Here is a 72,089-nt window from a genome sequence, read left to right on the forward strand (position 1 = left end):
AGAGTAAAACTATTCGAATAGCCGTGCCCGCGGTTATGGGCGAGTCTAACAATGTCTTTTGTGATTAGTCCCACACTTCTCACCCTAATAGAAGATGCTATAATTGGTAATAATTTGATTAGCTCCTGGTTTGGAATGGTACATTCCTGGTTTGGAGATAGATCTGTACAGCCGGGATGGTTGTTCAGAATGGTTGGGCCTATACAACAGGGTACGTTGTATAGTGTTGGATTAATATTGTTTAATTATTACTTAACTGTTTTATTAAATTCTCAAATGTTTGCTAAATGCTGCTTTTGCAAATGGAACCCTATTATGCCATCCTTTGTTATCCTGTGCACTTGCATATTTGATGCGTGGCTTGCTGAGTATGTCATATACTCACCTTGCAATCATTCATCAGAGGAAGAGTTCTACAATGATGCTGATGGTGTGAAGGATTAGGTGTAGCCTTGGTCAAGCTGCCTGTGGAGTGGAGTCGTCTGCGCCGTTTATCTTATTTTCCGCTGCTTAGATCTTTATTGATTGAGAGGAACTATCTACCTCTGTAATGACATTTTATACGCTTATTAATTAGAGTAATAATTGTACTCTATTATCAATTTGTTATTGTGTGCCTCGGCTGATTCCTGGACGAGGGTTCACACACATGAAAGCGTTTGGAATTTTGGATAGAAATTCCGGGCGTGACAGAAAACAATGCATAAGTTGAAATAAATCAATAGCTTTAAACAGGTTCAGCATGCTCAAAGGGTTGTTTGGGATCTGTGTGACTTGCCTTGCTGGCCTTGGAACTCTTCAAATTCTTCTCCTGCGAAAACAGACTCTCCGGAAACGTCGGAATCTAAACAAAAAGGAGCAAAATCACCAAAATAGCACATAAACAAGCATGAACAGTACATGTGGATATTTTTAACATGTAGATCTCAATTTTAGAAAAATTTAGAGACTTGAACCAACTAAATCCGAGCTAAGATGAATTAGTTATGAATTTTTGAAGATTAAATCAGATTAAAACACTTATATGGATTTTAATTGAATTATGACGCAATAATGAATTATTTTTGAAAAGGAAAAGGGATTTATTGCGTCAGCGGCTAGGGTTTGCGGTGGACCGGGCACACGGCAACGGTTCACGGGAACGAACGGCCAAGATCGATCCATCCAAAACGGACGGCCGAGATCGATCGGGTCTACGGCGGCTCACGAGAGACGACGACGATGACGTCAGCGGTGACGTCACCTCCGGCGGCGGCTCGGCGACTCGGCAGCTCGGGCGCACACGCTCGCCGGCGAACGACGGCGCGGCGGCGCGAACGGAGGGCACCCACGGGTAGCGGACTGCACGACGAACTCACCGGCGACCAAAGCAACGGTGGAAAATCAACGGACGGCGACGGCGTCGAGGAAGAAGCGGCGGCGACCTTCGGCTTGACGACGGCGACGGTGCTCCGGCGGTCAACAGCGACGGCGGAGGGGCGGACGAGAACGGCGGTGACTTGGCGACCACGATGGCGACCTCCCCGAGCGACGGCGACGGCTGGAGCGACGGCGAAGCACGGCTGGACCGACGGCGACGACGGCGGCTCGAGGTTACACGGCGCTAGGGCTCTTCCGATGGCGAGAGGCGAAAGCAAAGGTGGCGACGGGTAGAGGAGACACCGGGGATCCTTTTATAGGGGTTGAAAGACGACGGCGAAGGCCCACGGCGACCGGCGACGCGAAGGAAACCTCGGGCTCGGAGAGAGAGACCGATCCGAATCGACCTCGAATCAAACACTTTCCAAGCGATTTTAGCCGATGATTCCAAAAGAGAAAAGGTAGAGGAGATCCCGAAGATTGTTTCCCCTCAATTGATTTCACCGGAGAAGGAAAGATGCAACCAAATTTGGAAGGAGACGACGGCGCGGCTCGGCTAGGGTTTCGGGCGGCGGCCGCTGGAGGTTGACGACGACCCCGACAGGCGGGACCCACCTGTCAGCGACCAGACGCGCGCGCGAGGCGGCTGCGGACTGGACTGGGCCGACTTGGGCCGGGGAGAGAGAGAGAGAGGGTTTTGGGCCGACTTTCGGCCCAAAGCCAAAAGAGACTTTTTAAAAACATTTTTTAATTTAAATTATTCCTGAAATGCAATTCCATTTATTAAAAATACTTCCTTAGCTCAAATAAATCCTAGAAAAATCTAGGAATTATAGAATTAAGCAAAGTATTTAATAAAATTTTATCTGGCCCCATTTTATATTGGAATTTATTAATTAAAATTAGATCTTCTCTTCTAGGCTTTTAAAATAAATTCTAATAATTCCAATTAAACAACAATTTATATATTTTTGGATTTTTAGGATGTGACAGCGGTCCTCGGCTCACCCTAGGTCGACGGCGACGACGAAAAAGGCTGTCGGAGCGGAGGAAGGCGGCGGCGCGGCTCGGGTCGTCGGGGTCGACGGCGGTCCGGCGGTCCGCGGGCTCAGCGAGGGGTTGGACGGGGTCGACGGCAGTGCGGCGAAGCCGGAGGAGGCGACGCCGGGGCGGGAGACGGTCCGGCGAGCGGAGAAGGCCGGCCGGAGGTCGTAGGCGACGGAGGAGAGAGAGAGCGACGGCGCGAGCTCGATTCCGGCAGGGAGACGGTGCGGCAAGGGCGGAAACGGGCGAGGGAGGCGCGGGGAGGGTTTATATAGGGTTGGAAGGGGGAGAGGGCGGCCGGAGGGGAAGGAAACCGGCGCGGCGCTCTCGGGCTCCATCAATGGCGCCGGCGGGATTAGGGGAGGGTTTCCAAACGAATCCAAGGGAGAGAGGGGGGGAAAATTGGGGGGAAAGGGAGAGGGAATCACGGGGAATAATTCCCCCTTATTGATTGCACGCGGGGAGGACGGGATGCGGCGGATTCGGCGGCGGCGGCGGCGGCGGCGCTTGGCGCGGGCGGAGAGGCGGGAGCGGCGGGAGGAAGGGGATGACGGGTGGGCCCCACCCGTCAGCGAGGGTGGTGGGCGGGCCCGCCCGTCAGCGGCGCGCGCGCAGGAAGAGGCTGGATGGGCCGCGGGGGAGAGGAGAAAGGGGGAGGGAGATGGGCCGGATTCGGCCCAAGAGAGGGAAGAGGGATTTTTAGGGTTTTTCTTTTTTAAAACCTTTTCAACTTTGTTTATTTCTTAATAATTATTATTTGTGCTCTGAAAATTCCACTAAAATTTATTTACGCATTTTAAGCTTTTAGGAAATTTACAAAAATCCTCTAAGCCTTATTTGGCTTTTAACTTTGCACATTTTAATTGTTGGTGGGGTTGGGTTGGTACTCTTGTTTATGGCTAGGATGGGTTGGAAACTATGTCATGTCTTCCGTCCGGATACCGTGGTGGTATGTGGCCGCGCCCTCGGTTATGGGCAAGCCGAGCAATGTACCCAAGTTAGTGTTTTTAATTCTTAACACCTGCTTAACAACTAAAATGTGGAATGGTTGGCCTGGGTTGGCTTGGGACGAGCTGGGACCCAGGGTCGGGTTGCCAGTTCGGTCTGAATCATCGTAGGCCTTGGGTTAAGGCAGGTTCGTGTGAGTTCACGGCCTTGATTAATAATCTTGTATAGCTCTAGGACCGTGTTTACAAAATAGCTTTGAGCAACTAAGTGTCTTTTAGTGCTGTTTACTGCAAACCCTAACCCCCCTATATTATGGCTCCCTTGTACTCCCTTGCATTTATTCTGCACTTGTGGGTGTGTCTTGTTGAGTACGGTGGTTGTACTCAGTCTTGCTCAATTTTTCCCAAACCCAGAAGAGGAGCCCCTGGATGATGAAGGCTTTGGTGTCTAGCTCGTGCCTGCCGTCAAGCGCCTGTGGTCGTCGCCCTAGTCTTCCGCTGTTTCCCGTTTGTCTTTGTGTGTGCTGGGCCTTCGCCGCCCATGTAATAAAGTAACCATTTACGCCTCCGCTTGATAAACTCTGAAATGTATCAACTTTTGGTGTACCTTGCCTCCTGGGACAAGGAATAATACACACATGTAAGGAACGCCCGTTGGGTTATTTCCGGTCGTGACATATTTCTCCGTATTTAGCCCCGGTTGTATGGTTATGACGGGCTGTCGTAAAGAACTCGGCAGTCAGGGGTGGCTCCTCGAAGTACCAGGAGGGCATCGGAAAGAGGGTATTAGCTAGTATGTTGGTTAACTAGAATGTATGTATACTATGTATATTAGAAGTATAGTAATAGATTATCTTTCTATTTTCTTCCTACCTAGCTTAGATAATATATTATAAGAATGAGTAGCTTATGCTTGTGTGTTACTCTACCCTTGGATTATCTTAACCCATGCTTAGAATATGATTATCACAAATAATATATAAATTGTTAGTCAAGTTCTCTCTATATGATCTTCCCACGGGATAAAATAAATACAATACCCTTGGAATACTCTCGGGTGAAATGCTACAATGGTATATCCGTGCGCTTGCGGATGAACTCTGTAACCATAATATACCAGAAGTATTTGTGTGCCATTGGTGGGAATTATATTTCTAGTAATGTCGTTAAGAAATACCAACAGAGGGGAGAATTATACCCGAACGAGTAAGCTCTCCGCAGCCGCGCACCCTACGCCGAACTCATTATGCTCGGTGATGGGACTAGGGCCACCAGATGGCGAAATAATCTGGCAGACCCCTTCAACAAAGGGACCGATCTCCGGTCGGGAGGTGAAGTCGGCAGAGACAAACTGGGGCGCGGTGAGTGTCATATCAGACACTGTCATTTAGATCGCCACTGCCTGGCCCTCTCGCTGGCGACTCGCCGAAGGCAATGTCACAGCCCCACCAGCGCCAGAGGCTTTCGCCGTCGCCAGTTGCAATGCCTGGTCCGAAGCAACAGCGTTGGCCGAAGTGCTGCCCCCGGTTGGCGCGTCGGCATCACTAGCAGGCAGTGGAGACAGGAGCCTCTTTTGTGGAGGTGGGTGTCGTGGCGCCGACGAAGTTGGCATCCCATCCGAAGATGTTTCGCTGTCCGAGAAGCCACCGGCCACCTGCACCACCCCTTTCTTCTTCCTTTGGGCGGCGGCACCGGCCTTCGACGACGAGCCAGTGATGGTTAGCAACGCATTAGCACTAGCGATGTTTTGAGGACGCGTGGGCGAAGCGCTAGAGCCGGCCCCAGCCTTCGCCCGAACAGGGCTTGGGGTATAGCCGTGTGACCCAGCATCGTCGTCCGACCCGTCTTCCCTCTCATCGTCGTTGTCGTCGTCTGCGTTGGTCTCCACGGCGTCCTTGGCCACTCGCCGAGTTCAAACCTGGCTTCTCTTGGCCACGTCGCGCTTCCACTTTTTTGACGTCCCAACGTCGTGATCGACTCTCGCAGGGTTCGCCCGGCTGGCTAGCGTGCCGTCGTAGACGCGATTCGCCTGTCCATTGGACTGTTACTGAAGCAGGCGAGCGTACTCGGCGGTAATTAAACCCCCGATCATTTTCGCCGACTCAGCTTTGGCATCCTCCAGCAAACGAACTAATTAAAAAGGGGAAAGATGACAAAAATTATATAAGCCCAAACAAGCCCCAAGATGTGAGATATCGAAGGAGGGGAGGGAAGCTTATGATTGATGCCAGGAGGAAGCACGAGGCGGGAAAGACCGAGCACTTCTTCACCCTCTGCGGTAGTAATCCCCCAATCTCGCGCGAGGGGAGAAATCTGTAGCATGCAAAATTTTTCGCAGAGGTCGCGGGTGCTCAACCGATGCGCAACCTTGCGAAGAAGGATGAGCCGTGCCTCAAGCACGCCATCAACATCCACGTTCGGCTTGATGATCATGGCGATAGAAAGACGCCGGAAGCGAAGCCACTTCGCCTTGTCATCTTCGGCGGAATCGTCTTTGGAGAAGTAGGGGTTGTCGATGTAGAACCATTTTTGCATCGAATTGCGGTCCCACTTTGCCATCGACACAAGGACAGGCCATGCATCCGAGCGCTTTGGCCGAAGCATGAAGTTTACACTGCCAAAAACAGTCTTCTTTGGCCCCGCCAGAGTGTTGTCGTCCTTGGTCGCCACGCACACCATGAACAGGGTGGCGAAGAGCTCCGCGGTAGGAGTAAATCCACACGTCCGGCACATCCAGACGAACACGACCAAGTTGAGAAATGCCGATGGGCTGAGCTAGGGGAGCTTGATTTCGTACAACTCCAGCACTGATGGCAGAAAGTTGTCACATGGAAGGCGGAGCCCGGCGGTGAAAAAGGCGGCGAACACCACCGTTCGCCCGTCCCCGGTCGAAGGGACAACGTCTTCGCCCGCACAGGACACCTGGCGCTCCGCAAGGACGCTGGAGAGGACAAGCTCGGCCAGGTCGGCCTCCTTGACAAGAAACTTGCCAAGGTAGCACGACCAACCATCGCTGAGGCTGCCAGGGTCTTCGCCAGACGATCCGGCCTTAGTAGGCTTGCGAGGAGCCATCGAATCCGCGATGAAAGAGGTGGCGAAGACAGGAGGCGAAAAGCTAGAGCAGGAATGATAGGGCTGAAGGCACGAGAGTCTGACAGCGGTAAAAACGAGAAGTGGGGAGGAGTGATAGCGACCTGGGATGAGGGTTGTATAGCCCGATCGCACGACGGTTCGACTCCCACCCAACCACAGCCTGACACATGTCAAATGGTAGACGGAACGGTAAATTCCCATCGAGCCGGGCCACACAGTGGCAGGCTAGAACCAAGGAAAACCAAGAGGCCCACGGAGCCCGATACTGTTCACTTTCAATTTCAAACCACCTAACCATTTCGCCATAACTTGGGCGAAATAAGAAAAGATTACTAACACAGGAACTAAGCTCTTTGTAGGTGCAAAAGGATAGGTTTCAGTAGGAACATCGGCCGAAAGGGGGCGCCTCATGCCATACCACACAATTTGCATTTGCACGGTATCGGCCGAAGCTCCCTACTTACCCTTGCCCGTGAGGGGCTTGTTGGAGGTATACCACGAGGGCCTTCGGCCAGACCTGCCGAAACCGTTGTCACACCCTGATTTTCGTCTTAGGATTTATAAATCATTTAATAAATTATTAATAGAATTTATATTAAATGTTCATTAATTTACAAGTGAAGTTAATTGTGGGAAATAAAATTTCCTAAATATAAAGCATGGATGGATTTAATTTTTTATTAAATTCTCCATGGTTAATTATACTCTCTGGAATTTTCTCGGATTTTTTCGGAGCTCAATTCCTAAATGATACAAAGAACAGTTCAGTAATTATTTGATCAATAATGATCTAATTATAATTGTTAAGTGCTTTTCTTGCTTAAAATCCTTAAATTATAAATTGTTGTTTAAAAGGAATTATTAGAAATGATTTTAAAAGCTTAAAAGAGAAGATCTAATTTTAATTTGCTAAATCTCAATATAAAATTGGGTTAGATAAAATTTTATTAAATACTTTGCTTGTTCCTCTATTTTCTAGAATTTTCTGGGAATTGTTTGAGCAAGGGAAGTATTTTTAATAAATGAAACATCATTTCACGAATTATTTTAATTGGAAAAGTTTTTAAATCCTCCCCTAAGTCGTTGGGCCGATTTCGGCCCAACTCTTCTCTTCCCCGCGCGGCCGAATCGGCCCAAGCCGGCCCAGCCGACGCCGACCGCCCCTCCTCCTCGGGTCACCGACATGTGGGGCCCACATGTCGGACCCATCTTCCTCCTCCAGCCGGCCGGCTGCAAGCCGAGCCCAAGCCGTCGCCCGAGCCGCCACCTTGCGCCCTCAAATCCGCATCCAATCCGGCCCTTTTTCTTCCGTTTGTTTGAGGGGTTTTTATCCCCACATCCTCTTCTATCTTTCCCCTCAAGAATCGGAGCAAATCGTTGGGTATTTTGCCCGAATCAAACTCGTTTTCGAGTTTATCCCCAAAAACCGAGTTTAGATTTTCCCGGAGCGATTTCTTGCGGGTGGAGTCCGATCTCTTCAATCCAAGGCTATAAATAGGACCACCTCGTCGCCCTCTTTCGTTTGCCCCCTCTCCCGTGGTCTCCCGTGCATCGTAGCTCGCCGTCGACGTCGCTTAGTCCGCCGCCGCCGCCGGCCGGGTTGCAGCCGCGCCGCCGCGTCGCTTTCGCCGTTGCCGCCGCTTGCCGTCGCCGCCCGTAGGTGCGCCAAGGGGTGGAGAAGCCTGGCCGCCCGTCCCCCTTCGCCGCCGGCCACCGGAGAGCCGTCGCCGCCGTTCAACCGAGCCGCCGCCGCCTCTTGCGTCGTCGCCGGCCGTCGTCGGTTGTCGTGGGACGTTTTGGTGAGTACCATCGGGTTCGTCTCGTCGTCCTCTTCGCGTAGGTGCCCTTGGATAGGCCGGCCGACCTCTCTATCGCCGGCGAGGTCGTCTCCCGTGTCATGCCGGCGATGATGACGTCAGCATGACGTCATGATTCCTTTTTTCCAGTTTTTTCTAATAGATTAAATCTTCTGAAAATCATATCTAAATAACCGTAGCTCCGTTTCAGGTGGTTCAAGTTACTAAATTTTTCTAAAATAAAGATCTACATATTAAAATTGTCCATAAATTGAATTAAATTTATTTAATTCTTTTTAAATGGGCTTTAATTAGATTTAATCTTGTAAAATTTATAATAAATTCACTTGGAGTCAGAATAAGGCCGTTCAAGTCTCATAATTCATCTAAAATCATGATCTACATGTTTGTTTACTTTATATGTATTGTTTATTTGGTTTTTATTAGCCTTTTACTTCGTTTTGCGTGTTAGCTTGTCGTTTCCGTCGTTGCGAAGGTTTGTGAGTGCGTCGGAAGTGATCAAGAAGATTAATTGAAGATCGATTATTGCAAGGCAAGTCACAGATCCTAAACACAATCCTTTGAGCATGTTGATCCTATATTTAAATTCTCTATTTATTTCAACTGTGCATTTATTTTCGAATGTCACCGGGTGGTGTGAACCTATTCCTTTGTTATGGCCAATTTGCATTGAATGCTCTATTCCTTGATACCTTGGGTAATAAATTGATTAGCTTGAACCTTGTATATTAGATTGGTTCAGCTAAATGCTATATGTAAGTTTGCTTAGCTATGCTTAGAAACATTAGCTAACTAAAGGGGTTAATTATAAACTATGTTATATTATTATTATTAATTATGGTTACATTAAATGGTAGCTCACGATGGTTAATCGTGTGATGTTAATTAATTGATAATTAAAATCTGGTTAAGGTGGGTTGTGAGCATATGGTTTTGATGGTTGTGCTCATGACAATTAAGGACCGGTTCGCGAGCTACTGTTGTGAAACATTTATCGTGCCAACCACAAGCCACCGTGGGCAACAGCTTTATCTTTTGTATAGCGTGATTCATTATAGTGCGCCAGACTGAGAAGTGGCGAGAAGTCCACGGGGGTCGCTGGGGAGTCCATGCCTTGTTTATAAGGGGGTGATTATGATCCAGGAACGGTGCACTGTTTTGAGTTGTGTTGTGCAAAGGGTATTGTCACGATTTCCCCATTTGCAATGCCGTGGTGGTATTTCGGGGCATGGCAACATGTGTGGAATCGTGTCTTGTGGGTACAGTGGTACACCTCTGGCCAGAGTAAAACTATTCGAATAGCCGTGCCCGCGGTTATGGGCGGGTTGAGCAATGTTTTTCGTGATTAGTCTCACACCTCTCACAATAATTATGGATGTTAATATCTGGTAATAATTTGCTTAGCTCCTGGTTTGGAGTTAGATCTGTACAGCCGGGTATGGTTGTTCAGGATGGTTGGGCCTGTGCAGCATGGGTGTGCTGTTCAGTGTTGATTAAAATTAATGATTAATTACTCTACTGTTTTACTTATCTTAAATCTTTGCTAAATGCTGCTTTTGCAAATGAGCCTATATTATGCCATCCTTTGGAATCCTTGTGCACTTGCATACTTGCTGTGTGGCTTGTTGAGTATGTCATATGCTCATTCTTGCAATAATCATCAAACCTCAGTTGAAGATAAAGGATCCAGAAGGAGAAGACGTTTGGCTTATACCCCAGTTGAGCTGCCTGTGGGAGTGGAGCTGAAGCCATCGCTAGACCGTTAATTCCGCTGCTGTTTTCTTTTCTTTGTAAGTATGTAACGTTATTATTATGATGGATTTGTATATTAAATTGTCAGTTTGTGTACCTCGACTGATTCCTGGACGAGGATTTTATGCACAAATTAGTTCGGAAATTACTAGTGAATTTCCGGGCGTAACAACCGTCCACCCAATGAAGGATCAAGCCAGAGGCGTCAACTTCGACAAAGGCGAAGGCACACGGCGAAGGCTATGCGGCGAAGCATGTGGGCGAAGATCAAGGGCCTGGCTCCGAGCTTCGCAGTTCGAAAGACCACATGGGCAAAGGGTATATGGCGAAGGGCATTTAGCGAAGCATATGGACATCACCCAAGACGGGCCCTGGGCGGAGAAGGCCCAATGGGCCACTATGCGCCCGGGGGCCCTTTCGCCATGGCTAGGCCAAGCTTGTTGGCCCGTTAAGAGCCCATATATGTAAAGGACACAGTATGCCCTCAATAATGTCCCTATCATAAGGGCAACCATGTAAAATCCCCTATAATCATAAACCCTAGAAGAACAGAGCCTATAATAGGGTTATAAATAGCCCCCTAAGGCCATGTAATGGGGGGATCCCCAAAAAATTTCTAATCAACCAATACAGTCGTCTTTATTTCCAACCTGTTGAGAGAGCCACGTCGTTCGACGTGACGCAGTTATCGTTCGACAACAAAAACTAAGCAAGGAAATAGAAAGTGGTACTCTATGATCTGTTCTGTCTCTCAATTGCCTAAGGTGGTGACAAGCGTGTATTCCACAAATGTTAGTCGTAAGGGTAAGCCTCCGTGCATATTTAATTAACATGAGAGAGAGTACTCAAACTGTGCGCTTGTACATTTTAGATATACACCATTGTAGCAACTCCTGATTAACAACCAAGTTTTTGTTTCCCTTTCGTCCTTTACTCGGGACGAGCAAAGGTTCAAGCTTGGGGGGTTTTGTTGACGGTCGTTACAGACAAATTTCGACCGTCAATATAACTAAAATAATGGAGAATTAGCTATGCTTACAATGCATTTTGTTTCCAAATAGTATATATATTTCCACTTGTACATGGAAATAACATGTTACAGGAATTTATCAAATAAAATAAAGAGAAAGCGGAGAAAACCTCACTCCTAAGCAATCAAATGGATAAGGAGGGCCCACATGTCTGGTGTAACCGCCAGAAACCGCTTTAACTGCCATAACCACCTAAAGGACCCACCTGTCAGTGCCCTGCCCGAAGCTAGAGGCCTGCTGGGCCGGCCTAAGTTCGGCTGAACTGCCGAACCCTAATGGCGACGGCTCAGCTTGGCCCTCCACGTGCACGCTCCAAATCGCATACTAATGACGGTTACAGGGGCAAAATGGACAATTCGCATAGCTACAACCGTCATAAATACCCAATAAAAGGAGGAGCTCATTCACTCTCTCAACACACTCAAGCAAGCTCAAATTCTTCTTCATACTTTAGTATTAGTAGTATAGTGCTAAGCGGAGTAGAGTAGATTAGTATTCGGAGTCCTCGAGGTCTCCGGAAGAGTTTTGGTATGGCTCTAGCAGCTCTTGTATTCTCTTCTGTAATACTTTCCGAATTAATGAAATACTCATTTTTATACATCTTCGGTATTTTGTTCAGTCTGAGTACTGGTCTTACATTATATCTGTGTTATATTAATTATGTGGGTAGCCTACCAGAGAGGTGTAATGGTGCGGGTTTAATGTCTGGTTTACCAGTTGCTCTATGTCGTGTGCGCGGGTATAGAGTAGTATTTAGTAATGTAAGTGTGGTACTTAGATTATTAAATATCATTAATTGGGCATATATGCTGCGGGACAGTAGAGGTGGGCCGCTGATGGTGATAGCTCAGTACTGGTATTCCTCCACGTTAGTATATATTCCTAAGACAAATTCCTGGGGAGGGTACTCCTCCGTATTTAGCCCCGGTTGGACGGCCATGATAGGTTGTCGTAAGGAACTGGGCAACCCGGGGTGGTCTCTCGATGTACCAGGAGGACACTGTAGGGGGGTATTGGCCATATGATTGTATATTAGCAGATGTAAACTAGGAATTGAGTGTATGTTAGAAGTATAGTAATTGAGTGCTTTCTATTTTTTCTTCCACTTAGTTAGAATTATTTTATTATGAGGAGTTGAATAGCTTTGCTTCGTGTCACTCTACCCCTATATTAAAATTAACCTCTGCTTAGATTTTGATAAATACAAATAATGTATGTATAAAGAGTATTAGCATAGTCTACTCATATTATCTTCCCTTGGAATTAAAAATACGATACCTTGGAATACTTCCGGGTGAAATGCTACAATAGTATATCCGTGTGCTTGCGGATAACTTCCGTAACCATAAATATACCAGGACAATTTCTGCGCCATTGCTGAACAGTGACTACTGTGACGACATGGGTATCAAGCTCTGCTTCACCTCACCCGCCCACCCCAAGAGCAACGTTCAAGCGGAGCGTGCCAACACGGAAATCCTCAATGGCCTCAAGACGAAAACTTACAACGTCCTCAAGAAGCTCGGGGACTCATCGATCTTGGAGCTGCCGGCAGTGCTCTAGGCCGAGCCGCGCAATAGGAGAAACTCCATGTTTCCTCGTGCACGGGGCTGAGGCGGTCCTCCCATCCAAGCTGACCCTGGGGTCACCCTGGGCATCACTGTATAACGAAAATGATCAAGATCAGCTTCGACACGACGACCTCAACTACCATAAAGAGCGAAGGCAACGTGCAGCCCTTCGGGCTACCCGTTACCAACAAAGCCTGCGGCGCTACCATCAGTGCAACGTCCGGGCCTGGTCACTGCAAGTCAAAGAACTCGTCTTGTGCCACGTCCCAACGCGTGCAAGATTGAGCAAACTCTCACCCATTTGGGATGATGTTGAGGGTCGTTAGCGATCAATTTCGACCATCAATATTATCAAAATAAAGGAGAACTAGTTATGCTTGCACTGCATATCCATGTTAGAATAACAATATTCCACAAGTGTTAGGTTCATTAACCTTTTGCAGAGAACAACCATAAAGTGGAAGAGAACCGATATCAACTCAAACGATAAATTAATTGGACGATGTCGAGAATCAGACTTATGTCCGAATGGGCCAAGAACTCAGAATTGACACGATCAATTGGGCCAAAATTCACAAGTCTGCGAAGAGAAGCAACAGAGGAGGCAGCCAGCCAAAACCTGGGCTGGTTGGGCCGGCACCTGGTTCGGCCGAACCCCCCTGGCGCCGTTGGATGCAGGGTTTCTTCTAGACGGCGTGGATCACTCCCCAATGATGGTTGGAGGGCAGTTCCGACCATTCCAACTGCCACAACCGTCATTGGCAGCCTATTTAAGGAGCTCCTCTTCTCTCTCCACACACGCACCTCAAGCAAGAGTTCTCTCATATTCACTCAAGATAGTTTAGTAGTCTTAAGCTAGTGGAGTAGGAATAGAGTAGAAATCGGAGTCCGGAAGCCTTCAGAAGAGTTCGGGTATGGCTTTAGTAGCTCTTCTCTTCTCTTTAGTAAGCTTTGTACTTTTATTAGAATACTCTTCTTTATACATTTATGGTATTGAAATACTTTCCGAGTACATGGATGCCAACTTTACATTATGTTCATGTTATACTGATTATACTATTAGCTTATCTCGGAGATGCATCGGTACAGGTATAGTGTTTGGTTATGCAATTACTCTATGTCATGACAATGATATTAGAGTAGTATCTGTTAGTTTAGGCGTGGTATCTAGATTTGGGGATATCATTATTTGGGGTTATATGCTGCAGATGAGCGGTGGGCCGCTGATGGTGATAGCTCAGTACGGGTATTCCTCCGCGCGTGAATATAGTCCTAAGTTAATTTCCTGGGGAGGGTACTCCTCCGTATTTTGCCCCGGTTGTATGGTCATGATGGGCTGTCGTAACGAACTTGGCAGTTAGGGGTGGCTTCTCGAAGTACTAGGAGGGCATCGGTTCGAGGGTATTAGCTAGTATGTCAGATAACTAGAATGTATGTATACTATGTATACTAGAAGTATAGGAATAGATTTCCTTTCTCTTTTTTTTCCACTTAGCTTAGGTAATTTAGTATGAGAATGAGTAGCTTCCTGCTTGTGTGTCATTCTACCCTTCGATTATCTTAACCCCTGCTTAGACTATAGTTATTACAACTAACATATAAATTATTAGTCAGGTTCTCTCTATTATGATCTTCCCATGGGATTAAATAAATACAATACCCTTCGAATACTTTGGGGTGAAATGCTACAATGGTATATCCGTGCGCTTGCGGATGAACTCTGTAACCATAATATACCAGGAGTATTTATGCACCATTGCTGGGAATTATATTTCTAGTAATGTCGTTTAGAAATACCAACAAGCATTTCTGGCACCGTTGCTGGGGAAGATTTGTAATAGAGATTACCATAACTAGTACTTTATATTTTCCTCTGTATAATCACTGTCCTTTGCAGGCTAACCTTGGTTGTTTTCACTTTTATTATGGAAACAGGGTAGTGCACGACTGGTTTTAAGTTGCCAGAAAACTTCAAAGAAAATCCAGAAGCTTTCTTCTGGAGCGTCAGGCCGCGAGTCGCTGCTCGACAGAAAACTCTACCAACAGAGAAACCAGCCGTACCAGCGTCACCGACCTTCAAGACTATGACTAACAAGACTCTCCGTGAATTCGCTGCTCCCTCTGCTGACAATGTGACCATTGGGCCACAAATTAACCTGGGAGACGTGGATTTTGATTTGAAGTCTAGCCTCATCACGATGCGCAGGCTAGCCCTTTCTGTGGCAACCAAATGAGAATGCCAATGCTCATTTACAGTAGTTCCTAGAGATTTGCAGCACATACACCATGAAGGGTGTCAGTCCAAACAACGTTAGGCTACGACTGTTTCCGTTTTCTCTCCTTGGGAAAGCGAAGAAGTAGTTTTATGCTAACCATGCTACGATCAATACCTGGGATAGATGCTTCACGACATTCCTCTCAAAGTTCTTTCCGATGGGCAAAACCAGCGCCCTTCGCGGAAGAATTTCAAGTTTCTAGGAGACAAGGGACGAGTCCATTCCTGAGGCACGGGAACGACTTCAAGAATATGTGGCCGCCTGTCCTCATCATGGGATGGATGACTGGCTGATCTTGCAAAATTTCTATAATGGACTCACTCCCATGTCCCATGACCACCTAGACACGGCAGCTGGATGAGATTTCTTCTCAAAGACGGTTCGAGGAGCCATCGATTTGATAGAGAAGATGGTCTCTAATATGGGTTGGAGCGAGGAACGACTCCAAACCCGTCAGCGAGGCATGCACACCGTCAAGGAGATGGAAATGCTCGCTGCCAAGATGGACCTCCTCATGAAATGATTGGACGACCATGACAAAAGGCCACAAGGCATCGTCAAAGCCTTGGACTCACACGTTACATGTGAAGTCTGCGGCAGCACGGGTCATTCTGGGAATGATTGCCCGGAAACCCATGAATTGGCGATGTACATGGGCAACAACAACAATGGGTATCGTCCACAAGGAGGTCAGGGGTGGAATCAGCCATGCCCATATTATCAAGGAGCTAACAACAACGGTAACTTTTCTAACCAACCCTCCTTGAAAGATCTCGTTTTTGTGCAAGCTAAGACCACTGATGCTTTAAGCAAAAAGCTAGCTGCCAATTACAAGATCTTAGAAAACATTAATGTTAAGCTAGATAGCTTCGCTTCTGCTTTCCAAAACCAGCTGAGCTTTAACAAAATGATAGAAACTTAGTTAGCTCAATTAGCTGCCTTAGTACCTGCAAATGAGTCTGGGAGGATTCCGGGGCAGCGGACTCCTCCATTGAAAATGTTAAGGTGATCACCACGAGGGGAGGTAAGTCCACTTGTGATCTGCCATATCCTAACCCTGTAGGAACTAACAAGGAAGCGCCATCTGGTACTTCAGCTGACAAAAAGATTCAGCTAGAGAAGGTTGTGCCACAAGCATACTATGACACGCAATTGCTGCCATTTCCTCAAAGGAACAGGAAACCGTCAGTGGACGAGCAGTTTGCTCGTTTTGTTGAAGTGATCTAGAAGATTCACATCAATATGCCGTAGTTGGATGCTATATAAGTGCTAACATACGCACGTTACCTCAAGGATATCCTCAACAACAAGAGACCGCTCCCAACAATGGAGGTGGTCAAGCTGATGGAGCAGTGCAACAATGCCATACTCCACAAGTTCCCGGAAAAGAAGAAAGATCCGGGGTGTCCTACGATCACCTGCTCGATCGGGGCACAACAGTTCAACCAAGCCTTTTGTGATATTGGAGCAAGTGTCAGCGTCATGCCCATGGACGTCTTTGAAAAGCTCAACTTCACGATGTTGGCACCAACGCCAATGCACCTGCAGCTGGCCGACTCATTAGTCCGTTACCCAACAGGGATAGCAGAGGATGTGCCGGTCAAGATACGGGATTCTTTCATCCCAGATGGTTTCGTGGTGCTGGACATGGAAACAGGAAAGGAAACACTGCTCATCTTGGTGCATCCATTCCTTAAAACTGCAGGAGCCAACATTGATGTGGGAACGGGAAGTATCCGTTTCCGTATTAACGGGAAGGAAGAGAAATTTGAGTTTCAGCCAAGGACTAAACACTGCTCCATGGTCAGAATCAAGTACGGGCCAAACCTACAAAATATCCTGGTGAAGTTCATGCAAAATTTCCTGGAAAAGGAAACCACGTTTCCCAGGAACCGTTATTGGAACACACTGGTAAAACCTAGTGTTCCGGCCAAGAAGCTAGAGCAGCCGGCTTAGAAGAAGTTGTCTCCCGCACCAAAGCCAAAGAAGGTGTGGAAGAAAAAGCCAAAGGCGCCCGCTCCATGACCTCTAGAGATAGGTTGAAAATCCGCGAACTGAACTGAAAGGAGGTACGATCTTGCACATCGGACCTAAAATGACGCGACCTTCGCCAACAGGTAAATTGGTATGTATCTGCACATTTATTTTCATCAACTTGAATTTTTGCATTAACACATGTTTGGATTTCAAAAAAAAAATCGCATTTAGGATTTTTGAATTTTTGAGCAAACCAAAATAAAATTTTCAACGAAAATTTATTGTGCCACGACCACATTGACCGTTGAAACCCAACGGCCAAAAGTGCGGCCGGTTGGGCCCACAGGGGTTCGGCCGAACCGGCCAGGCAACGGTTACATGCCACTTTTGGCAGGGTAACGGCTAGTGGGTCCCACATGTCATTTCTAACCATTGTAGGTGTCCAATATAAGCCAGCCAGCCAAGAGAGGGAATTCCATCCCATTTCAACACATTTTCATTCCCTCTCTAAAGTTTTCTCTCAAGTTCATTCAAGCTTTGATAGTTTTCCTTAAATTCAAATACTTAGTTGCATACATACAAGTTGCTTTGGTGAAACTAACCAGCGGGTGAAATTCTTGCTATTCTAACCCTCGCCGAGTTAGTCCGTTCTTGCTCCATTGTGTAGAATGAGGAGGCGATTGTCTCGTTTGTTCAAGGGGTCCGACTCTTCATCAAGTCATCATGACTAGTCTATAGCTCGTTCATCAGCCGATGTCTCGATGGAGGACGCCGACGCTCCGCGACGTCTCCTGAACGACGCCGACCTCGATCTTGTCGACGATCGGGAAAGACAAGCTTACTACATGCTGAGTAATCGGGAGTATGCTCACACGCGAGAATACTCTCCGAAGCTGCTGAAAAAGATAGGTATGGAAACAGACTTTTGTGCCATCTGGAAAGCTGTTGGTTGGCAGAGATTTACTGTGGTAGATGAGCCTGGTTCTCGTTTACTTACTTTGCAATTTTTGTGCACTTTGAAAGAAATAGAAGATGGAATTTCCTTTTGCTTTTTCCATAAATAATACACACTTACATGGAAAGGATTAAGTACACTTCTTGGTTTTCACGATTCCTGTAAATCAATCTCCAGAAATGAATTTTTAGGTTCGAGAAAAATAGGTTTTGGGAAGATATTTGTGGTGCTCCAATTTGCACGAAAGCTAGGACGAATGACGTCCATAATTCTACACTTAGGCTCATGCACAAATGGATTGTTATGACTTTGTTTCCTAGAGGTGATCTTAGACCCATTAGGGGGGATGAATTAATTATCTTGTTTGCCATGGTTAGAAAGATCAAAGTTGCTCCTGTCAAATGTATGATAAGGCAATGGTTAGAAAGTATAAGATTTTTTGCTCCTGTTGAGTGCACTTCCTTGATTACTCGGATAGCAAAGGGACTGGGGGTCATCAATGACCAGATTGCTTATATCTTGGCCGCTTGTCCCTGTATTGATAAGAATTATCTAGTGCAAGGGCACATTCTTAAACATGGAGTAGATGGATCTTTGATATACTTTTTCCCCGGTTGTACAAATGAAATCCCGCTGCCTAATGCGGGGTATCATTTGTACAACTTCCATAAACTAACCATTCCCCTGCATATCATAGAAGAATCTCGTGTAGGTGGAACATACAGGGAGACACGCAACGTGGCAAGAAAGGAACGAGAAGGTTCATCATCCTCAACACCGTGCAGATGTATGAGGCAGGTTGGGAGGCAACTTGGGATGCGCCCGGATGGACCCAAGCTCCACGCCACAACATCGGAGTCTCAAGCTGGACAAGTGCCAGTGAGGACCGGTGGCGTGCACCTCATGACATACAGTGGGGGACAACCAACCCTCCAGATTAAGCAGTATGCCTCCATCCCCAAGTGAATGGCGCTCAAGTTCCTCTCGTTGGGTCTTGAGTGAAATCACCAGCAGAATGTATACCCTCGATGTGCAGACGGGAGATATCCAAAACAACCTCGCGGAACACATAGCACAGACGCAAGAATGGTAACAGACTGCTGATGCTCAGTTCGCCAACATCAACAACATACATGATGCAGTAACAGCACGACGACCTTCAAGCATACTTTCGCTTTCAGGGGTTCAATCATTATCAAGGACCCTGAGCGAAAGCCAAGCTTGGGGGGGGGGACATCTCTCCCCCCCCACTAAGGTAACTTGTATCACATTACATATTTCTCTTTCCAATTGCATGTTTTCTTTTATAAACCTAAAAACAACATAAAAATTTGAAAAATATAAAATACCAAAAAGATAGGTTTGGTTTGTGTCATGCTAGGTAAGACAAGCTAGTTCTCTTTGTTGAAATGATGAATAGTTGCTCTATTTTATATCTCTTATATATGGGTTCATATGTAAGTGCTCTCTCAAAAATTAAATATAAGTAGCCAACAATTATCTGGGAACCTGAGGTAAATGAGCTGCATTTGCTAATCTGAGTCTAAGTGTTTGCAAGATATGAGATGGTAAATAAGAGTTGCTATGATTCTAGTCCTCGTTTGACTTGAATTCCGGATATTCTGTTTTTCAAAATTTTAAATTTGAAAGTATCTCATGTGATATAAATTCCTACCAGAGCCAAAAATGTGACATCATTGATGTAAACCATATACATTTTGGTTACTTGCTATTCCATTGAACTTTGTCAAATTTTTGTGACTTGTGTACATACTTCTCATGCTCTATGATCAAGATCATACACCCACGTATATGCACATGCTAAACTCCTACACTGGGAGCTAGCAATTATCCATTCCATTTCCATACTACCACCAAAATAAATTCTCCATGCTTTTATGCGCTTTCTTCTCCTAAAAAGAAAATCCTTTTTGAAAAAACAAGAAGAGAAAGAAGAAGGGAGGGAAAGGCATGGTTATGAAAAAAAATATATAAAGTTATGCTCTCTCAAGCATAAGCATGATAAAGAAAAAAAGAAGGAAAAAGCCATGCCCTCTCCTTATTAATAAAAGAAGGATTTTTGGGAGAAGGAAGTAAGCACAAAGGAGAAGCATTTTCTTTACTTTTTCTTCATATTCGACTTTCACCATATATCACACACTTTGCACGATCTTGATCTTGAGTATGTTTAGTCATCTATTTTACTCTAAGTTTTTGACTTAGTAATAAATGTAAATGCAAGTATGCTATGTTTGATCTCTTCCGAGCTCCATATATCAAACCTTAGAGTAGGAATCAAAACGGCAAAAAAAAATGGTGAGGAATTCATATTGATACACTTAGAGAGACTGAGTGAATCATTTGAGAAACTTGGCTTTTCTTTTATAAAATCATTTGAAAACTTCCGGAATAAAAGTTGAATAAAGATTGGATGATTGGTGCTCTAATTGCTGTTCTGTCTTTCAACCACCCAAGGCAAGGAGAAGCAGTGTCTCGTGGGAATCAGGGGTAAGGGTAAGCCACCATGCCAAAGATTATTTAATTTGAGAGAGAGTACAAATACCTTGCACCTGTACATTTGAGATATACAGCATAGTAGCAACTCTTGATCAATAACCAAGTCTTTGTTTCCTTTCGTCCTTTACTCGGGACGAGCAAAGGTTCAAGTTTGGGGGGTTTTGTTGACGGTCGTTAGCGATCAATTTCGACCGTCAATATTATCAAAATAAAGGAGAACTAGTTATGCTTGCACTGCATATCTATGTTAGAATAATAATATTCCACTAGTGTCAGGTTCACTAACCTTTTGCAGAGAATAACCATAAAATGGAGGAGAACCGACATCAATTCAGACGATAAATCAATCGGACGATGTCGAGAATCAGACTTATGTACGAATGGGCCAAGAACTTAGAATTGACACGATCAATTGGGCTAAAATTCACAAGTCTGTGAAGAGAAGCAACAGAGGAGGCCGCCAGCCAAAACCTGGGGTGGTTGGGCTGGCCCATGGTTCGGGGTTCGGCCGAAACCCACCTGGCGCTGTTGGATGCAGGGTTTCTTTTGGACGGCGTGGATCACTCCCCAATGACAGTTGGAGGGCAATTCCGACCATTCCAACTGCCACAACCGTCATTGGCAGCCTATTTAAGGAGCTCCTCTTCTCTCTTCACACACACACCTCAAGCAAGAGCTCTCTCATATTCTCTCAAGTTAGTTTAGTAGTCTTAAGCTAGTGGAGTAGGAATAGAGTAGAAATCGGAGTCCGGAAGCCTTCGGAAGAGTTCGGGTATGGCTCTAGTAGCTCTTCTCTTCTCTTTTGTAAGCTTTGTACTTTTATTAAAACACTCTTCTTTATACATTTATGGTATTGAAATACTTTCCGAGTTCATGAATGCTAACTTTATATTATGTTCATGTTATACTGATTATATTGTTAGCTTATCTGGGAGATGCATCGGTACGGGTATAGTGTTTGGTTATGCAATTACTCTATGTCATGACGATGATACTAGAGTAGTTTCTGGTAGTTTAGGCGTGGTGTCTAGATTACGGGATATCATTATTTTGGGTTATATGCTGCAGATGAGACGTGGGCCGCTGATGGTGACGGCTCAGTATGGGTATTCCTCCGCGCGTGTATATAGTCCTAAGTTAATTTCCTGGGGAGGGTACTCCTTCATATTTAGCCCCGGTTGTATGGTCATGATGGGCTATCGTAAGGAACTCGACAGTCAGGGGTGACTTCTCAAAGTACCAGGAGGGCATCAGATAGAGGGTATTAGCTGGTATGTCAGATAACTAGAATATATGTATACTATGTATACTAGAAGTATAGGAATTGATTTTCTTTCTCTTTTATTTCCTCTTAGCGTAGGTAATTTAGTATGAGAATGAGTAGCTTCCTGCTTGTGTGTCACTCTACCCTTGTATTATCTTTACCCCTGCTTAGACTATGGTTATCATAAGTAACATATAAATTATTAGTCAGGTTCTCTCTATTATGATCTTCTCACGGGATTAAATAAATACGATACCCTTGAAATACTCTCGGGTGAAATGCTACAATGGTATATCCATGCACTTGTGGATGAACTTTGTAACCATAATATACCAAGAGTATTTCTGCGCCTTTGCTGGGAATTATATTTCTAGTGCTCCTGGTATTCCTAGCAATGGCGAAGAAATACTCCTGGTATATTATGGTTACAGAGTTTATCCGCAAGCTCATGGATATAACATTGTAGCATTTCATCCGAGAGTATTCCAAGGGTATCGTATTTATTTTATCACGTGGAAAGATCATGTGGAGATAACTTGACTAATAGTTTATATATTACTTGTGATAATCATATTCTATGCAGGGGTTAAGGTAATCCAAGGGTAGAGTGACACACAAGCATTAGCTACTCATTCTCATAATATATTATCTAAGCTAAGTGGAAAGAAAAGAGAAAGATAATATAATCCTATACTTCTAATATACATAGTATATATATATTCTAGTTAACCGATATACTATCTAATACCCTCTATCCGATGCCCTCCTGGTACTTCGAGAAGCCACCCCTTACTGCCGAGTTCCTTATGACAGCCTGTCACGACCATACAACCGGGGCTAAATACGGAGGAATACCCTCCCCAGGGAATTAACTTAGGATTATATACAAGCGCGGAGGAATACCTGTACTGAGCTGTCACCATTAGCGGCCCACCTCTCATCCGCAACATATAACCCCAAATAATGATATCCCGTAATCTAGACACCACGTCTAAACTACCAGATACTACTCTAATATCATCATCATGACATAGAGTAATTGCTTAAGCAAACATTATACCCACACCACAGCTTCTCCCAGATAAGCTAGCTGTATATTCAGTATAACATGAACATAATGTAAAGTAGGTACTCATATACTCGGAAAGTATTTCAATACCATAAATGTATATAGAATAGTATTCTAATAAAAGTACAGAGCTTACAAAAGAGGAAAGGAAAGCTACTAGAGCCATACCCGAACTCTTCCGAAGGCTTCAGGACTCCTGATTTCTACTCTATTCCTATTCCACCAGCTAGATACTACTAAACTAAACTTGAGAGAAATGAGAGAGCTCTTGCTTGAGGTATGTGTGTGAAGTGAGAAGAGGAGCTCCTTTTATAGCTAAACTACGACGATTGTGACGGTTGGAATGGTCGGTAATACCCTCCAACTGTCATTGGGGCTTCATCTCAACCGTCCAGCCAAAACCTGGATCCAACGGAGGAGAGGGAGGTTCGGCCGAACCAGGGCCCGCCCCAACTAGCCCACCTTTCGGCTGGCGGCCTCCTCTATTTCTCCTTTATGCAACTAGCCCACCTTTCGGCTGGCGGCCTCCTCTATTTCTCCTTTATGTAGATTTGTGAATTTTGGCCCAGTTTGACGTGTCAATTCTGAGTTCTTGGCCCATTCATGCATAAGTTTGATTGTCGACATCGTCCGATGGACTTATCTTCTATGTTGATGTCGATTCTCCTCCACTTTATTGTCATTCTCTGCAAAATGTTAGTAGACCTAATTCTAGTAGAATATTATTATTCTGACATATTTATGCATTGCAAGCATCACTAGTTCTCCTCTATTTTGGTAATATTGACGGTCGAAACTGATCGATAACGACTGTCAACACCTGTACCGGTGGCGCGGTGGGAAGTCGGAGGTGGGCATGATCTGGGAGGGCGGTGTAGAACCAGTCGTTCTTCCGGTCGTCCCACTTTTTGCGCAGCATGCAGTTGATGTAGCGGTGCAGCGTGTGGGCGTGTGGCTGGAAGAAGCTGCCGCAAACCTCCATCGCTGGGGACACCAGCTACAAGGTGAAGAACCAGCGGAAGAGGCCCAATGAACATCTCGCACAGATGTGCGAAGATGGCCAGTATCATCATGGTGTTGGGGGTGTGGTGCGCCATCTGGATACCATAGAAATCCAGGACGTCGTAGAAGGAGGAGAAGGGCAGGATCAGCCCCGCCATGGCGAATGAGAGGAAGAAGACTGACTTTCCGGGGTAGCACAGAGCCGGGCGCGCCGCACCAAGGATCACCGCCTCCCGCCTGGGCAGTGTTGGCATGGATTTCCGCGGCAGCCCCACCTGCCTCTCGCTGACGATGCGGGAGGGAGGCAGTACGCTGTCGTCCAGTGGTGTGGAACCACGCGCCATCGCACTGGCGGAGCAGGGACAAAGCGAGCGAGTGTGCGCGGCGAGAGAAAGGCGAAGAACCGAGAAGGCTAGGGCACGGTAAGCGTGGAAGATTGAAGTGGCGAAAGGAAGGGAAGGAAATCCTTCCGCGGCGCCCTGTTGTACTCCCCTCACCCACGCCTGGCTCCTTGTTTCTCACGGCCACTAACTCCACCCTCTCATTTCCCGCGCCTGCTTCTGACACACGCGTGGTAGGCGTGCGGTCGTTGCGGTCAAGACGGGGCGAGCCACGCCCGCCTTAATTGCGCGCGGTTACCAAAAGAATCTGTCACATACCTGAAATTCTCGGACTTAAAAATTTCTCGTCAAAATAGTTTGAAATTAACTTTTCCAATTTTGACAGCCAAAAATTTTCGTTTTAACTTAGGTAATAACCGACCTAAACCATTGCATGATTAAAATTTGAGAACAAATTAAAACCTTTTTCATCTCTAACCTAGGGCATAGATGCAAACGTAAGAGCAAGCATGCATACTCGCATAAGACATGTTTTGACTTGAGTCTTCTTAGTGCATTTGGATTTTGGTTGGCATTGCATATTAGGACTCATGAACATAATTAAGGGAAATAATTTCACTAAGCAAAACAAAAGTTATTCATGAGGTATAATTTTAAAAGATAAGATAAGGAAGTCAAAATAATGCCATCACAAGTGAAAGAAGTTTAATGTACTTTACATAAAAATCTTTAGATGCATTTATAAAGTGGGACATATATATAGAAAGATCCTGCTAATTATTTAAAATAAAATATGCAAGGTAAAATCATGGGAAAATTTATGTAGTCTCTATTTAACACATACAACTTACTGTAATTTTGGTACAACTTAATAACTAAGTTTGGTGCCTCAAATAAATTAGTCAAAACAGTCACATAGTAGACTAATTATAATCCTTTATTGGCTAAAACCATACCTCACCCAAAAAGTGAATTAAAATGCATAAAAGTGTATACTTTAAATAATTTATTTAAATACTAGATTATTTATCATAACTAAATATAATTTTTCTAGAATTTTTATCCTCTTTTTAGACCTCCTAAAAATTCAAACTAGTTTCCAAATAGCCCATATTCCTCAATTTTCTGTGAGCAACCTATCCATAATTTTTAAGTGCAACCAAAGAAAATGGAAACTAGGTACATTCATCCACCTGCAATAAAATCCACATGAACACATCTGCAACACAAATTAATATATGAATTAACAAAAAAGGGGAAGAGAAATAAATCCTGGAAAATCGTCCAAAATCAAGTCTACCTTTGTTTCTACCCTTCCCTTTCTCCCTAACCTTGGTGTCATCGATTTGGGCCCACTTATCAGTGGCTGTGGCTCGTCCTCACCCTGTGCAATCCTCCAACCGACCAGCAGGCAAGAGAGAACGTGAGAGAGGAAAGATCGGCGCCAACAACTCTCAGGTGCGTTCGATGCGTGGCCTCGACGTGGCAACGTCGAGCCTCGTCTTCACTTCCTGCCAGCTGCATCGCCTCCTCCCCATTACGACTTCTGATCCGGGCAAATCGAGGGAACGAGCTCCGGCTGCTCCTTTCTTCCTCATCTCCATCGTCGGCCACCAAGAAGACGAAGGTCGCCAACGAAATAGAGCAGCGGCCGTTTCATCTTCTTTTGCGTTCCTTAATCTAGTCTCGATGCCGGTTCCATCCCCTCTAATCTCAGCCCCTATCATGCAGTGGTTTTATGGGAACGCGGACCTCGCCATCGTTGCTCCGGGTTCACGTCGTCGTTCCAACCGAACTGAACCACCACAAGCCGAACCCTTGCGCCACCAGGGTCGCCTCGACGTCCCCTTCAAGATTCCTCAAGAACCACATGGATCGGTGAATCGAGGAGGGAGATCGGCGTCATCTTCTCCAACTCCGGCCGCCGGCATCGATCTTCGATTCCTGCCACTTCGGTGAGCCATTGTTCGATTCCTCGCGCACAAACCATCCCTGTAACCTCACTACCCTCGTGCATGCTGTTCTCTTGCAGCTCATCGTCCCGTTCGAGCTGTCGTCGTTCACCCGCGGAAGGACGCCGTCGCCAAGCGGTTCCGCAAGTCGCCGCTGCTGCCAAGACCTCGACAACCCTCGTTAGACTCACAGTGAGCATCCTGGAGACCTATTAGTTACATGCATGCACTCCATTCACCTAGATCTGACCTCTAAATCAACCTGCATCGTCACCCCGAGGACTGCCGCCGCTCGCGCCGCCATTGCCATCGATTCTGACCACTGCAGCTCGCAAAAAGGATACCGTCGGGTTCGCATTTATGTAGGCTACCTTTTCTCTTTTGGATGCACACCGACATGGGCCGCCGTTCATCGCCGGCGCCGGCGAGAAACTCGCCGAGCCGCCGCTGCTCTGTCCGCCGGCCACCGTCTCACTGACGAGCGGGCCCCATGTCATTAGGCACTGAGAACCTCATTTAGAGAAAGTTTAAATCTTGTAAGGTTTAAAATGTAAAATATGTTAGACTTACATGTGGGACAACGGACTAATTAGTAATGAATTAAAAGAATCTGAGGACTCTTAATGAATTTGGTTCATCGCACATTTTGGACTGCAGATTGATTCCTTGAAACCTCAAGGGCCTTCCTGCATATTAGTCTCTCACTGACTTGTGGACCCAACTATTTAAAAACTGGAAAAAGGATAAAAGAAATACACAAACTAATAATTTGATATCAAGAAAACACCTAAACTTGTAAAATCCATATAAAATTAAATATAGCTCATTTTGAGATGATTCAAACTTCTGTAGATTCATAAAGTTATTAAATTTAATATAGAAATTTATAAAATGCATATAAAATTCATCTCAACTTAGTTTTGAACAAACTTAAGTTCCACAGATTCATCAACTTACACTCTCTGATTAGGAGAAATAAAAGTATATAATTACTTCTTTTCCAAATGCCTTTAAAACTATTATCTTTAAAATAATAAGTTTTAGATAAGTTAAACTTTAGAAGTTCATATAAAATTCATCTTAACTCCTCTTTGAGTAAACTCAAGTTCTGTAGAGTCACCAAAACATGTATTTCCAAGTTGTAAAATAAAAATATAAACTTTCTGTATAATAAAAACATCTAAATATTTATATAAGGAAATAACCAACTTGGGGTAGCCTTTAATTTGTACAACTTATAGAAAATTCATCCTTAGTCCAGAAAGAGTGAACCAAGTTTCTATGGAGTCAGAAAAAGAGTGAACTTAAATTTAGTAAAGTAAAATGTGGCACTTTTTGTACAAATTATAGCTCTGAACCTTAATTGGATAAAATTGGTGCTAATCATATAGTGTTGATTAAGCAAAACATAGGTATGTATATATATAGATGTAGTCTAGCTCTAATTAAACCTAACTAAAATTTGTTAGACCAGAAAAGCTATAAATTCATCCTCATTCACTAAAACCTAGATGAACATAGCTTGTGTAACAAAACTCTAGGTTAATATGTAAAGTCATTAACATAGAACATTCCCTAAGTTACAAAATGTGTAGTAGAGTAATATCAACTCAAAGTTTGTGAACTAAAATTTGATTAGTAGACTAAATCATTCATTTTAAACATCACTAGCAAGATGAAACAAGTTCTGGACCTAAACCTCTAAAGCCATGAACCTATATAACACTATACAGCTATAAAAAGTTGTAACTTCTAAAATACATTAGAAATTCATAGAAACTCTAAAAATTGTGAAACCAAATGTTCTAGTCTTAGAAAACTCATCTCTTCACCTCTGTGAAGTCAAATTTAATTAAAATCAATTTATAGAAACATTTTATAACACTGCCTAATTAAACACTACTACATACCGACATAACTTCTAAAATTCATAACTCTCAAATGGAATGAGACAAAATGGAAATTCTTTCACCTAAGTTCATTTTAGATCAGTACCTACTTATTATGCACAAATCATACATTTTAGAGCATTTTAGATTTTTGACTATTTCGGTGTTTAATTGCATAACGTGTATTTTATTTAGATAATTGCATAAGCGGTGAAGGAATGGATTAGGTGCAAACATTTCTCAATATCAAGGCAAGTTCTCCTCCCATCCTTTGAACACATTGAATCCCATGATTTGAGGAATGAAAATATTTGTTTGCAAAGTTGCATATGAACTTAAACTATACCGATATTTAAAATTGGGATAAGGTAGTTATGACCTATCTGCTGCATACCCTACCTTCAATAATTGTGATCCTTGCTGCTTAAACCCCTAGAAATGGTTAGAGTACACTCTTTGTGCTCAAATAGGTTTATATATGCTCTATGTCCAACTACTTGCTTAGCCATGCTTAGAAACATGCAAATGCTCATTCCATCTATAATTAAAATATGATTTTGACGCATGAACCTTTGCTGGAATAAAATGAATATGATAGGTATTTGTGAACTAAAATAAGTAAAATGTGATTTTAGACTTGGGCGGCAAGTGGTGTGCATATGATGTTAGTTGCATACCGATAGGGGGAGTGTTTGCCCGAGTCCGTAAGGACTGAACTTGTGTCACCAACTTAAAGTTATTCGTACATCCACATGTGCTAGTATGGGATGGACTAAGCTGATTAATCTATTTAGAACTAGCCTTGCATTCTGGTAGGCCGGTGTGTATGAGTTGGAATAATTCAGAGGAGCTTCCTATTTACCCCAAAGTGGTAGTTTAGGTGACTAAACATGTCCAATACAACGGTATTGTGCCACGTGGTGGGTTCCCATCGTGGTAGTTTAAGGCGTGGGCCTGCTACTTAGCGGTTCTAGACATATTCCAAGAATGTCTAGGATGGAGGAACACGTATCGTGCTGGTGCAAGGCTAGATTCTAAGTAGTGTGAAGGCTTCGTTGTGACCTCTAGAATGTACTTAATGCGTATAGTATGGTGGTACCGACGGGTACCGAACAAACTAGAGCGATTCAGATCATGTGGGTAAAGCTGTACAAACTCTGCGGAATTCTCTAAACTAATCGATTAGCCATGCTCACGGTCATGAGCGCTTTGGTGAAGTGTTATGAGTATAGACTATGTTTTAAAATGAGAACATGTAACTTGGTTTGAAATTGATAAAATGTGTTGAGTTCTGTGAGTGTGGTGATATATTATGACTTGTTGTCAAGGATGACAACAAGAGATTGATTATGATGGAATTATGATGAACTTAATGATAAAAGTTAAAACTTGTTTTTGATAGTTGAATTGCCAACTCCATTACAAAAGATTTGTGAAACAAAACCTCTTTATGCCGAAAATAAACTACATAATGCCTTCCTTTGAATATATGCCTTATATGTAGTATGTTAGGATTGTCTTGTGCTTGCCAATACATTAATTTGATTAATATACTAACTCTTGCTGTTGGAATAAACTTTTGCTTGCAGGATTTAGACTTAGTCTTTGAGTGATGCATGTTTCGATTGCTTCTTCTAGGATGAGAACTTGATGGGGTATACCCCTAGTCGGTGTGCTTGTATTTGGGTAGTCAAGCTTCCGTTGTTCTATATTTATGTCTATTTGGCCGGTCGGCCTATGTATCTATTTAGTTGTTGTAAGTCCTTAAGTTCCTTTCATCTTAATTGTGTTTGCTATGTATGTCCATGCTTAAGATGAAAGTGTGAATCTAGTGCACATCCTGGCAACTAGATTCACATGAGTATGAGTTAAGAATATTTGAGATGTTGTAGATCTTTAGCCATTTTTGTCAGCTCTCCTGAATGTGTAACACATCTGGTCGCCACCTTCGAGTGGATTGACGGGTACATCTCAGGCTAAAGTTGACTGGCAGGCTAAAGGCCCAGCAATGTCTCTAATATTCTTCTCTCGAGGCGTCAGATGTTTCATTATGTTTGTATGATGATTTGAATTATTCACATCATCTCTCAAATATAATGGAAGGTTTAGAGAGCCTACGACAGAATCGCCATCATTATTCGCTAGCGAAGCCACTGACGCATCCGCTCCGCGCGCCACCCCAGGCGATGTGGCAATTGCGAGGTGACGGCCCATCATTGCCAGGGATGCGGTTTTCCACTGCGCGCTGGGCCGCGATCGGCGAAATGTGTCATGACTCAAAAAATACTAGGCACACATGTCACTGGATCAGAAGAATGGCGTCAAACCTGGCCACTCATGGAAGGGTTCGGCTAGGGTTAACGCCGGGGGTTACTATCGGTAATATAGGCTAGGGCGTATCGAGACTAAAGGGAGGAGGCTGCCCTCAGTACCCATGTGGCATTCCCCCGAGGGAGTCGGGCCCGGGGTAGAGCAGCAGCCGCCCCCTCCGTGCTTGGGGTTCGGGCTGCCCCGGTTATTATTGGTGATATAGGTCAGGGCGTATCGAGACTAAAGGGAGGAGGCTGCCCTCAGTACCCTTGTGGCATTCCCCCGAGGGAGTCGGGCCCGGGGTAGAGCAGCAGCCGCCCCCTCCGTGCTTGGGGTTCGGGCTGCCCCGACCCCCTCTGCATGGCCGCCACGTGTGCGGACTTAGGTGGGCGCCGCATTTAAGGCGGCCTGGGCAGGCGCGCCAAATGCGGCGTGCCACGCACCTGCTAAATGACGGATAGGACGGTGGTAGGGCTCCCACACCTTGACCGTGTGTTAGGCGGCTGTTGGTATTTCTCAACGACATTACTAGAAATGTAATTCCCAGCAATGGCGCAGAAATACTTCTGGTATATTATGGTTATAGAGTTCATCCGCAAGCGCACGGATATACCATTGTAGTATTTCACTCGAGAGCATTCCAAGGTTATCATATTTATTTTATCCCGTGAGAAGATCATGTAGAGAGAACTTAACTAATAATCTATATATTGCTTGTGATAATCATATTCTAAGTAGGGGTTAAGATAATCCAAGCGTAGAAAGATACACAAGCATTAACTACTCATTCTCATAATATATTATCTAAGCTAAGTGAAAAGAAAAGAGGAAGATAATCTATTCCAATACTTCTAATATACATAGTATACATACATTCTAGTTGTCACGCCCGGAATTTCTATCCAAAATTCCAAACGCTTACATGTGTGTGAACCCTCGTCCAGGAATCAGCCGAGGCACACAATAACAAATTGATAATAGAGTACAATTATTACTCTAATTAATAAGCGAATAAAATGTCATTACAGAGGTAGATAGTTCCTCTCAATCAATAAAATCTAAGCAGCGGAAAATAAAATTAAACGGCGCAGACGGCTCGACTCCACAGGCAGCTTGACCAAGGCTACACCTAATCCTCCACACCATCAGCATCACTGTAGATCTCTTCCTCTGATGAATGATTGCAAGGTGAGTATATGACATACTCAGCAAGCCACGCAGCAAATATGCAAGTGCACAGGATAACAAAGGATGGCATAGTAGGGTTTCATTTGCAAAAGCAGCATTTAGCAAACATTTGAGAATTATAAAACAGTTAAGTGATAATTAAACAATATTAATCCAACACTATACAACATACCCTGTTGCATAGGCCCAACCATTCTGAACAACCACCCCGGCTGCACAGTTCTATCTCCAAACCAGGAATGTACCATTCCAAACCAGGAGCTAATCAAATTATTACCAATTTAAGCATCTTTTACTATGGTGAGAAGGGTGAGACTAATCACGAAAGACATTGTTAGACCCGCCCATAACCGCGGGCACGGCTATTCGAATAGTTTTACTCTGATCAGAGGTGTACCACTGTACCCACAAGACACAACCCCACATCATGTCACCATGTGCCTCAATACCACCACGGTACCTCGGAAAGGAGTTGTGACAATACCCCTTATACAACACAATCCACTGCAGCGCACCTTCCTGGATCATAATCACCCCCTTATAAACAAGGCATGGACTCCCCAGCGACCCCCGTGGGCTTATCTCCGCCACTTCTCAGTCTGGTGCCCCGCAATGAACCATGCTATACAAAAGATAAAGCCGTTGCCCATGCTGGCTTGTGGTTGGCACGGTTAATGTTTCACAACCGAAACTCGTGAACCGGTCCTTAATTGTCATGAGCACGACCATCAAAACCATGTGCTCACAACCCACCATTACCAGGTTTTAGTTGGCACATTAATTAATTAACCAATCACGATTGACCATCGTGAACTATCATTAAGCCATCATGAAATAAAAGTGAATTATAGTTATCCCAATAGTGTGCTAATGTTTCTAAGCAGGGCTAAGCAATTATATCTAATATCTAGTTGAACCAATATAAATAAAGTTCAACCAGTCAAATTATTATAACCCAAGGTATCAAGGAATAAAGTAATCAAGAACAAAAGGGCTATAACAAAGAATAGGTTAATTCCACCCAATGACATTCGAAAATAAATGCAATAGTTGAATAGAAATAATAGCTTTAAATAGGATCAACATGCTCAAAGGGTTGTTTGGGATCTGTGTGACTTGCCTTGCTGGCCTTGGAACTCTTCAAACTCTTCTCCGGCGAAAACGGACTCTCCGGAAACGACGGAATCTAAGCAGAAAAGAGCAAAATCACCAAAACAGCACATAAACAAGTATGAACAGTACATGTGGATATTTTTAATGTGTAGATCTCAATTTTAGAAAAATTTAGAGACTTGAACCAACTAAATCGGAGCTAAGATGAATTAGTTATGAATTTTTGAAGATTAAATCGGATTAAAACACTTAAATCGGTTAAAATTGAATTATGACGCAATAATGAATTATTTTTGAAAAGGAAAAGAAGGTTTATTGCGTCAGCGGGCTAGGGTTTTGGTGGACCGGGTGCACGGCGACGGTTCACGCGAACGGACGGCCGAGATCGATCCAATCCAAAACGGACGGCCGAGATCGAACGGTCCACGACCGGCTCACGGCGGACGACCCCGATGACGTCAGCGGTGACGTCACCGACAGCGGCGGCGGCTCGGCGGAGCGGACGGCTCGGGCGGCGCACGCTCGCCGGCGAACGGCGGCGCTAGGACGCAAACGGAGGGCACCAAGACGTAGAGGACGACGCGGCGAACTCACCGGTGACCAAAACGGCGGCGGAAGATCAACGGATGGCGACGGCGACGAGGAGGAAACGGCGAAAACCTTCGGGTTGACGACGGCGACGAGGCTCCGGCGATCTCCGGCGACGGCGAAGGGGCGGACGAGGACGGCGACGACTTGGCGACCACGACGACGGTCTTCCCGAGCGACGGCGACGGCTGAAACGACGGCGGCGCACGGCTGGAGCGGCGGCGGCGACGGCGAAGCTAGGGCACACGGCGCTAGAGCTCTTCCGACGACGAGAGGCGAAGGCAAGGGTGGCGGCGGGTAGAGGAGACACCGGGGGTCCTTTTAAAGGGGCTCGGAGGCGGCGGCAAAGGCCCACGGCGGCCGGCGACGAGGAAGGAAAGTTTGGGAAGAACGAATCCGAGACGAACTCGAATCCAACTCTTTCCAAAACGATTTAGCCAAAGATTCTAAAGGAGAAAAGGTAGAGAAGATCCCGGAGATTGTTTCCCCTCAAACAATTCGGCCGGAGAAGGAAAGGAGCGGCCGGATTTGGAAGGAAACGGCGACGGCGCGAAACTAGGGTTTCGGCGGCGGCGGCCGGAGGTAGACGATGGCCCTGACAGGTGGGCCCCACCTGTCAGCGGGCGGACGCGCGCGCGCGCTCGGCGGACTGGGCCGGCTGGGCCGAGGAGAGAGAGAAGAGAGATTTTGGGCCGACTTTCGGCCCAAAGCCAAAAGAGACTTTTTAAAACCTTTTTCAATTTAAATTATTTCTTAAATGCAATTCCATTTATTAAAAATACTTTCTTAGCTCAAATAAATCCCAGAAAAATCTAGGAATTATAGAATTAAGCAAAGTATTTAATGAAATTTTATCTAGCCCCATTTTATATTGGAATTTATTAATTAAAATTAGATCTTCTCTTCTAGGCTTTTAAAATTAATTCTAAAAATTCCATTTAAACAACAATTTATATATTTTGAATTTTCAGGGTGTGACAAACCTACCCCCCTTAAACAGAATCTTGTCCTCGAGATTCGGAAGAACTGGCGAACAGATGCGGATGAGCTGACTTCAATTCATCTTCTCGTTCCCAAGTTGATTCTTCTTCCGAGTGATTACTCCACTGGACTTTGCAAAAACGGATAACTCGATTCCTGGTTCTTCTCTCATTTGTTTCCAAGATACGGATTGGTTTTTCAACATAGGTCAGATCCTCTTGGACCTCTATCTGTTCAAGATTAGCTTCTTCGGTAGGTACCCTTAAACACTTTTTCAATTGCGACACATGGAACACATTATGGACTCCTGCCAAAGATTGAGGTAACTCCAACTGATAAGCGACCTCTCCTCTTCTACTGACAATCTTATAAGGTCCCACAAAACGCGGTGCCAATTTTCCTTTGGTGTGAAAACGATGAACCCCTCGAAGAGGCGTGACACGAAGATACACATAATCTCCTTCTTCAAAACTCAAATCTCTACGGCGATTGTCGACATAACTCTTATGACGCGACTGGGCTACACGCAATCTTTCTTGAATGATCTTTACCTTTTCTTCTGCTTCCCTTAGGATATCCGTCCCGAAAACCTGACGTTCTCCCGTTTGATCCCACAAAAGCGGAGTGCAACACTTCTGACCATACAGTGCTTCGTAAGGAGCCATCTGAAGACTAGCTTGATAACTGTTGTTGTACGAAAATTCTGCATAGGGTAGATTCTTATCCCAACTTCCACCGAAATCTAAAGCACAAGCTCTCAACATGTCTTCCAAAATCTGATTCACCCTTTCAGTTTGTCCATCTGTTTGCGGATGATAAGCAGTACTAAAGTTCAGCTTAGAACCCATCTCTTCCTGAAGTTTCTTCCAAAAATTTGAAGTAAACTGACTGCCTCGATCAGACACTATTTTTTTAGGGACGCCATGCAAACACACAATTCTTGCCATATACAATTCCGCTAAGTGACTTCCGGAATAAGTTGTCTTTACCGGAATGAAATGAGCCACTTTGGTAAGTCTGTCGACTATCACCCAAATAGAGTCATGGCCTGATGACGTTCTGGGTAAACCAGTAATAAAATCCATACCAATTTCTTCCCATTTCCATTCAGGAATCTTCAAAGGCTGCAACAAACCGGCGGGTTTCTGATGTTCTGCCTTGACTCGCTGACAAACATCACATACTGCTACGTATTCTGCGATTTCACGCTTCATACTTGCCCACCAAAATCTTTCCTTGAGATCCTGGTACATCTTGGTACTACCAGGGTGAATGGAGTATAAGGTATCATGAGCTTCTTTCAGAATTGCATCCTTTAAATCTTTGTTGTCAGGGACACAAATTCTTTCACCCAACCATACAGTTCCTTGCTCATCCTCCAAGAAACCGATAGCTTTTCCTCTTCTCATATTCTTCTTGATCTCTTGAATATCAGGATCATTAATTTGGGCTTCTCTAACTTGATCAATTAGAGTGGGCTTCGCTTCTAAGGCTGCAACGAAACCTCTACTGACAATTCCCAAATTTAATCTTTCAAATTCCTTGCATAATTCCAACGGCAACTGTCGTCCTTCTGTAGCATTGCAATAACCTTTCCTGCTAAGAGCATCTGCTACAACATTAGCCTTTCCCGGGTGATAATGAATTCCCATGTCATAATCCTTAATTAATTCCAACCATCTCCTTTGTCTCATGTTCAGATCCGGCTGAGTAAAGATATACTTCAAACTCTTGTGATCGGTATACACCTCTGTACGAGTACCGAAAAGATAATGACGCCAAATCTTCAACGCATGAACTACTGCAGCTAACTCAAGATCATGAGTAGGGTAGTTCTTCTCATGCGGACGTAACTGACGAGATGCATAGGCAACCACCTTCCCATCTTGCATCAAAACACAACCTAACCCAAGTTTGGATGCATCGCAATACACTTGGAAACCCTTCTTTGGATCAGGCAAAATCAAAATAGGAGCTGTTATCAAGCGATTCTTCAACTCTTGAAAACTCTGTTCACATTCTTCCGACCACTTGTACTTCACATCTTTCTGAAGCAATCGTGTCATGGGCTTAGCAATCTTGGAAAAATTCTCTATAAACCTTCGATAATAACCTGCGAGGCCTAGAAAACTGCGAATCTCTGAAACTGTCTTCGGTTGTTTCCAGTTGGTTACGGATTCCACATTACTAGGATCAACGGCAACTCCTCCGGCTGAGATGACGTGACCAAGGAACTTCACTTCAGACAACCAAAATTCACACTTGCTAAACTTAGCATACAGTTGATGTTCTCGTAGCTTCTCTAGTGCAAGGCGAAGATGTTCTTCATGCTCTTCTTTGGTTCGAGAGTAGATAAGAATATCATCTATAAAGACCACCACGAACTTGTCTAGGTATTCCATAAACACCTTATTCATCAAGTTCATGAAGAAAGCAGGGGCATTGGTAAGTCCAAAAGACATAACCGTACATTCGAACAACCCATACCTAGTGGTAAAAGCTGTCTTAGGTATATCTTCCTCTTTGATTCTCAACTGGTGATACCCTGATCGAAGATCTATCTTGGAGAAAACGGTGGCACCTTTAAGCTGATCAAACAAATCATCAATTCTGGGTAGCGGATACTTATTCTTGATAGTCACATCATTTAATGCATGATAGTCCACACACATTCTCTGGGTATGGTCTTTCTTTTCCACAAAAATAACCGGAGCTCCCCATGGAGATGAACTCGGTCTGATGTATCCTTTCTGAAGCAAATCATCTACTTGCCTCTTGACTTCTGCCAACTCATTGGCTGCCATTCTATAAGGTCTCTTATGGATCGGAGTTGTTCCTGGTACCAAATCTATTCTGAACTCTATATCCCTTTTAGGCGGCATACCAGGTAAATCATCTGGGAACACATCGGGATACTCCCGGACTATAGGAATCTCTTCCAAAGTTATCTGGTTCAGTCTTGACCTTAAAGACTCAGAAGACAATGCATGAACAGTTACAACTCGACCATCATTGCTGGTGAGAGTTACTTTTCTGTTGGCACAGTCTATCACACCTTTATGTCTGGCTAACCAGTCCATCCCTAGGATGACATCAAGGTCTTTGGATTCTAACAAGATAAGATTGGCCAGAAATGGTACTCCTTTAATTTCTATTCTGACCGAGGGGCTACGTTGCAAAGAGAGTGCTTAATTACTTGGGGTACTAACCATCAAAGGACGTCTAAGATCTTCTACTTCCATCCCATGATTTCCCGCAAAACTCATAGATAAGAATGAATGTGTAGCACCAGAATCGAAAAGTACTGTTGCAGGAACTGAGTTAACAGGGAACGTACCCAAAATCACATCTGGAGCATCTTGAGCTTCTGCAGCAGCGACATGATTAACACGGGCCTTTGATGCTGGTACGGTAGAGTTGCTCTGGGTAGGGACAACCTTCATGCGTCGGGGCTTCGGACACTTGTCAGCATAATGTCCTGGGTCTCCACAGTTGAAACACACCACGGGCTTGCTGCCTTGCTCCCTCTTGGCAGGTTGTTGCTGTGTTGGAGCTGCAACAGGGCGTAGAGCTTGATTGCGGATGTTGTTGCCAACATTGTTGTTGAAGAACTGACGCTGCGGACGAACAACAGACGAAGAACCTCCCTGTGGCATTGTCACGTCCTGATAAATTCATCCCGAAATAAAAATCATCTTCTAAAAGGAATAATAGAATTAATTAAAATTCGAAAAGAAATTGGCAAACCCTAAAATACGTACAAGAAAAATTCAAATGTGGCCCGGAGAATTTTTGTTAAATTCTCCTTGGCCTAAAAGGAGCCCTCAAATTTTAGTGGAATTTTCAGAGCACAAATAATAATTATTAAGAAATAAACAAAGTTGAAAAGGTTTTATAAAAAGAAAACCCTAAAAGAAGTTCTTTTTCCCCCCCCCCTTCCTCTCTTGGGCCGGCTCGGCCCACTTCTCTCCCTCTCTCTCTCTCCTCCCCTCCGGCCCATCGGCCTCCCCCGCGCGCGCGCGCCGCTGACAGGCGGGCCCGCCCGCCACTCTCGCTGACGGGTGGGACCCACCTGTCATCTCCCTCCCCGCGCCGCGCCCGCCGCCGCCCGTGCCCTAGCGCCGCCGCCGCCGCCGAATCCGCCGCATCCCGCCTTCCCCGCGCGCCATAAAGAGGGGCGAATTACTCCCCGCGTTTCCCTCTCCCGATTCCCCCTCTTTTCCCTCTCTCTCTCCCTCGGATTCGTCCGATTTGAATCCCGCAATCATCGCCGGCGTCTTCAATGGCGGCCGAGATCTCCGCGCGCGATTCCTTCCTCCCCGGCCGCCTTCTCTCCCTTCCGACGCTATAAAATCGTCCCTCGTGCTTCGCTCTTCCGTTTCCGCCGCTCGCCGCTCGCTCTCGCCGTCGGTTTCGTGCCCGCGCCGTGCTCCTCTCTCTCCGCCGTCGCCGCCGAGCTCCGTTTCGCCGCCGTCGTCGCTCCGGTCCTCCTCCCGACTCGGCGCCACCTCCATCGGCTTCGCCGAGTGGTTGCCGACCCCGTCCGCCGCTCCGCTTCGCCCGCCGACCGCCGGAGCACCGTCGTCATCGTCATCCCGAACCGCGCCGCCGCTTTCCTCCGCTCCGGCCGCCGTTCTCGTCGTCGTCGTTGTCCCGGGGTGAGCCGAAGACCGCCGTTCGCTTTCCCCCTTCTCTCCGCTCTCTCGGGCGCCGCTCCACCGCGCCGATGGTCGCCGGCGGTGACCATCGGGGCGCGGGCGCGCCCTCGCGGCTGCCAGGTGGGCCCGGCCGTCAGCCGCCCGCGCCCGCGGGTGCGGCTGACGCGCGGGACCCACGGCGCCGACCGCCGCCAGCCGCGTGCGCCCGGTCCACCGTGGACCGAGCGGCTGACGCGTGGGCCCCCACCCCCGTGGACCCGGTCCGCGCGTCCCCTCCCTCGGCTGACGCAATAAATGGGATTTTTAATTAAAATTTAAATGAAGAAATTCGCAAATATCCATTTAAAGAGCATATAAACTTCAAAGGGCCATATCTTGGCCATTTGAACTCGGAATTGGACCGTTCAAGTCTCTAATTTTTCCTTAAGAAGTCAAGAACCCATTTTTGTGCTTTGTTCCTGCTTGTTATTTGGAGTTTATTAGTGTGTAAGCCTTTTCTTTTCCGTTGGTCGTGTAGACGCTGCAGCTTCGGAAGATCCGCTTTTCGTGGAAGTCGAAGCCGGCGTTTGGGAAAGCGAGCAAGGCAAGTCACATCATCCTTGAGCATATTGAATCCCAGTTTATAAAATTATTTTGATTTAAATTAATGCATTATCGCTTTATTTAAATTCCCGCGTTATCACTGTTTTATTTAGCCATGCCTATTTACCCTTGTTATGACCTTATTATTATTGCTATTGTTATTATTTCCTTGTTCACCCTAGAGTAAACAAAACCCCAACTAGTGGACACTCTACTCATGGCACCACTAGTTTAATTTTAGGTAGATGCTTCGCAATTTAATTAGGCAACATTAGGTGGTTTTATAACTTTAGACTTTGGGAATTCTCATATCATTTGGACACTATGGAATGGTTGGCTTATGTTGGAATTGGACACACACCTCCCCCTCTTTTCAAAACCCCCAAAATGGTTTAGGCTGGGCTCGAGGTGCGTGGTTGGGTTTTGTTAGTCGTACCTCGGGTACTATAAGGATTAAGCTTGGGCCTCTGTTGCAAAGCACTACCGTACTTCCACATGTCTAATGGGTAAGGCTTAGTTTGTGGCTCAGTCTAGTCATAAACAAAAGTACACGGATTGGAGATGGATGAAGTCGGGTGTCGATGGACATTCTCCAGGGCAAATGAAGGCTACACGAGCTGCGGCCCGGTAGTCGAGATGTCATATGGCAGAGGGTTGGTGCCCTGCTGCTAGGGGCTCAGTTCCGCCTGCCTGTCCCGGGTATCCCGGCCGTAGGTGGGATTGGGTCGGTACTCTTGTCTAAGGCTAGGATGGGTTGGAAACTATGTCACGTCTTCCGTCCGTATACCGTGGTGGTATGTGGCGCGTGGTTACACGTGAGGAAGATGTGTCTTGTGGGTAAAGATGTACACCTCTGATCAGAGTAAATCTATTCGAATAGCCGAGCCCTCGGATATGGGCAAGCCGAGCAATGTACCCAAGTCAGTGTTCTAATTCTTAAAATTTGCTCAACAACTAAAATGTGGAATGGTTGGCCTGGGTTGGCTTGGGACGAGCTGGGACCCAGGGTCGGGTTGCCAGTTCGGTCTGAACCATCGTAGGCCTTGGGTTAAGGCAGGTTCGTGAGGGTTCACGGCCTTGTTTAATAATACTGTGTAGCTCTAGGATCGTCTTTATAAAATGGCTTTGGGCAACTAAGTGACTTTTAAAGGCTGTTACTGCAAAACTTAACCCCTATATTATTATCCCCTTGTACTCCTTTGCATTAATTGTGCATCTCCGGTGTGGCTTGCTGAGTACTGTGGTTGTACTCATTCTTGCTCTATCTTTCTCCCCCCTTCAGTAAGAGAAGCTTTGGAGAAGATGTCTTAGGTGGAGTCCTGGCTTATACCCCAGTTGAGCGCCTGTGAAGATGGAGCCGTAGGCCCGCTAGTCCGCTGCTGTTTATTTTTGATTGTCAGGCCTGAAGCGCCTTTGTAATAATGTAAATATTATCGATGTAATAAAGATGTGTCTTCTATATCATGTTTGTGTGGTGTACCCCGGCCTTTCCTGGGACGGGGATTAATACACTAGCGTTCGGGAAAAGGCAATTTTCCCGGTCGCGACAAGCTGGTATCAGAGCCATCTCGACTGTAGGATAAGCCAAATGGATAAAACCTAAGGACATATTTTATAAATAAAATTATTTGCGAAAGTTCCTCTTTTTCTCCTTCCCCTAATGCTATTTGCAAAAGGTTTACTCTTTTCTTCCTTCTTCAAATTTCAATTAGTACTAGATGGTCAGCTTTGCGAAGAAGAAGATGTCGTCAGTTGTTTGCCGAAGCTCCGGAAGACTGCAGGATCCGCTTGAGAAGTGCAGGAAGCAGTGAAGCCAGCTGTGAAGGAGTGAAGATCTTGGGAACCCGTCGCAGAACCTAAGCCACCCTATAGGGTAGTGTTGTTAGTCGTGTGTTCCTTGCTTGTGTGTGTAGCGCGTGGTTTGCATCAGTGGGTTGTGATGTAACCATGCTAGGTTGTTTGCTTAATCAACCTGCAGAATAAGCAAAACAAACAACACATCAACAAAAAGAGTTAGTTCCTGTAAGGTCTTGTCCCTAGTTCTGGTCTATTCTTTCCTTGTATGCTTTCCCTCTCAACCTCTACCTTGTGACAGATGGATAATACTGGTAACAAAGGCTATGGGAATGATGGATCCGATGACTCAAGAACCCAAGCCAATGGGAATGAGAGAAGCATCAACGAAACCTCACCAGAGCTAATCCAAGTTGTGGTTAACCAAACCAACATGTTGGCAACAGCCTTTCAACTATTACAGAATTGGAACAACCCAGCAGGGGCAACCAACGTTCAAGTGCCTACAGTCCAGCAACAGTGCAAGTTATCAGAATTTCTCAAAACTGAGCCTCCAACCTTTGCCATTGCCGTCGATCCTATGGAAGCCAGTGATTGGTTGCGCACAATCGAGAAGAAGCTAGGGTTGATTCAGTGCACCGACCAGGAGCGGGTTGGCTTCGCAACTCATCAGCTGGTTGGACCGGCTTCAGAGTGGTGGGATAGCTACGAGGCATCACGGCCAGAAGGACATACCATCACCTGGAACGAGTTTTCCTCTGTATTCAGGAGATCACATGTTCCCGCGGGAATGATCACACTAAGAAAACGAGAGTTTCGCTACCTGAAGCAAGGGGATTTGACCGTCACAGAGTACCTGCACGAGTTCTATCGTTTGGCTCACTATGCACCAGAAGATGTGGAAACGGATGAAGACAAACAAGAGAAGTTTCTCCAGGGGTTAAAAGATGAACTTGCAGTGCAACTACTCCTAGAGGATTATGAAGATTTTGAGAAACTTGTGGACAAAGCCATGCAACTCGAAAGTGAGCATAATCGAATGACGAACTGCAAGAGAAGGATTGTCAACATCCCAGTAATTCCATGTGGTAACCAAAGGCAGCGCACTGAGCCACTTCAGATCACCGGGTCTTCTGTTGTGCATCAAGAGTTCCTGCTCCAAGAAGACGGACGCGATGCAGACAACAACACTAGCAATACTAATGATGATGATACCACCAACAACCATGGTTCTTGCCCCATTAGTGACCACTCGAATAAAGCGTGCAATGTCAGTAGCATTCACCAAGATGTCAATGATAGTATCAATGTTGGAACCCAGAATGACAACCTTAGCAATTTTGACACTGAGAAAGACTCCAATGGTGATAGCAACTATGGTACCACTGATGCCAATGTTAGCAAGGATTTCCAACCACCGATTCCAACTCCAAGTCAGAATGATCGTCCTCAGACGGATAGCTCAGCAAAGAAGACGTTGATTTGCTACAATTGCAAAGAACCAGGGCATTACTCGAGGGACTGCCTGCAACCAAGGCAAAATCGACCTCCACATTACCGCCAATTTACAAGAATCAGACATCCCAATCGTATTGTGGTCACTGGAGCAAACACCGTACCCGTGAGGCCTTGTGTTAATCAGAATCCATAGCAGAAACAATGTACCGATGTTAAGCACCTTCCCTTTTTGTTTAAAGCAGTGCCTTGTATTCATGTAATAAGGAGAGAAATGTGTAATACAGACAAGTTCTATGGGGGTTCTTTTGGAAGATGCTGATATGGGATTATGTGTATAATTGGTTACTGTCAAAGGAGACCTAGGGTCTCATTTCAGAGGAACTATGTTCTAACCTCGAGTTAATACCCAACCTGATGATGGAAAAGAAAATCAAGTGATCAACCAAAGAGACATTTGTTTGGACTAAGAGTTTCAGATGTGTCTTTTTCGGATCAAAGGCAAAGACAGTCAGTATAGTTTTTGACGAACCCCATCAAGGTTTCACTGAAAGGCAGCAAGCCAAAGGACCTCATCGTCCCCAGAAGCGTCCGCAATCCACATTAAAGAATACCCCCTGTTAGAGATAAGCCGAAAGAAGATTGATAAAAGAGATTGGCAAAGATGTTCTCTAGCATCAAAGAAGTAGGCCGAAAGGTGATTGATAAACAGAAACATGCTCTGCATCGCTCAAGGAAGACCCCTAATTGTAATTGCCCCACAACAGTCACCTTGTCATTAAGTAAGCAAGATGACCTAGGTAAAAGTGTTTCTATGAAGGCAAGGAGTGAAATCTTCAACTCGGTATCAGACGCTACACGGAGTGAAAAGTGCAAGCCCCGGTTACCAGGCGACGCCATGTCTTGGGAGATGATCCAATGGGAAAGAACACATCAAGGCTGAAGGTGCACAGGAATACGTTGAATGCTAAATGATGACAACATGAAGAGAATAGCGGAAAGTAAACTGAACATAAAGAAAGTGAATCTGAGTTGCTTGTTCGTGGGAGCTATTCCCAGTTATGAACCAAGTGATATGATCGAAGATAGTCTACAGAGGTCAGAGTAAAATCACATCTAACAACGAAGCTTCAAATTTGGCCGGATAACGATCAGACAATAAGAAGTCCAGCAGTAAAACTATTTGGGAAGACGTCAAAGTATATCAAGTGGGATAAGTTGGTTCCCTTGGGAAGCATAATTCAAAGGCAAAGTTATCGACCCTTGCATCAAATAGCAGAAGTAGCTATCACCCGGAGACCAGGAAAGCTAATATGAGGCAGTTGGTGGCGAGTTAGAAGCAAATGACAAGCATGGTATCTTAGTAATGACGAGCTGATCTCGACGCATGACATGAAGTGGGTAACTTGTATGAGGTTGACTCCAAAGATATGAACTATGCAAAGTTCTGGAACTGAATCCCCATCTTCAAGTGCCGCAACCCAGTCGAAGTCAGCTAAAGGTTCAACCAGGGATAAGTCAGGTGAAGAGAAGATTCCATCTGCAATAGGAGATCGAGCCAAGCAGTCCAGAGTGGAGAAGTTTTGCTAGGCAAGTTTGTTATAAAAGACGCGACGGAAGAAGTCAGACAAGAAGAGAAGACCGCCCAACCCATCCTCGAATCTCGGGGACGAGATTCCTGTAAGGGGGGTGGATTTGTCACGTCCTGATAAATTCATCCCGAAATAAAAATCATCTTCTAAAAGGAATAATAGAATTAATTAAAATTCGAAAAGAAATTGGCAAACCCTAAAATACGTACAAGAAAAATTCAAATGTGGCCCGGAGAATTTTTGTTAAATTCTCCTTGGCCTAAAAGGAGCCCTCAAATTTTAGTGGAATTTTCAGAGCACAAATAATAATTATTAAGAAATAAACAAAGTTGAAAAGGTTTTATAAAAAGAAAACCCTAAAAGAAGTTCTTTTTTCCCCCCCCTTCCTCTCTTGGGCCGGCTCGGCCCACTTCTCTCCCTCTCTCTCTCTCCTCCCCTCCGGCCCATCGGCCTCCCCCGCGCGCGCGCGCCGCTGACAGGCGGGCCCGCCCGCCACTCTCGCTGACGGGTGGGACCCACCTGTCATCTCCCTCCCCGCGCCGCGCCCGCCGCCGCCCGTGCCCTAGCGCCGCCGCCGCCGCCGAATCCGCCGCTTCCCGCCTTCCCCGCGCGCCATAAAGAGGGGCGAATTACTCCCCGCGTTTCCCTCTCCCGATTCCCCCTCTTTTCCCTCTCTCTCTCCCTCGGATTCGTCCGATTTGAATCCCGCAATCATCGCCGGCGTCTTCAATGGCGGCCGAGATCTCCGCGCGCGATTCCTTCCTCCCCGGCCGCCTTCTCTCCCTTCCGACGCTATAAAATCGTCCCTCGTGCTTCGCTCTTCCGTTTCCGCCGCTCGCCGCTCGCTCTCGCCGTCGGTTTCGTGCCCGCGCCGTGCTCCTCTCTCTCCGCCGTCGCCGCCGAGCTCCGTTTCGCCGCCGTCGTCGCTCCGGTCCTCCTCCCGACTCGGCGCCACCTCCATCGGCTTCGCCGAGTGGTTGCCGACCCCGTCCGCCGCTCCGCTTCGCCCGCCGACCGCCAGAGCACCGTCGTCATCGTCATCCCGAACCGCGCCGCCGCTTTCCTCCGCTCCGGCCGCCGTTCTCGTCGTCGTCGTTGTCCCGGGGTGAGCCGAAGACCGCCGTTCGCTTTCCCCCTTCTCTCCGCTCTCTCGGGCGCCGCTCCACCGCGCCGATGGTCGCCGGCGGTGACCATCGGGGCGCGGGCGCGCCGCTCCCGTCGGCCGTGCCGGCGAGGCCGCCTTCGGGCGCGCCCTCGCGGCTGCCAGGTGGGCCCGGCCGTCAGCCGCCCGCGCCCGCGGGTGCGGCTGACGCGCGGGACCCACGGCGCCGACCGCCGCCAGCCGCGTGCGCCCGGTCCACCGTGGACCGAGCGGCTGACGCGTGGGCCCCCACCCCCGTGGACCCGGTCCGCGCGTCCCCTCCCTCGGCTGACGCAATAAATGGGATTTTTAATTAAAATTTAAATGAAGAAATTCGCAAATATCCATTTAAAGAGCATATAAACTTCAAAGGGCCATATCTTGGCCATTTGAACTCGGAATTGGACCGTTCAAGTCTCTAATTTTTCCTTAAGAAGTCAAGAACCCATTTTTGTGCTTTGTTCCTGCTTGTTATTTGGAGTTTATTAGTGTGTAAGCCTTTTCTTTTCCGTTGGTCGTGTAGACGCTGCAGCTTCGGAAGATCCGCTTTTCGTGGAAGTCGAAGCCGGCGTTTGGGAAAGCGAGCAAGGCAAGTCACATCATCCTTGAGCATATTGAATCCCAGTTTATAAAATTATTTTGATTTAAATTAATGCATTATCGCTTTATTTAAATTCCCGCGTTATCACTGTTTTATTTAGCCATGCCTATTTACCCTTGTTATGACCTTATTATTATTGCTATTGTTATTATTTCCTTGTTCACCCTAGAGTAAACAAAACCCCAACTAGTGGACACTCTACTCATGGCACCACTAGTTTAATTTTAGGTAGATGCTTCGCAATTTAATTAGGCAACATTAGGTGGTTTTATAACTTTAGACTTTGGGAATTCTCATATCATTTGGACACTATGGAATGGTTGGCTTATGTTGGAATTGGACACACACCTCCCCCTCTTTTCAAAACCCCCAAAATGGTTTAGGCTGGGCTCGAGGTGCGTGGTTGGGTTTTGTTAGTCGTACCTCGGGTACTATAAGGATTAAGCTTGGGCCTCTGTTGCAAAGCACTACCGTACTTCCACATGTCTAATGGGTAAGGCTTAGTTTGTGGCTCAGTCTAGTCATAAACAAAAGTACACGGATTGGAGATGGATGAAGTCGGGTGTCGATGGACATTCTCCAGGGCAAATGAAGGCTACACGAGCTGCGGCCCGGTAGTCGAGATGTCATATGGCAGAGGGTTGGTGCCCTGCTGCTAGGGGCTCAGTTCCGCCTGCCTGTCCCGGGTATCCCGGCCGTAGGTGGGATTGGGTCGGTACTCTTGTCTAAGGCTAGGATGGGTTGGAAACTATGTCACGTCTTCCGTCCGTATACCGTGGTGGTATGTGGCGCGTGGTTACACGTGAGGAAGATGTGTCTTGTGGGTAAAGATGTACACCTCTGATCAGAGTAAATCTATTCGAATAGCCGAGCCCTCGGATATGGGCAAGCCGAGCAATGTACCCAAGTCAGTGTTCTAATTCTTAAAATTTGCTCAACAACTAAAATGTGGAATGGTTGGCCTGGGTTGGCTTGGGACGAGCTGGGACCCAGGGTCGGGTTGCCAGTTCGGTCTGAACCATCGTAGGCCTTGGGTTAAGGCAGGTTCGTGAGGGTTCACGGCCTTGTTTAATAATACTGTGTAGCTCTAGGATCGTCTTTATAAAATGGCTTTGGGCAACTAAGTGACTTTTAAAGGCTGTTACTGCAAAACTTAACCCCTATATTATTATCCCCTTGTACTCCTTTGCATTAATTGTGCATCTCCGGTGTGGCTTGCTGAGTACTGTGGTTGTACTCATTCTTGCTCTATCTTTCTCCCCCCTTCAGTAAGAGAAGCTTTGGAGAAGATGTCTTAGGTGGAGTCCTGGCTTATACCCCAGTTGAGCGCCTGTGAAGATGGAGCCGTAGGCCCGCTAGTCCGCTGCTGTTTATTTTTGATTGTCAGGCCTGAAGCGCCTTTGTAATAATGTAAATATTATCGATGTAATAAAGATGTGTCTTCTATATCATGTTTGTGTGGTGTACCCCGGCCTTTCCTGGGACGGGGATTAATACACTAGCGTTCGGGAAAAGGCAATTTTCCCGGTCGCGACAGGCATAGGCTGGGGTCCTAAAGTAAGACGCGGCTTCTGATTACTCCCCTGTTGTGCTTTGAAGTGAGCAATCCGGCGTTTCTTCTGCTCCATGCGATTGTATTTGTCCTCCTGACGAATAGCCTTATCCACTAACTTCTGGAAATCATGATAATCTCCAGTCATGAGTGGGTAAGAAAGTTCATCATTAAGTCCTTCCAAGAACTTCTCTTGACGCTCTTCATCATTGCGCACATCTTCCGGAGCATAACGAGCAAGACGATTGAACTCGTGCAGATACTCCGTAACAGAGCGAGATCCCTGAGTAAGCGACCTGAATTCCTTCTTTTTGAGAGACACCACTCCCGATGGTATATGCGTCTTCCGGAAAGCAGCGGTGAACTCAAGCCAAGTGATAGGTTCAGCAGTAGTCCTGTTAAGGCGGAAGTGATCCCACCATTCAGAGGCAGGGCCATGCAACTGGTGTGATGCAAATGAGACCTTCTCCTGATCAGTGCACTAAAGTAAATCCAACTTCTTCTCTATGGCATGCAGCCAATCACCAGCTTCAACAGGATTAGTGGTACTAGAGAAAATAGGCGGCCTCACACGAAGAAATTCTGCTAACTTATTCTGAGGAGGTACATGGTTATTTCCTTGGTTCTGCTGATTCTGAAGTTGTTGCATCATCATGTTCATTAGCTGTGTCTGTTGAGCAAGAACTTGAGCAAGAGTGGGATTCTCTCCATTGTTGTTATTGGGGTTGTTGGGACCATTCCCGTTGCTGCGAGTATTCACCATCTGGCAGGGCACAAGAAGAGAAACCAGGGGAAACTATTTAGGACAGAGAATTACTTTAGCTTTTATTGATCTTAACTGAGTTTCATTATTACAAACTGAAGACTCTCACACCACTAAACTCACCAACTTCCTAACACTCAAAAGCAAACAAACGCATGCACTTACATCCCACCACTGATGTAAAGCACATGCAAGACCCACACACACAACCAACTTAAAGCAAGCAAACTAACACAACGATCTAAGACAACGGCTTAACAAGCTACTCTAGTTCTTCCAAGCATCGGAGGTCGATTGAAGGCTCATTTGGCTCGTCTTCATCATCTTGAGTTGCTACCCACTCAATCTTGGAATTGTTGCGCTTGGATTCTTCTTCTTCATCACTTATGATCATGACCGGAGGATCCGCTAGGGTTGGGGCAACTTCTTTCTCCACCACACGAACCTTTGGCGCCAATTGATAACGAGGGACAAATAGAGCTCTCTTCCTTGCGGTAAGACGAATCCTGGCCTTCTGCGGCGGTGCTTCTCCCTTCAATGCGGCTAATTCCTTTTCCAAACGATCCACCTTGTCTTCTAGCTTACAAATCTTACCACGATTCCGATCTTCACGATCTTGAGCTGCTAACACAGTCTCTGCACGGCTTTCATCCCTAGCCCACAACATCTCAACCAAATGCCTTGTGGTAGCATCATTCTCAATTCCTTCAGTCTCAAGGTAACTGCCACGATCACTTCCCTGAGGTTGACGAGGATGGTAGCGATACTCAGTGTCGGCCAACTGATCACTGTAGCGATCACGGAGCCCTCCTATGGCGATCCTTGCCACTTCCTGACATGCATGGATGTAGTTTCTTCCTCCAGCTTCGAACATCACTGAGGGGATATCTTCACTATTGCTGTTCAAGGTGACTTTGATTCGGCACTTCTCTTCATGACGATCATGAGGAATCTGGGCATAAAAAGGGGCAGTCCCAAATCCAATGACAAAGGACATCGTACGCAACTCCTGGACAAAACCCTCAACACCAAACAAGTACTCAGGCTTGTAGCGCGGCATCTAAAGACAAGTGAAAGGAGAGAGTTAAGACCTTTATCCAATTAATAGCACAAGTTTTTGGATTAATTTGAATAAAGTTTAGAAATTCAAAGTAAAAAGGTAAGTAAAGTAAACCAAGCTTGCAAGATAATTTAAAACAGTTGGAAACGAGGTTACAAATTTTGTACTTTTGAATAACAGGTTTCAAAAGAAATAAAAGAAAGTTATAAAATCAACATGCTAAATTTATTTTATTGTAGCAAGATCAAATGAAACAATATTGTAAAACTTTTGCTGATGAATGAGTCGTTAGTACAGTAATAGATGTACAGTACTAACAACACTGGAATAAATTTTGAATGAGAACCATTAAAAGAGATTATGAAGTGCATGTGCCATTAGTTTGGTTTAATTAAAAGAGAAAGGGAGGAGAACAGTTCTACTTTTCCAATATTTTTAGAGGGCTTCTATGGGTAACCATTTGGCATAACCTAGGGTCAAGGGGGCTCTGATACCAACTTGTCACGCCCGGAATTTCTATCCAAAATTCCAAACGCTTACATGTGTGTGAACCCTCGTCCAGGAATCAGCCGAGGCACACAATAACAAATTGATAATAGAGTACAATTATTACTCTAATTAATAAGCGAATAAAATGTCATTACAGAGGTAGATAGTTCCTCTCAATCAATAAAATCTAAGCAGCGGAAAATAAAATTAAACGGCGCAGACGGCTCGACTCCACAGGCAGCTTGACCAAGGCTACACCTAATCCTCCACACCATCAGCATCACTGTAGATCTCTTCCTCTGATGAATGATTGCAAGGTGAGTATATGACATACTCAGCAAGCCACGCAGCAAATATGCAAGTGCACAGGATAACAAAGGATGGCATAGTAGGGTTTCATTTGCAAAAGCAGCATTTAGCAAACATTTGAGAATTATAAAACAGTTAAGTGATAATTAAACAATATTAATCCAACACTATACAACATACCCTGTTGCATAGGCCCAACCATTCTGAACAACCACCCCGGCTGCACAGTTCTATCTCCAAACCAGGAATGTACCATTCCAAACCAGGAGCTAATCAAATTATTACCAATTTAAGCATCTTTTACTATGGTGAGAAGGGTGAGACTAATCACGAAAGACATTGTTAGACCCGCCCATAACCGCGGGCACGGCTATTCGAATAGTTTTACTCTGATCAGAGGTGTACCACTGTACCCACAAGACACAACCCCACATCATGTCACCATGTGCCTCAATACCACCACGGTACCTCGGAAAGGAGTTGTGACAATACCCCTTATACAACACAATCCACTGCAGCGCACCTTCCTGGATCATAATCACCCCCTTATAAACAAGGCATGGACTCCCCAGCGACCCCCGTGGGCTTATCTCCGCCACTTCTCAGTCTGGTGCCCCGCTGTCACGACCGGAAATAACCCAACGGGCGTTCCTTACGTGCGTGCATTAATCCTTGTCCCAGGAGGCAAGGTACACCAAAAGTTGATACAATTCAGAGTTTAACAAGCGGAAGCGTGAATAGTTAATTTATTACATGGGCAGCGAAGGCCCAGCACACACAGAGACAAACGAGAAACAGCGGAAGACTAGGGCGACGACCACAGGCGCTTGACGGCAGGCACGAGCTAGACACCAAAGCCTTCATCTTCAAGGGGCTCCTCTTCTGGGGTTGGGAAAAATCGAGCAAGACTGAGTACAACCACCGTACTCAACAAGACACACCCACAAGTGCAGAATAAATGCAAGGGAGTACAAAGGAGTTATAATATAAAGGGTTAGGGTTTGCAGTAAACAGCATTTAAAGGTACTTAGTTGCTCAAAGCTATTTTGTAAACACGATTCTAGAACTAAGCAATATTATTTATCAAGGCCGTGAACCCACACGAACCTGCCTTAACCCAAGGCCTACGATGATTCAGACCGAACTGGCAACCCGACCCTGGGTCTCAGCTCGTCCCAAGCCAACCCAGGCCAACCATTCCACATTTTAGTTGTTAAGCCGGTTTTAAGAATTAAAACACTAACTTGGGTACATTGCTCGGCTTGCCCATAACTGAGGGCGCGGCTATTCGAATAGATTATACTCTGATCAGAGGTGTACATCTTTACCCACAAGACACATCTTCCTCACGTGCAACCACGTGCCACATACCACCACGGTATACAGACGGAAGACGTGACATAGTTTCCAACCCATCCTAGCCATAGACAAGAGTACCGACCCAATCCCGCCTACGGCCGGAACCCCCGGGACAGGCAGGCAGGACTGAGCCCCTAGCAGTAGGACACCGGCCCTGTGCCATGACATCTCGACTACCGGGCCGCAGCTCGTGTAGCCTTCATTTGCCCTGGAGATGTCCATCGACCCCCGACTTCTTCCATCTCCATCCGTGTACTTTTGTTTATAACCAGACTGAGCCACAAACTAAGCCTTACCCACTAGACATGTGGAAGTACGGTAGTGCTTTGCAACAGAGGCCCGAAGACCGGTCCTTATATGGCCGAGGTGCTACTATCGAAACCATGCACCCCGAGCCCAGCCTAAAACCATTTTGGGGATTTTGAATAGAAGGAGCGGTGTGAAGCCAATTCCACAATAACCAAACCATTCCATAGTGTCCAGGTGATATGAATATTCCCAAAGTCTATAGTTGTAAAACCGCCTAATGTTACCTAATTAAATAGCGAAGCATCTACCTAAAATCATACTAGTGGTACCATGAGTAGAGTGCCCACTAGTTGGGGTTTTGTTTATTCTAGGGTGAACAAGGAAATAATAACAATAACAATAATAATAAGGTCATAACAAAGGTAAATAGGCATGGCTAAATAAAACAGTGATAACGCGGGAATTTAAATAAAGCGATAATGCAATAATTTAAATCAATATAATTTTACAAACTGGGATTCAATATGTTCAAAGATCATGTGACTTGCCTTGCTCGCTTTCCCAAACGTCGGCTTCAACTTCCACGAAGAGCGGATCTTCCGAAGCTGCAGCGTCTACACGACCAACGGAAAAGAAAAGGCTTTTACTCTAATAAACTCCATATAACAAGCAGAAACAAAGCACAAAAATGGGTTCTTGACTTCTTAAGGAAAAATTAGAGACTTGAACGGTCCAATTCCGAGTTCAAATGGCAAAGTTATGGCCATTTGAAGTTTATATGCTCTTTAATTGAATATTTGCGAATTTCTTCATTTAAATTTTAATTAAAAAATCGGATTTATTGCGTCAGCCGAGGGAGGGGCGCGCGGACCGGGTCCACGGGAGTGGGGCCCACGCGGCAGCCTCACGGTCCACGGTGGACCGGGTGCACGCGGCTTGCGCCGGCCGGCGCCGTGGGTCCCACGCGTCAGCCGCACCCGAGGGCGCGGGCGGCTGACGGCCGGGCCCCACATGGCAGCCGCGGGGCGCGCCCGAAGGCGGCCACGCCGGCACAGCCGACGGGAGGCGGCGCACCCGCGCCCTGATGGTCGCCGCCGGCGACCACCGGCGCGGCGGAGCGGCGCCCGAGAGAGGGGAGGGAAGGGGGAAGTGAAACGGCGGTCCACGGCTCACCCCGGGTCGACGGCGACGACGGGAACGGCGACCGGAGCGGAGGAAGGCGGCGGCGCGGCTCGGGTAGACGAGGGCGGCGGCGTTCCGGCGGTCGGCGACCGAAACGGAGAGGTGGACGAGGTCGGCGAGGACGCGGCGGACCCGAAGAAGGCGATGCCGAAGCGGGAGATGGTCCGGGGCAACGACGGCGGCGAACCGAAGCTCGGCGGCGACGGCGGAGAGAGAGGACGATGGCGCGAGCTCGATTCCGACGGGGAGAGAGAGCGGCGAGTGGCGGAAACGGAGGAGGGAGGCACGGGGAGTGTTTATATAGGGTTGGGAGTGAGAGAGGGCGGCCGGAGGAGAAGGAAACCGGCGCGGCAATCTCGGGCTCCATCAATGGCGCCGGCGAGGTTTGCGGGGGGGGCAAATCCGCCCGTTTGAACGCGAGAGAGAGAGAGGAAAATGGGGGGAAAGGGAGAGGGAATCACGGGGAGTGATTTCCCCCTCTTTATTGCGCGCGGGGACGGCGGGAGGCGGCGGGATTCGCGGCGGCGGCGGCGCTAGGGCACGGGCGAGGCGGCGGGAGCGGCGCGAGGTAGGGGATGACGGGTGGGCCCCACCCGTCAGCGAGGGTGGCGGGCGGGCCCGCCCGTCAGCGGCGCGCGCGCGGGGGAAGGCCGGATGGGCCGCGAGGGAGAGAAGAGAGAGGGAGGGGGCTGGGCCGAGCCGGCCCAAGAGGGGGAAGGGGGGGGGAAAAGACTTTTTAGGGCTTTTCTTTTTATAAAACCATTTTAACTTTGTTTATTTCTTCTTAATTATTATTTGTGCTCTGAAAATTCCACTAAAATTTATTTACACATTTTAGGCTTTTAGGAAATATACAAAAATCCTCCAAGCCTTATTTGACTTTTAACTTTGCACATTTTAATTGTTGGAGGCTTTCACATGGATTTTAATTATTCTAGGCATAATTTCGAGGATGTATTTTAGAGTCGTTTTGGGACGCGACACCCGCAATGAACCATGCTATACAAAAGATAAAGCCGTTGCCCATGCTGGCTTGTGGTTGGCACGGTTAATGTTTCACAACCGAAACTCGTGAACCGGTCCTTAATTGTCATGAGCACGACCATCAAAACCATGTGCTCACAACCCACCATTACCAGGTTTTAGTTGGCACATTAATTAATTAACCAATCACGATTGACCATCGTGAACTATCATTAAGCCATCATGAAATAAAAGTGAATTATAGTTATCCCAATAGTGTGCTAATGTTTCTAAGCAGGGCTAAGCAATTATATCTAATATCTAGTTGAACCAATATAAATAAAGTTCAACCAGTCAAATTATTATAACCCAAGGTATCAAGGAATAAAGTAATCAAGAACAAAAGGGCTATAACAAAGAATAGGTTAATTCCACCCAATGACATTCGAAAATAAATGCAATAGTTGAATAGAAATAATAGCTTTAAATAGGATCAACATGCTCAAAGGGTTGTTTGGGATCTGTGTGACTTGCCTTGCTGGCCTTGGAACTCTTCAAACTCTTCTCCGGCGAAAACGGACTCTCCGGAAACGACGGAATCTAAGCAGAAAAGAGCAAAATCACCAAAACAGCACATAAACAAGCATGAACAGTACATGTGGATATTTTTAATGTGTAGATCTCAGTTTTAGAAAAATTTAGAGACTTGAACCAACTAAATCGGAGCTAAGATGAATTAGTTATGAATTTTTGAAGATTAAATCGGATTAAAACACTTAAATCGGTTAAAATTGAATTATGACGCAATAATGAATTATTTTTGAAAAGGAAAAGAAGGTTTATTGCATCAGCGGGCTAGGGTTTTGGTGGACCGGGCGCACGGCGACGGTTCACGCGAACGGACGGCCGAGATCGATCCAATCCAAAACGGACGGCCGAGATCGAACGGTCCACGACCGGCTCACGGCGGACGACCCCGATGACGTCAGCGGTGACGTCACCGACAGCGGCGGCGGCTCGGCGGAGCGGACGGCTCGGGCGGCGCACGCTCGCCGGCGAACGGCGGCGCTAGGACGCAAACGGAGGGCACCAAGACGTAGAGGACGACGCGGCGAACTCACCGGTGACCAAAACGGCGGCGGAAGATCAACGGACGGCGACGGCGACGAGGAGGAAACGGCGGAAACTTTCGGGTTGACGACGGCGACGAGGCTCCGGCGATCTCCGGCGACGGCGAAGGGGCGGACGAGGACGGCGACGACTTGGCGACCACGACGACGGTCTTCCCGAGCGACGGCGACGGCTGAAACGACGGCGGCGCACGGCTGGAGCGGCGGCGGCGACGGCGAAGCTAGGGCACACGGCGCTAGAGCTCTTCCGACGACGAGAGGCGAAGGCAAGGGTGGCGGCGGGTAGAGGAGACACCGGGGGTCCATTTAAAGGGGCTCGGAGGCGGCGGCAAAGGCCCACGGCGGCCGGCGACGAGGAAGGAAAGATTGGGAAGAACGAATCCGAGACGAACTCGAATCCAACTCTTTCCAAAACGATTTAGCCAAAGATTCCAAAGGAGAAAAGGTAGAGAAGATCCCGGAGATTGTTTCCCCTCAAACAATTCGGCCGGAGAAGGAAAGGAGCGGCCGGATTTGGAAGGAAACGGCGACGGCGCGAAACTAGGGTTTCGGCGGCGGCGGCCGGAGGTAGACGATGGCCCTGACAGGTGGGCCCCACCTGTCAGCGGGCGGACGCGCGCGCGCGCGCGGCGGACTGGGCCGGCTGGGCCGAGGAGAGAGAGAAGAGAGATTTTGGGCCGACTTTCGGCCCAAAGCCAAAAGAGACTTTTTAAAACCTTTTTCAATTTAAATTATTTCTTAAATGCAATTCCATTTATTAAAAATACTTTCTTAGCTCAAATAAATCCCAGAAAAATCTAGGAATTATAGAATTAAGCAAAGTATTTAATGAAATTTTATCTGGCCCCATTTTATATTGGAATTTATTAATTAAAATTAGATCTTCTCTTCTAGGCTTTTAAAATTAATTCTAAAAATTCCATTTAAACAACAATTTATATATTTTGAATTTTTAGGGTGTGACACTAGTTAACCGATATACTAGCTAATACCCTCTATCCGATGTCCTCCTGGTACTTCGAGAAGCCACCCCTGACTGCCGAGTTCCTTACGACAGCCCGTCATGACCATACAACCGGGGCTAAATACGGAGAAATACCCTCCCCAGGGAATTAACTTAGGATTATATACCGGCGCGGAGGAATACCCATACTGAGCTGTCACCATCAACGGCCCACCTCTCATCCGCAATATATAACCCCAAATAATGATATCCCGTAATCTAGACACCACGTCTAAACTAGCAGATACTACTCTAATATCATCGTCATGACATAGAGTAATTGTATAAGCACCAAAGCATCTCCCAGATAAGCTAGCCGTATATTTAGTATAACATGAACATAATGTAAACTAGGTACTCATATACTCGAAAAGTATTTCAATACCATAAATGTATTTAGAAGAGTATTCTATTAAAACTACAAAGCTTACAAAAGAGAAGAGAAAAGCTACTAGAGCCATACCCGAACTCTTCCGAAGGCTTCCGGACTCCTGATTTCTACTCTATTTCTTTTCCACCAGCTAGATACTACTAAACTAAACTTGAGAGAAATGAGAGAGCTATTGCTTGAGGTGTGTGAGTGAAGTGAGAAGGTGAGGGGTTTATATAGCCTCCCAATGACGGTTGTGACAGTTGGAATGTCGAAAATACCCTCCAACCATCATTGGAAGCTAATCCACACCGTCCAGAAGAAACCCTGCATCCAGCGGCGATGAGGGAGGTTCGGCCGAACCTGGGGCCGGCCCAATCCAGCCCAATTTTGGCTGGCGGCCACCTCTGTGATCCTTCTCTGCAGACTTGTGAATTTTGGCCCAATTCATCATGTCAATTCTGACTTCGTGCCCCATTCATACATAAGTCTGATTCTTGACATCGTCCGATTGATTTATCGTTTGAGTTGATGTCGATTCTCCTCCATTTTTTTGTCATTCTCTACAAAATGTTAGTATACCTAATACTAGTGGAATATTTATATTCTAACATATTTATGCATTGCAAGCATCACTAGTTCTCCTCTGTTTTGGTAGTATTGACGGTTGAAACTGATCGATAACGACCGTCAACAAAACCCCCCAAGCTTGAACCTTTGCTCGTCCTGAGTAAAGGACGAAAGGAAACAAAAGACTTGGTTGTTGATCAGGAGTTGCTACTATGCTGCATATCTCAAAGATATAGGTGCAAGGTATATGTATGTGGACCCCCGTTTTTATAACAGGAATCAATCGTGTAAACAGTACCATTTCCCTGGATCAAGTAGTCTGGTACTCACGAGTTCATAGCTGAAATACCAAGTGCACATACACGAGAGTCTAGTGCGAATTATTACATCATAGGCCCGCAGGCATAGTCTTAGAACATAGGACCGAACGGTCCGGAATACATTCCAAAAGTAGAAGTAGATAAGGCAGCGGAGTTAAAGCAGCGGCACGCCATTGCCACAGCCAACGACCGTAACTAAGACCTACTGAGCGCCATCGTCTTCATCACCCTCCTGGTAGTAAGCGTAGGGATCCTCCGAAGCTTCAACTCCTACCTCTGATTCAGTTTGTATATTGAAAGGGTGAGTACCAACCGTACTCAGCAAGTCACCACAGCAACAATGCACATGATAGAGGGTATTCAAAGAATGGCTATGGTTCTTTTGCGCAAAGCAAGTTTTGTAATTCTTTTCACAAGCCTAAGACCTATCATAGACTGATCAAGTTTTAATACCAATGTTCACATTAGACAACGACAGTTCTGTCCACCATCCATTGTGATCCCAAGGATAGCTTCCCGCCATTGAGTCGTCATGGTTTTCTGAGGACGTCCACCTTCCCTCCTCTTAGGAAGTGGCTCCATCAGCATAAAAAAAATCTTCATGCAGTATCTCATCCCACACAAGTTAAGAATTTAGAGTCTAGCCAAGTGTAATACATGTCCCGGTGCTCAATAACTGCGAGCACAGCTATTCGAATAGATTTGGTTTACTCACATTGCAGTGGATGTACACTTTACCCGCACTCCGCGACTGCCCAACACATGAGCCTCGTCCCAACACATGAGACGCGTCACGGCAAAGCCTTTCGATAACCTCGCATTGGCAGTACCCGCTCCATGAACTTTACATCCTCATACACTCTAGGCGTCCATGTTTCTAGCAGTGTGAGGAGTTCTGGCGCTCCCGGGGGAAGAAGTCTCACACACATATTAAGTTGTGGTTTAAAGTTAAGTTTTTTCTCGCACACTCATGGCAGTCCTACCAATGGCGACACCGATGTAGGGCACGCCTCGCGGCCCTACCTCAACGGCTGTCCCACCGTAGCGCACCTGCCTCACTCAATGAGAAACCACTATGCATGGATACTGCCTCCGCTCGGCTATCTAATCCGCTAGGTCTATACCCATTCGAGAAGTACGGTTGTACGGGAGTCGTTTCAGGCTTAACTTCATGGCTCGGTCCTTAATTGACCAGGGACGGCACTAGCCTTTTCCGGATACCACCCAAATCCTCCATCCGCCCCAGTCGAAAACATTTGTTTAGTTTTATTTTCCTTTCACAAATCATGTCATTAATATTATGGCAATGTGGCGCTCATGTCTCCACATGCCGCATCTCAATTACCTTCCCAAAGGTAATTGCCCAAGCACATAGCATTTGATAAATATGAGTATGCATAAATCTAGAGTAGCATTTCTAAGCATTTGTCATAGTTGTCTAGGGACTTATACGTAAATCATTGTTATAGGATTTAAGGGTAAACAATAATCAAGACATGGCATAATCACAAGTAGGATGTTCATCATTGCATGCAATTTTATTTGTAAACAAAATAATTTTGCAAATGAGATCAACATGTTCAAGGAATAGTGATGACTTGCCTTGTTCGAAGCTTTGCGGGTCTTGGTCCTCGCTCGGATCCGCAACTCCCTCGGGCTCTAAAATTACGTGCGAAAATTCGATTTGAATTCGGTTAGAATTCAAATAAAAATCCAAATAAATCCAAATAGAAGTCGAATGCGAAAGTCGATTCTTTTATATTAATTATACTACTCGTGAAATAGGCAAATCGAATTTCGATTTATACATCCTAAAATATTTCATGAAATTACAAATACTTCACTACCACCAATTCTAATAAAATCCGATCGAGAAATATATTCCTATAATTAACCCGGAATTCCGATCGAAATACTATTACACTCTAGGAATTTCCAAAAATAATCTACGATTAAACCCCAACCATTTTTATTTCCTAAATCCTCCTAATCTCTCCCCTAATTTCTCTTTTATTTTTCCTTTTCTTCTTTCCTATTTTCTTTTCTTTCTTTTTCTCTCTTTCTTTTCTCTCTTCTCTTTTCGCTTTCTTTTTCTTTCTCTTCCTCTCTTGGCTCTCTTCCTACCCGGGGCGGCGACGGCGACCGACCGGGGGGGGGGGGGGGGGGGGGGGCGGCGGCTTACCGACGACGGCGGCAGCGACGACGGCGCACGGCGCGGCGCGGCAGCACAGAGGCGGCGGCGCGGCGGCACGAAGGCGGCGGCGCGGTGGAGAGGAAAGGAGGAGAGAAGAGGGGAATGGGTGGGAAAGATGGGGAGAGGGTGGGGTATTTATAGGGAAGGGGGGGAGTGGCCGGTTTAATGGCGACGCAACGGCGGCGCGGGGCTCGGGGCGGCGATGTGACGGCGGTGACGCGACGGGCGGCGATGCGACGGCGGCGCATGGGGCTCGGGGCGGCGACGTGACGGGTGGCGATGCGACGGGCGGCGATGCGACGGTGGCGACGCGACGGCGGCGGCAACGGCGATAGCGACGGCGGCGCGGGGCTCGAGGCAGCGATGGCGACGGTGCGATGGCGACGGCGATGGCGACGGCGGCGCGGGGCTCGAGACGGCAACGGCGACGGAGATGGCGATGGCGGCGCGGGGCTCGAGATGGCGACGCGACGGCGCGACGGCGACGGCGATGGCGATGGCGGCGCGGGGCTCGGAGCGGGCAACGGCGATGGCACGTGGCGATGGCGACGGCGGCGCGGGGCTCGAGACGGCGACGCGACGACGCGTGGCGGGGTGCAGGCGCGAGGCAGAAGAGGGGGCAGAGCTAGGGGACCTCATCGAGCATCTACCGCGCAATGAACAGTGCTAGCTCTTATTTAACCCTAATTTAGCCTATTTCCTATTTAAATCTTGCCCTATAAATTCCAATTTTTGCACCGATGAAGTTTACTCAATATTTGTGTTATTTTAACCAAAAGATTCACCCGAGATTAATGTTACCCACATTTTATTGTTATATAATTTATTTGAATTTTTAATTAGGGCTAATTCTTATTCCCTCACACATAAATTTAATTGTTACCAATATGGCTACGATAATATTTTATTTATTTCTATCCACTCCTAATCTTTATTTTAAATTGTATTTCAATTATTTATTTAGCAAAATTAATTTTAAGGTTTATTCCTCGTTAGTTATTCTTTATTTGCGATTAATGAACTCCGAAATCAAAATCCAATGAAATAGGCGAATAAAACCGGCATGATGCAATTTATTTAAAAAGTTTTTGAAGGTCCGTATTTTTAGGGTTTCGATTTTGTCCGTCGGATTTTTCAGGGTGTTACAAATCTACCCCCCTTAAATAAATCTCGTCCCGAGATTTCTTACCGGTTGTTGAACAGATGAGGGTATTCAGTTGTAACATCCTCAAATTTTAAACTAAAATTTGACTGCATCATGCTGGCTTTTAATTAAATTTGTTTGGTTCAAAAATCTATTTCTTGTTTATTTAACAAAATTGGTTCAAGTATTATTAGAACCCTTCCAATTTATTCCCTTTATTCTAAACCCTAGTGAATTTGAGCAAATTCTCTCAAATTCAAACCATAGATTATTTTCTTAGTTCACCCTAATGTTAGTAAGGATTTGCCATACTTTAAACCCTAGTGAAACCCTTCCAAACTCCTAGTTTGAATTCAAATCTTTTCTAGGGAAATATTCAAAATTCCTGAAATCTACTGTTCATTGCACTCAAGGTGCTCGACAGAATGCCCAGCCCAGCTAGAGCAGCCCAACTCCAACCCAATCTTATGCAAAGTTTAGAATTGGTCCTAGGGGACCACATCCCACTCAAAACCGTGGTTCTTTTTACCTCTTCCTCCCTTTCACGCGCGCCGACTGGCAGCCGACTTTGCCGCGCGCCGAGCCGCCGCGCGTCGGTCTCGGGATCGATCGCGCGTGCCCAACCGCCTTGGCGCGCTGCCGCCCGTCCAACGCCTTCAACCCACCGTCGCCGCACCAATCTCGACGACGACAAAGCCGGGACGACGACCGCCGCATGAAATCACTGCTCGACGCCGTACACTCCCGTCCAAGCCGCCGTCGGGTGCGATTTCGTTTCTACCCGGGATAAATCGCGCCAATTCTTGCCGCACGGTTAGATTGAAGATAGACGGTGGTATCCCCTCCCTCAATTCAAACCATTCACCCCCATGCCGGCTGTTTTCACCCTCGCCGCCGCCGCGCGTCATGCTCGGATTGGCGCCAACACGTCGCCAGCCGATTCCAACCGCGGTCAAGTCAATCCTTCGCCGGTAAGTATTCGAACGTGGCCTCCCGCCACTCAAATCGATCTTGCCCGCCCTCTCTCAGCCTCTGCCGCCCTAACCATATCCAAAGCTCAAGCTCATCCATGGCGATGACGGTGCCCGAGCTCATCCGCTTCTCCTAGCCCTATAAATAGGACCCCAATCCCTTCCCTGTCCATCATCGATCATCCACGACCATAGCCCCACAACCCCGAAGCTCTGCTTCATCAACCCATCTCACCAACCACCCTCGCCCGTCGGTCGAACACCTTGTGCGCGATCGACTTCACCCTTCTCCATCCATCCTCCGCCCTAAATACCTCATAGAACACCTTATATCAGCCATGTTCTAGCATACTAAGCCCTAACCAAAGCTCTGCGTCGAGTTTTACCTCGCCGCATCAAGCCGAGCATCGCCGCCCCCGCGCTGCTCTGTTCTTCACCGCCGCGAAGTTTTTCCGGCCGCAATCCGTCGTTTCAACCGATTTCGGTGAGTTCTTCCGTTTCAACCATCTACATACTACCTAGATTCTATTTTAGCAATCCCTTTGCACTAACACATCACCCTCTGAGCTGCCGACGTGAACACGGCCGTCGCCTATGGAGGCGCTCGTCGGCAACTATTCTCCGCACCTTGCCAAAGGTCGGCAAGCTGTCGGAATCCCTCTAAATACCTCGTAGATGCTCTAGAACCCCTCCCCTAGCCATGTCTAACCCTTATCATCTTGATCGCTATCTCGGCCTAACCGTGCCACCGCCGCCCTAGCCGCTAAGCCGTCCACGCACCAAATTAACTTCTCCGCCGCCGCTCGCCGTCGCCGGAGATCCCTAGCTCCCTCCCCTCCTCGGCCGCAACTACTTTTATCCTCTAGCGCCGCCGCAATCCTAAACCCTAACGCCGCCGGCCCGATCTGGGGAACGGCCGGAGGTTGAAGAAGAGAAGAGAGAGAGAGACTGACAGGTGGGACCCGCTCACAGTGCCATTTCTCTTTTATTCAATTTTCAAACTTTAGAAGCCCATATCTTTTAAAATATAGATCCAATTCCAGTGAAACTTGGACCAATATTCTTCTAAAATCACTCTCTATCTTTTGGACCCCTTTTTGTTATTTTTACATTTTATCTTATTTTCTCTACTTTCTTATTTTTAGATTTTATTTAAAACTCCTTTTTGAATTTGGATTTTATATGTCTAACCCTAGGTCTTGAGGATTCCTCTGACACTCTAAATAATATCAATCAATCTCAGGACATCGAGCAAGGCAAGTTACTATACACCTTTTGATCATTTAAGCCTATATTTTACAAATTATTTATTTATAGCCTTCTATTCAATATTCTATTTTCTATGCATAAATCAATTATAGAAACCCAGACAATTTAGTATTGCTTATTTTGCTTACAATCTGGTTAAAATATCCTATACTTAGATTGGGACAATACGTAAGATTTGGATGATTTCCGGGTGGCTAGTATTGTCTCAATCGATATAAGATTTACCAGGTACTTATGTCGAACGAACGAGTACGACCGCAGTTTCTAGAATGGGGACAGACCTAGTTATTAGGTTAATTGGCAATATGGCACCTCTGTATAGTGGTTCTTATTTTTAAGTCCTCGCGCAGGAGGCAACTATAGCCGCGAAGGGCAATTTCTACCATTACCATGTACAGGTAATTGGTTTATTGAGCTCAATTATAATTATGGTTATATTTCTAAACCCTGATCGAGATGACATGGTGTCATACGATCAGTTCCCCTTAAATACCTCGGGAACGCCAGAACTCCTCTTGCTGCTGTTAATATTACGTTCAGGGCATATGAGGATATAAGTTCATGGAACAGGTGCCACAATTGTTAATGACTTAATACTGGGCCATGACTGAAGCCGATGATTATCAGCAAGTCGTGGACTGCGGGTAAAGCGTACATCTACTGCAGTAGAATATCTTTGAAACTATTCGAATAGCCGTACTCATGGAATTGAGTACCGGGACTCATATGGTACCCTGGTTAGAAACCTAAAGTTTATATGTTTATAAATCCTGCTATAATTCTTCCAGATTGTCCAATACTACTTTTTGCAAAGAACCCTATTATATGTCAGTGCATATCATATTTCCGAGATAACTTGCTGAGTATTGTGAATACTCATCCTTGCTCTTATAACCCCCTTTTTCAGATTTGGGTCAAGAGGAGGACCCTTATGACTATTACTACGAAGACCTCGATAATTTAGAAAATCCCTAAAGGTTATACCTCACTAGTCAGAATGTATAGAAACTTCCGCTGTGTATCAATCAGTTAGAAGAATACCTATTATTGTAAAACCCTTGATATTGTAAGACTTTAACGTATGCAATGAAGAACCAGTTATATTGTATGTATCAACCTTTACTGATCCAGGGATTGATACATTAATCTCAGTCGGATCCAAGTTGTTAGTTTTGGGTCCCGACATCAGTCCTCAAGAATTCTTCACTTTCCCAAGTGGCTTCATCCTCAGTGTGATTACTCCATTGTACCTTGTACATACGCCACACTTTGGTTCTAGTCCTCTTCTCGGCTTCATCCAATATCCGGACTGGGTGTTCTGGATACGTGAGATCATTGCTAATATGAATTTCTTCCAACGGAGCTTGCTCCTCCGGCACTCTCAAGCACTTCTTTAATTGAGATACATGAAAGACTCGGTGTACATCGGCGATGTTTTCGAGTAGCTGTAACTGATAGGCAACTTCTCCTCGTCTAGCCATAATTTGGAAAGGTCCCACATATCTCGGTGCTAGTTTCCCTTTGACCTTAAACCTTTTTGTACCTCTCATTGGAGAAACCTTTAGATACACATAATCTCCTTCCTTAAATTCTAGGTCCCTTCTTCGGGTGTCGGCGTAACTCTTTTGGCGTGACTGTGCCACCTTTAAACGGTCACGGATCAGGCGAACCTTTTCTTCGGCCTCTTTGATTATGTCGGGTCCAAACAACGCACGTTCTCCAGTCTCGGACCACATTAGTGGGGTACGGCATCGTCGACCAAATAATGCCTCATTTGGCGACATCTTTAGGCTAGCTTGGAAACTGTTGTCGTAGGAGAGTTCGGCGTAGGGCAAACATTTCTCCCAATCCTTGCTAAAATCCAACGCACAAGCTCTCAACATGTCCTCCAAGACCTGGTTTGTTCTCTCAGTCTGGCCGTCCGTTTGTGGGTGGTAAGCTATGCTAAAAGCAAGGTAACTCCCTAGGGCTTCATGTACTTTTTCCCAGAAATGCGAGGTAAACTGTGTGCCTCGATCGGATATAATTCTCTTAGGTACACCATGAAGACATACTATCATGGTCATGTATAACTCGGCTAGCTTGACACCGCTATAGTTTGTCTTGACAGGAATAAATCTCGCCGTCTTGGTGAGTCGATCCACGATCACCCAAATGGAATCATAACCATATGCGGTTTTAGGCAATCCAACAATAAAATCCATACCTATCTCGTCCCATTTCCACTCGGAAATCCTAAGGGGTTGCAGCAAACCTGCCGGTCGCTGGTGCTCAGCCTTCACCTTCTGGCATACGTCGCAAAGTGCTACATATTCTGCTATGTCTCTTTTCATGTTGGGCCACCAGTATCCTTCCTTCAGATCCTGGTACATCTTCGTACTTCCGGGGTGCAATGAATATGCTGATTCTTGGGCTTCTTTTAGAATTAATCCCCTCAGTCCACCCTGTTTGGGTACGTAGATCCTCTTCTTATACCATAGCGTTTCCTTCTCATCAATTGAGAATTCTTTCGCACGTCCAGCGGCCATGCGCTCCTTCACTTCTTGGATCACTTCGTTGTCCTTCTGGGCTTCCTCTATCTGGGTTCTCAAAAGAGGGTGAATGTCCAGGGTGTTTATCTGTCCACGAGGTACTATATGTAGGTTTAGCTGGGCTATTTCCTCTTTAAGCTCAGGAGCCATCCCTTCCATTCTCAGATGATTGCAATGGCTCTTACAACTCAAAGCGTCGGCCACAACGTTTGCTTTGCCCGGGTGATAGTGAACCTCTAGATCATAATCCTTGATTAATTCCAACCATCGCCTTTGCCTTAGGTTGAGATCTGACTGAGTGAAAATATATTTCAGACTTTTGTGGTCAGTGTAGATATCGCAATGGTTTCCAATCAAATAGTATCTCCAAATTTTTAGCGCATGAACCACGGCTGCTAGTTCTAGGTCATGGGTAGGGTAATTTTCCTCGTGCGGTCGCAGTTGTCGCGATGCATAGGCCACAACCTTTCCGTCCTGCATCAGTACTCCTCCTAGTCCTTGCCTTGATGCATCACAATATATAACAAAGTCTTTCCTATTGTCGGGGAGAACTAGAATAGGCGTAGAGGCCAATTTTTCCTTGAGCTGCTCAAAGCTTTCCTGGCACTGTTCTGACCATACAAACTTCTTTTCCTTCTTGAGCAGTTGAGTCATTGGTCGAGCTATCTTAGAGAATCCTTCAATAAACCTTCGATAGTATCCGGCCAAACCTAGAAAGCTCTGAATTTCGGTCACAGACTTGGGTGCCTTCCATTCCGTAACGGCCTCAACTTTGGCAGGATCTACTGCTACTCCACCGGCTGAGATCACATGGCCTAGAAAGGCGACTTCCTTTAACCAGAACTCACATTTACTAAATTTTGCATATAGCTTATGCTTCCGAAGTTTCTCGAGTACCAAACGCAAGTGCTCTGCATGCTCTTCCTCGTCTTTGGAGTAGATTAAAATATCATCGATGAATACTACCACAAATTTGTCCAAGTACTCCATGAACACTTTGTACATAAGATTCATAAAGTATACCGGGGCGTTGGTCAAACCAAACGACATTACTGTGAACTCGTACAATCCATAGCGTGTTAAGAACGCGGTCTTGGGTATGTCTCCGATCCTAATCTTCAGTTGGTGGTATCCTGATCGAAGGTCAATCTTAGAGAACACCTTAGCTCCTTTAAGTTGATCGAAAAGGTCATCAATCCGTGGTAGCAGATACTTGTTCTTGATAGTTACTTCGTTCAGTGAGCGGTAGTCCACACACATTCTCATGCTACCATCCTTCTTTTTGACGAATAACACTGGGGCTCCCCAAGGTGACGAACTGGGGCGTACAAATCCCTTCTCTTGCAACTCTCTGATTTGCTTTTTAAGTTCCTCCAACTCATTGACTGACATCCGATATGGTCTCTTCGATATGGGGGCAGTTCCGGGTATCAGGTCAATAATGAACTCTATGTCACGATCTGGTGGCATTCCAGGTAAATCTTCTGGAAATACATCGGGGAATCGCTGCACTACGGGCATTCCTTTCATAGGTAGCATGGTGAATATGCCTCCGGCACGTTCAGTCAATCTAGGATCTTGATCCATAGTTGCTCTCATATCCGATCCCCAGGGCGTGGTCAGGGTAACCTCTCTACGTCTACAGTCGATAATTCCTTTGTTCTTTGTTAACCAATCCATGCCCAATATGATATCAAGGGTCTGAGGTATCAAAACCATAAGGTTGGAGGGAAACACCACATCCCTAAGATGAATAGGTACGTCGATGCAAGCATGGCTTACGGTTACCTCACCCCCAGGCGAGTGTACTATCATAGGCTTTCTAACTCCTACCAGAGTTAAGTTGTGCTGTTGACTAGCCTCCAGGGATATGAATGAATGCGATGCACCAGAATCGAGGAGAACTTTAACCGGGGTAGAATTGATAGAAAACATACCTATCAGTACGCCCTGGTCTTCCTGGGCCTCTTCAGCTCGAACATGGTTCACTTGTCCGCGTCCAAATCCGGTGGCGGTCCTGTTAGTCTGAGGAGTCCTGAACAGACCTCGTCCAGCAGCAGGGGTAGCAGCCCCGTGAATAGCCATTGCATTAGCTCCGGTGCGAATGGGTGTCTTGTTTAGATGAGGACATTTGTTGGCGAAATGCCCATACTCTCCACAATTGAAACAGCTTCCTGGCCTCATTACTCCAGTAGCGGCCTGATTCGGTGCAGGAGCTCGGTTCTGAGTGGTAACCGGCCTGTGGAAGTTGCTATGTGCGGTAGGACGGTTCGTTGTTACCACCGTTGGTTTCCATCCTGATGAGGTAGCTCCTTTAGGATGCTGAGTTGCGACCTGAGGTGGGCGGTTCATGGCAAGCCTCCTCTTACGATTGTGCTCCACAACCTTCCGGTCGTTTTCCAGCCTAACGACCTTATTGATCAAACTCTGGAAACTCTCATGATCTTGCCCAATCATAGGCCCACGCAACTCATCATTCAGCCCTTCTATGAACTTGTCGATCTTTTCCTCTTCATCTGCGAGGTCTCCGATTGCGTAGCGGGTCAACTGAGTGAACCGGTTTAGATATTCTTGCACCGTTGTGTTTCCTTGTCGCGGCCTTCTGAACTCGTTCTTCTTCATACGCATCACCGCAGCAGGCACGAAGTTCTCATGAAAAGCTGCAGTGAATTCATCCCAAGTGGGTTCTCCAGCATCTTCTTCCCGAGCTTCCTTGTAAGTATCCCACCAATCGCCAGCTGGTCCCTCCAGTTGGTTTACTGTGAAGATCACTTTGTCGGCTTCGCGCATCCGGACAAGGGTCAGTTTCTTCTCTATGATGCATAGCCAATCTTCTGCCTCCATAGGCTTGTCTGCCGTAGCGAATGTGTGTGGCTTAGTCCTCATAAACTCCAAAGCTCGATCCTCGACAGTTGCCTTGATTGTTTGCAATGGTTTGCAGAAGTTGGGTTTGGGTGGCCATAACGCCAGCCAGGGTGGTTAGGTCGGGTGATTGAGTCTCTTCATTGCTGGTTGACGCCCGACGTCGGCTTGCCATCTGTGTAGGCCGATTAGGTAAGTAACCTAGTTTCCTAACTAGCCCTTATGGTTTTATTCTGTTAAGGAAATTGTTTTGATGTGAACTTCGTTTTGCAAGCATGGTGGAATAAACTCATTCATAACACAACAGTAAAATATCATAAATAACAATACAGAGTTCCACAGATAGTACATAAATCATGATACAATCGACTGCACATATACGCAGTCCAAATAAAGTTCATCCAAAAGGTACATCGAACTAATCATCAAGCTACTCGTCAATCTAGGTAGGGGGGGTGTGTCTCGCATGCTATCCAAAAACCATCTGAAGCGAGATCGAAGCTGCAATAGTCCTCCAGTCTAGTCCTCCAACCATCCACAGGATCCTGGGGCAGGATGAGGGTGGTCGCTGGCTCGTGCAACCCTGAGTCCCCACGGCTCGGAAGTAGTGGTCTCTGGATCTAGCTTGGGCTTCTTGCCCGGGGGTCGTGTGCTCTTGTGGGCAGTGCTGAGGGTACGAGGGCCTCTGACAAAGGTGATGCGGTGGACAGGAGTCTCGTCCTCTGAAGGGTCGGTGATGTCCGGCTCTATCTCTGGCTCGGTGTCGGTCTGTCAGAGCCTGATTTTCGTTTTAGGATTTATAAATTATCTAATAAATTATTAATAGAATTTATATTAAATATTCATTAATTTACAAGTGAAGTTAAATGTGGGAAATAAAATTTCCTAAATATAAAGCATGGCTGGATTTAATTTTTATTAAATTCTCCATGATTAATTATACTCTCTGAAATTTTCTCGGATTTTTCAAAGCTCAAATCCTAATCTTAATAATACAAATAATATTTCAGTAATTAGTTAATCATTAAATTAATCAATTAATGATCTAATTATAATGTTAAGTGCTTTTCTTGTTTAAATATCCTTAAATTATAAATTGTTGTTTAAAAGGACTTATTAGAAATGATCTTAAAAGCCTAAAAGAGAAGATCTAATTTTAATTTGTTAAATCTCAACATAAAAGTGGGCTAGAAAAAATTTTGTTAAATATTTCTCTTGTTTCTATAGTTCCTAGATTTTTCTGGGATTTATTTGAGCTAAGGAAGTATTTTTAATCCATGGAATATCATTTCATGAATAATTTAAATAGAAAAAGGTTTTAAAATCTCCCTTGTGGCTTTGGGCCCAAGTCGGCCCAAGTCTCTCCCTTCGCCTCGGCCTGCTCGCGCCCGGCCCAAGCCGGCCCAGTCCGCCGCGCCCTCCCTCCTCTCTCTCTCGGTGCCGCTGATAGGTGGGGCCCACCTGTCAGTAGTCTTCAACCTCGCGCCGCCGTAACCGCGCCCTAGCCGCCCGAGCCGCTGCCACCCTTCCAAAATTCGGCCACTCCTTTCCTTCTCCGGCCAAATCAATTGAGGGGAAATGATCCTCGGGATCTCCTCTTTTGGAATCTTCGTCTAGTTTCGTTTGGAAACCGACGGATTTGAGCTCGATTCGGATCGATCTCTCTCCTCTAACCCTAAAACCTTCCATCTCGCCGCCGGTCGCCATGGGCCTCCGTCGCCGCCTCCTAGCCCCTATAAAAGGATCCCCGGGACCTCCTCTCTCCGTCGCCAACCTCGTCTTAGCTTGCTGCCGCTCGTAGCGCCCTAGCCACGAGTGCCCGTGCGCCGCCGCCGCCGCCGTGAGTCCAGCCGTGCGTCGCCGCCGCTCCGGTCGTCGTCGTCGCTCGAGAAGGCCACCGTCGGGTTCATCACGTCATCGCCGACCTCGTCCACCCCTCTGTCGTCACCGAGGATCGCCGGAAGACCGCCGTCATCATCAACCCGACCGTCGTCGCCGCTTCTTCCTCGTCGCCGTCGTCGTCCACCGCCATTCGTGCCTCGGTAAGGTTCGCCGCGTCGCCTGCAACCCGTTGGTGCCCTCCATTTGCACCACCGCGCCGTCGTTTGTCGGCGAGCGTGCGTTGCCGAGCTGCCGCCGGTGATGACGTCGTTGCTGACGTCAGCGCTGACGCTAGCCGTAGACCCGCAATGGATTAGATTGATCTCGGCCGTCCGTTTTGGATAGGGTTGATCTAGACCGTTGGTTTCCATAGACCGCCGCCGTGCACCCGGTCCACCGTGAACCCGAGCCGCTGACGCAATAATCCTTTTTTCCTTTTCAAAAATAATTTATTATTGCGTCATAATTCAATTAAAATCCATATAAATGCTTTAATCCGGTTTAATCTTTAAAAATTCATAACTAATTCATTGTAACTCGGTTTAATGTGGTCCAAGTTTCAAAAGTTGTATAAAATAAATATCTACATATTAAAATTATCCATAAATTGAATTAAATTTATTTAATCCTTTTTAAATGGGCTTTAATTAGATTTAATCTTGTAAAATTCGTAATTAATTCATATGAAGTCAGAATGAGGCCGTTCAAGTCTCATAATTCATCTAAAATCATGATCTACATGTTTGTTTACTTTTTATGTATTGTTTATTTGGTTTTTATTAGTCTTTTTTCTCGTTTTGCGTGTTAGCTTGTCGTTTCCGTCGTTCCGAAGGTTCGCGAGTGCGCCGGAAGTGTTCAAGAAGATTAATTGAAGACCCGTTATTGCAAGGCAAGTCACACAGATCCTAAACACAATTCCTTTGAGCATGTTGATCCTATATTTAAATTCTCTATTTAATTCAACTGTGCATTTATTTTCGAATGTCACTGGGTGGTGTGAACCTATTCCTTTGTTATGGCCAATTTGCATTGATTACTCTATTCCTTGATACCTTGGGTTATTATAATTTGACTAGTTGAGCTTTATATATTGGTTCAGCTAGATGTTAGACATAATTGCTTATACCCCGGTTGAGCTGCCTGTGGGAGTGGAGCCGGAGCTTCGCTAGACCGTAATTCCGCTGCTATTTTCTTTTCTTTTGTAAGTATGTAACGTTATTATTATGATGAATCTGTATATTAAATTGTCAGTTTGTGTACCTCGGCTGATTCCTAGATGAGGATTTTATGCACAAATAAGTTCGGAAATTACTAGTGAAATTCGATCCTCGACGGTTGCCTTGATTGTTTGCAATGGTTTGCAGAAGTTGGGTTTGGGTGGCCATAACGCCAGCCAGGGTGGTTAGGTCGGGTGCTTGAGTCTCTTCATTGCTGGTTGATGCCCGACGTCGGCTTGCCATCTGTGTAGGCCGATTAGGTAAGTAACCTAGTTTCCTAACTAGCCCTTATGGTTTTATTCCGTTAAGGAAATTGTTTTGATGTGAACTTTGTTTTGCAAGCATGGTGGAATAAACTCATTCATAACACAACAGTAAAATATCATAAATAACAACACAGAGTTCCACAGATAGTACATAAATCATGATACAATCGACTGCACATATACGCAGTCCAAATAAAGTTCATCCAAATGGTACATCGAACTAATCATCAAGCTACTCGTCAATCTAGGTAGGGGGGTGTGTCTCGCATGCTATCCAAAAACCATCTGAAGCGAGATCGAAGCTGCAATAGTCCTCCAGTCTAGTCATCCAACCATCCGCAGGAACCTGGGGCAGGAAGAGGGTGGTCGCTGGCTCGTGCAAACCTGAGTCCCCACGGCTCGGAAGTAGGGGTCTCTGGATCTAGCTTGGGCTTCTTGCCCGAGGGTCGTGTGCTCTTGCAGGCAGTGCTGAGGGTACGAGGGCCTCCGACAAAGGTGATGCGGTGGACAGGAGTCTCGTCCTCTGAAGGGTCGGTGATGTCCGGCTCTATCTCTGGCTCGGTGTCGGTCCCCTCT

At 46.1% G+C, this 72,089-nt stretch overlaps 1 protein-coding gene, 2 long non-coding RNA genes and 1 other non-coding gene across 4 annotated transcripts; 3 read left to right on the forward strand and 1 right to left on the reverse strand.

The window, feature by feature from the left end:
• Positions 1-7,660: 7,660 nt before the first annotated feature.
• LOC136356006 (uncharacterized) lies at positions 7,661-10,661 on the forward strand. The gene is made up of 4 exons (XR_010740635.1): positions 7,661-8,242; positions 8,712-8,792; positions 9,932-10,050; positions 10,202-10,661. It is a non-coding gene; the product is annotated as an uncharacterized lncRNA (long non-coding RNA).
• A 4,401-nt stretch (positions 10,662-15,062) lies between these two features.
• Positions 15,063-15,169, reverse strand: LOC112938865 (small nucleolar RNA R71). Its single transcript, XR_003242185.1, has one exon. It is a non-coding gene; the product is annotated as a small nucleolar RNA R71 (small nucleolar RNA).
• Positions 15,170-16,216: 1,047 nt separating this feature from the next.
• LOC136356062 (uncharacterized) lies at positions 16,217-16,846 on the forward strand. Its single transcript, XM_066309482.1, has one exon. It carries the CDS (start codon positions 16,217-16,219, stop codon positions 16,844-16,846), a length of 630 nt encoding a protein of 209 aa, XP_066165579.1.
• An 8,656-nt stretch (positions 16,847-25,502) lies between these two features.
• On the forward strand, positions 25,503-29,656 carry LOC107280714 (uncharacterized). Its single transcript, XR_001545270.3, has 5 exons — positions 25,503-25,642; positions 25,747-25,970; positions 26,048-26,159; positions 28,052-28,107; positions 29,446-29,656. It is a non-coding gene; the product is annotated as an uncharacterized lncRNA (long non-coding RNA).
• The last annotated feature ends 42,433 nt before the right edge of the window (positions 29,657-72,089 follow it).

The sequence above is a fragment of the Oryza sativa genome, chromosome 4 (genome assembly GCF_034140825.1).
Source record: "Oryza sativa Japonica Group chromosome 4, ASM3414082v1".
Lineage (NCBI taxonomy): Eukaryota > Viridiplantae > Streptophyta > Magnoliopsida > Poales > Poaceae > Oryza > Oryza sativa.

Excerpts from the sequence above, each read along its gene's own strand:
- LOC136356062 (XM_066309482.1), top strand. The coding sequence starts at position 16,217 with ATGGAGGTGGTCAAGCTGATGGAGCAGTGCAACAATGCCATACTCCAC.